This window comes from Panicum virgatum, chromosome 3N, assembly GCF_016808335.1.
Source record: "Panicum virgatum strain AP13 chromosome 3N, P.virgatum_v5, whole genome shotgun sequence".
Lineage (NCBI taxonomy): Eukaryota > Viridiplantae > Streptophyta > Magnoliopsida > Poales > Poaceae > Panicum > Panicum virgatum.
In genome coordinates, this window is record NC_053147.1 from 17,910,407 (window position 1) to 17,980,599 (window position 70,193).

Here is a 70,193-nt window from a genome sequence, read left to right on the forward strand (position 1 = left end):
CCTTCACATATTTTGATTGACACACAAAGGTGCCTTCCTTGAGTTGCTTGATTTGAAGTCCAAGAAAGAAACTTAATTCACCAATCATAGACATATCAAATTCCCTAGACATCATTTCACCAAATTCCTCACAAAAACTTGGGTTAGTTGAACCAAAGATAATATCATCAACATAAATTTGACAAACAAACAAATCCTTACCAATTGCTTTAGTGAACAAGGTAGTGTCAACCTTACCAATTTTGAAGCCCTTAGAGATAAGAAAATCCCTCAATCTTTCATACCAAGCTCGTGGAGCTTGCTTAAGACCATAAAGAGCTTTAGAGAGCTTGTATACATGATTTGGCTTCTTGGGATCTTCAAAACCGGGAGGTTGCTCAACAAAAACAAGTTCACTAATCTTGCCATTCAAGAAGTTACTTTTCACATCCATTCGAAAAAGTTTTATGTTTTGAGAGCAAGCATAAGCTAATAAAATTCTAATAGCTTCTAATCTAGCAACAGGAGCGAAAGTTTCACCGAAATCCAAACTTTCGACTTGAGTGAAGCCTTGAGCTACCAATCTTGCCTTGTTTCTCACAACTATTCCATCTTCATTTTGCTTGTATCTAAAGACCCATTTCGTGCCAATAACATTATAATTCTTGGGCCTCTCAACTAGATCCCAAACTTGATTCCGGGAGAAATTATTTAATTCTTCATGCATAGCATTCACCCAATCCGGATCTCTCAATGCTTCATCTACACGGTTAGGATCAAGAAAAGATACAAAAGAATAATGTTCACAAAATGAAGCAATGCGAGATTGAGTTTGAACACCCTTACTAATATCACCCATGATTTGATCCACCGGATGATCCTTTGCAAGAGTATGATGAATTCTTTGAGGAACAATTGGTTCTTGAGTTGATGGAGAAGGTGCACTAGATGAACCAACTTGATCTTGTACTTGAGAATCATCATTACTTGAATCTTGTACAATTTGTTGTGCTTGATCATTTGAGATAGAAGTTGAAGGATTAACTCTAATAGAGATAGAAGGACCATCTTCATCTTCATCTTCTTCTCTTGGTCTAACATCACCAATTGACATATTTTTCATTGCATTTCTCAAACCACCACTTCTCACATCATCAAGATTTTCTTGTTTATTATGAGACCCATTGGTTTCATCAAACTCAACATCATATGCTTCTTCAATAATGCCATGTGTTTTGTTGTAAACCCGATAAGCCTTGCTACGAGATGAATATCCAAGAAGAAAACCCTCATCACATTTGCTTTGAAACTTTGATAACCGAGTTCCCTTCTTTAGAATGTAGCATTTGCAACCAAACACTCTAAAATATGAGATATTTGGCTTCCTTCCAATGAGCAACTCATATGGGGTCTTGTTATGAAATCTATGGCAATACAATCTATTAGAAGCATGACAAGCCATGTTGATTGCTTCGGCCCAAAAGCTATCCAAAACATTGTATTCGGAGAGCATTGATCTTGCCATATCAATTAAGGTTCTATTTTTCCTCTCAACAAGACCATTTTATTCTGGAGTGTACTTGGTTGAGAATTCATGCTTGATTCCTTTCTCATCACACCATTCATCAACTCTTGTGTTCCTAAACTCACTTCCATTGTCACTCCTCACTTTCTTCACCTTGAGCTCAAATTCATTTTCGGCCCTTGTAAAGAATTTCTTGAATGTGTCATATGTATCGGCCTTGTCATGAAGAAAGAAAACCCATGTATATCTTGAGTAATCATCCACTACCACAAGACAATAACAATTTCCACCAATACTTCTATATGTTGTAGGACCAAATAAATCCATATGCAATAATTCCAATGGTCTCTCAGTTGACATGACACTCTTAGTGGGATGAGTATTTGCAACTTGCTTTCTGGCTTGACATGCACTACATAACTTATCTTTTTCAAACTTCACATTCTTCAACCCAATTACCAAGTCATGCTTCAAAAGTCGGTTGAGTTGCTTCATGCCAACATGACCAAGCCTTCTATGCCATAACCAACCCAAGGATGATTGAGTGAATAAGCAAGTGGACAAGTTTGCCTCTTTAGTAGCAAAATCCACAAGATATACATCCTCATATCTAAATCCCGTAAAGATGTGATCTTTTCCATCCAAGCTAGTCACTACAACATCATCTTTAGTGAAACTACACTTATATCTAAAATCACAAAGTTGAGTGACCGCTAAGAAATTAAACTTGAGAGAATCAACCAACAATACTTTTGAAAGAGAATGATCACTTGAGATAGAAATTGTACCAACTCCTTTGACTTTGCCCTGGCTATTATCACCAAAGATGATGTCACTATAGCCACCCACATTCTCATCTAGAGAGGAAAACATCATTGGATCTCCGGTCATGTGTTGAGTGCATCCACTATCAAGCACCCAATGTCTTCCTCCGGACTTGTAATTCACCTACAAAGAGGAAGTAACTCTTTTAGGTACCCAAACTTTCTTGGGTCCTTGAACGTTAGTGACCACGTTAGTGACCAAGACTTTTGGCACCCAAATGACATTCTTTTTAGCACCATCTATAGGTATCCCAACAAATTTTGCACTAACATTGTCATTTGAATTTTTTATAAGAATGTAACTTGAATCAAAGGATATGACTTTCTTGTTGGTGCAATTCTTCTCAACATGACCAACCTTCTTGCATTTTTCACAATATGGCTTACCACTATTCTTCACAAAAGTAGTTTTGGTTTGCACAAAAGCCTTCTTCCCTTTCTTAGGAATGTATCCAAACCCTTGCTTGTTCAAGGTGAACTTTTGGCTTGCCCAACAATGATTAAACTTGGCTATACTATCATAGCACTTTCTCAAGTCATTAGTCAAGCAAGTAATCTCTTTCTTTAACAAATCATTTTCCATAATGAGAGATTCATTGCAAGATGGGTTATCAATTTTGGTGCAAAAAGAACTAGTAGAGCTAGAGCCACAAGGTTTATCATCAATTAAATCACAACTAACACCAATGCTCAATGTTGCTTTTCTTTCATGATTAAGCAAGGTAGTGTGAGCTTCCTCAAGCTTCTCATGAGTTTCTTTGAGATTCTCATGAGAAGTCTTTAGCTCCTCATAGGAATCTTGAAGAGAAGTAAACTTCAACTTCAAGTCCTTTAACTTAGCATTTTCCTTTGTCATGAATTCATCGGCATCATTGAGCATTTCAACAAGATCATCATATGAAAGTTCATCAAGTTCACCATCTTGTTGTACCTTTGCACCACCCTTTGCCATAAGACAATGTGGTGTAGAGAAGAGTGATGGAGCCTCCTTGATGGCGATCCCGGCAACTCCCTTGGATGGCTTGTCGTCATCATCATCATCATCATCATCATCGGAGCTTGCATCGGAATCCCATTCAACAAAATAAGCTTGGCCATTATTCTTCTTCTTGATGAACTTCTTCTTCTTCTTTTCATCATTTTTCTTGTCCTTCTTGTTCTTGTTTGGACAATTGACAATGATATGACCTACTTCATCACATTGGAAGCAAGTCTTGTCCACAAAAGAATTTTTTCTTGATGATTGACCTCTCTTGCCAAAGTTCTTCTTGCTCATCATTCTATTGAATCTCTTAACAAAGAGAGCCATCTCCTCATCCGATTCTTCTTCTTGGCACCCACTTTCTTCTTCATTTTTGCTATCTTGAGCTTTAAATGCCACACTTTTCTTTTTCATATCAATTTCTCCCCCATGAGCTTCATCTTGAGATTTCTTGAACATGTCATGGGTGAGAATTTCTCCCAATATTTGTTTGGGAGTTGCGGTCTTCACATTTGACCTTACAAGTAAGGTCACAATTGTGTCATATCTTTCCGGAAGACATCTAAGAAACTTGTGGTTGAAATCCCCATCCGGTACCTCAAATCCAAGTCCCTTGAGGTCATTCACAATGTCATTTAGCCGGTTGAACATCTCGGCTATACTCTCATCCTTCTTCATGGTGAATTCACTAAAATTCCCTTTAAGCAAATATAACTTGGCCTCCTTCACACTTGATGTGCCCTCATGAATTTCCATGAGTTTCTTCCATATGTCATTTGCATTTGTGAGACTCTTGACTCTATTAAATCCCGTCACATCAAGAGCACTAAAGAGCACATTAACTCCTTGATCATTTAGTGTCTCATTTTCCCCATCTAGGGGTGTCAAACTCTTTGGGTCCAAAATGACATATCCATCACTTACTACTCTCCATAGCTTTCTACTCATGGCTTTGAGATGAGCCGACATCCTAGTCTTCCAAGTGTGTGTGAGAGAGGGATGCCTTAGCTCTATGATGTCAAGTATGCAGTCCAAATGGCCAAGAGAGACACCCAAAGGCCAGGCAATGGGTATATATAGACATCCCTCCAAAAACTAGCCGTTACACTCTTTTCTGCGAAGTCGCGGACCGTCCGCATTTCAAAAACCGGACCGTCCGCCGTTATAAACCAGTGAGTCAGAGTGCATTTAATGCGTGTCAGAACTAGCCGTTAAACCCCGGCGGACCGTCCGCAGTTAAGAGATCTGACTCACCAGAGACAAACATGCTCTCTGGTACAAATTTGAATTAGCCTGCGGACCGTCCGTGCCCCAAGGGCGGACCGTCCGCAGTTCACTTTTCAGCCCAAACCAGAGAAACAGCCTCTCTGGTACAAATCTAAAATTAGCCGGCGGACCGTCCGCGCCCCATGGGTGGACTGTCCGCCGTTCAACTTTGAAGCCCACCTGACCCGGACTGTCCGCCAGCCCACCAGAGGCTCTGCAAGCTCTCTGGAACGGGCGCGGACTATCCGCCCCTCGGGTGCGGAATGTCCGCCGTTACTCAGTCAGCTCTCAAACTTAGTCTTTTTCAAATCTTTTCAAAACACCGTTAGCCCTCATGCATGCAACTAGACATTTTGAGCAAAATGGCACTAAGGACCCGTCAAGCATGAGTACTCGACCCCTCTTGATAGTACGGCTATCTATCCAACAAATCCGGTCACTTTTCATCCTCTAAACACCCTGTGACCGGTAAAATACAAAACCCCTATTTTATACCTTTGCCTTGAGTCCAAGCTTTGCTCATCATCTCCAAAACTCCACACGTTCACAACCAAATCTCTTTCATTCGTGGATCAACCTATACTCATTATCTCAAATGAAATCGTTAATCCACAAACCGTTGTCATGAATTACCAAAACTCGAATTAGTGGCCTAGATGCTTTCAGACTGCCATATCCTCATCAATCACAGATGAGAGCACGACGAATCTGTTTGCGGCCGCCATGCCCAGGCTCTCCTATCCTGACCTCTTGTTGTGGCACCGCGGAGAGAGACGGCGAGCGCGGGGAGAGCCCGAAGTCATCCCGGCGGTCTGGCAGTTCACCACCACCGCCGTGCTCTCGGCATCGCGCCGCTGTGGTAGACCCCTCGACCCCGACTCCGCGTTCGCGCTCGAGCTGCCGACCACCTCTCCGATCTTCTCGCCGAAGCGCTGCATAGGGGCCTTGAAGACGCCGACGCAGCGTCTGGACGTGGATGGTGGGCATCACCATCAATCCGAGGGGTGGTCACGCGCGAAGACCACCGAATCCTCGTCCGCGAATGAGAGCCAGTGCCGGCCTTAGGATTTTGAAGGCCCTCTGGCAAACTCATCGTGACGCCCCCTCTAGAGTCTAGATCTCATATAAAATCTTATAATACATATACGCTATTTCCTTGTAAAGTGAAAATAAATATACTGATATTTTTTTTAATTTAATGTTGGGAACTGAGGTGGCCCTAATACCCACTAAGCTGAGGATCTACATATAGGACACACCAACTCACTCTAGGGTTGGTTAGTTTTTTCGACGGCAGATGGGGCAGAGCCTACCAACAGATGAAGCTAGTTTTCGGGAGACAGAGCCTTCATACGAGAAAGCCTAGACTCTTTGTGATCCCAGGTGGCAGAGCCAAGCTACGATAGAGCCAAGCTACGATAGATCATAACGTGTACACTAAGTACTTAGAAAATGGAAGACTAACACTTACAAAACACTTATTACAACACAATAATATTACATAAGAGTACACAACACACCCTCTCTTTGTGCCTATCTTAGCACTCACCCTTCTCATCTACCATGCTGTTAGATAGATGGCATGGCAAGGAGGGGGTCCTCTATTTATAGGCCAAGGCAGATCATAGGGTGGTGACATGTGTCCCCCCTTATAGAAAATTCCTAAATATTACAACATTTTCTAATTTATTTATTAATAATTTTATAGTACTCTACGAAAATATCTTCTCATTACCTTATAGAGAATACTCTAGAAGGTTGCTTTGCATTCTTCCAACATGTTTGATAATTATCGGGGAACATTGTAGACTAAAACAATAAATTATTTGTACTTCTAGTATTAATTTGATAACCATATATTTGCACTCCATAATATACATTGGCTCACAAAAAGATCTTCTTCTGGGGTTTCATGATGCAAAATCATCAAGACGGTATTGAGATCAATAGTGTCCAATATAGCCTTCTCGATGTTGCACATTGCAAAGCCATCTAATCTTTATTGTGACATAGTTGATCTCAAATAGTTGTCCAACAATTTTAGTTTTGAGAAACTTTTCTAAGTTGAAGCTACAACCACAGGTACAATTAAGAGGATTCGATAAGCAATCAAAATATTTGGATAGCAATCTACAACCATAATAAATTTCAGAATCTCAAGCGATGACGTCAAATAATCTGGCAAAGTTACTTGCATCACCTTTAATGCTTAGCTCTTGGCCTCTTAGACTGCGGTCACATGATCACATGGACTGGTCAGTAACCATATTTTACGTATATAATACATACCTGAGCTTGGGCCCTCGGCCGTCGCACATGGTGGCTTACCCTTAGGGCCCCCATTGATGAGAGCATGGCGAATCTGTTTGCGGCCGCCATGCTCGGGATCTCCTGTCTCGACCTCTCACCGTGGCGCCGTGGAGAGAGACGACGAGCGCAGGGAGAGCCCGAAGTTGTCGGCGGTCTGGTGGTTCAGCAGCATCGTCGTGCTCTCAGCGCCGTGCCGCTGTGGTAGACCCCTCAACCCCGACTCCGAGCCGATCTTCTTGCCACAATGCTGCGGAGGAAGACGCATACGGGGTAGAAGATCCAGAGATGACCCTGATAATGGGCTCGGACTCTTCATTTCCATCTCGGCGATGACCCATGCCCGCACCGTCGGGCTCAGGGCACGGGGTGCCATGACTAGTGAGCGAGTGAGAAAGAGAGAGGAAGAGAGTAGCGGAGGGGATGGGTCGGAGAAATGGGGCACGAGCGAGCATGGGAGAGGAGGGAGGAAGAGAGCAAGGAGGCCTGGGAGGGGAGGGGACGGGGATGGAGAAATGCGGCACGAGCGAGCGTGGGAGAGGAGGACGGAGGAGGAGGGATGGGGAGATCGAGGCTTGGGTGGGGAGGGGAAGCACGTCATGGCACCACCGCTCGCCTGTTTCCCACCGGCCGCCTAGGCCGGCGATCCCCGCGTAGCCACCATGTGAAAGCATCTGGGCTCCTAATTCGAGTTTTGGTAATTAATGACAACGAATTGTAGACTAACAATTTCATTTGAGATGATGAGCATAGGTTGGTGCACGAGTGAATAGGATTTTATTGTGATCATGTGACGTTTTGGAGATGATGTGCCAAACGCGGGCTCAAGGCAAAGGTATAATATAGAGCTTTTCTTTTGCCGGTCATAAGGTGTTTAGTGGATGAAATATGACCGGATTTGTTGGACAGCCGTACTATCAAGAGGGGTTTTTGCACTCATGCTTGGCGGGTCTCTAGTGCCACTTTGCTCAAAATGTCTAGATGCATGCATGAGGGCTAACTTCGTTTTGAAAAGTTTGAAAATGGGATCAAAACTTTGTGCTGACTGCCTAAGGACGGACGGTCCGGCCCAGATGGGCGGACGGTCCGCCATACCTTGTGAGAATCGTCTAGAGACATGGTTGTCTCTGGTGGGAATTAAAATTGAAGGGCGGACGGTCCTGCTCTGTTGGGCGGACGGTCTGCTGGTATAAATCTAAATCGTCCAGAGAGGGTGTTGTCCCTGGTTGCGCTGATGGCTTGAACGGCGGACGGTCCGCCCCTGAGGCGCGGACGGTCCGCCGGTCACTTGACAAAATGACCAGACACGTTTTGGGTCTCTGGTGGAATTTGAGGATGAACAGCGGACGGTCCGCCCCTGGGGCGCGGACGGTCTGTCGGTCAGTTTGAAAAAACGTCCAGAGATGATTTCTGTCTCTCGTGGGTTGGAACTTTGAACCGCGGACGGTCCGCCCCTAGAGCGCGGACGGTCCGCCAGTGCTGTAACATCTAGTTCTGACACACAATTATTGCACTCTGACTCACTGGTTTATAAAGGCGGACAGTCCGGTTTTTTAACCGCGGACGGTCCGCGATTACGTAGAAAAGAGTGTAACGGCTAGTTTTTGAGGGGATCTCTATATATACTCATTGGCCGGCCTTGGGGAGGCTCTCTTGGCCATTTAGACTGCATACTTGACTCTTTAGAGCTGAGCCTTCCCTCTCTCACACTTCCTTGCTTAGAGATTGCATTTTTGAGAGTGTGAGAGCATCCTAGTGCATTGCATCAAGAGTTTGAGCTTTGTGGCACTAGAAAAACTTCAAGCAAGCCTTATCGACTTGTTATTCTTGGGAGTTGCCGCTCCCTAGACGGCTTGGAGAAGTGGATTTCGTGGAGCACCTCCAAGGAGATTGTTGAGGAGCCCCGATTTCGGTTGTGAGAGGTCTTGTGCTCACCTCACTGGAGTGGTGGAGAGCAACTCTAGTGGAATCGAGGTTTGGAGCGGTTCTTTGATTCAAGCCGGCTCAAGATCAAGATGTCTCTTGATAGAGGAGCGGTTGATTCTTGGAATCCACCTCAACGTGGATTAGGGGTGACTGGCGGTTGATTCTTGGAATCCACCTCAACGTGGATTAGGGGTGACTGGCAAGTCATTGACACCACGGGAAAAAGTTCATGTGTTCAAGCTCGGTTACTTCTCTTGCTCATTTTGATTATCGCATTTACTTTACTAGAGTTTGTTTTGTATCTTGTCACCCTAGGTTGCAAACCCAAACTCTAGTAAATTGTAGCATGACATAGGGCTCTCTTGTGTTACTAATTAAATTTCTCTAGTGTTTGTGATTTTAGTTTTAAACCGCCTATTCACCCCTCTCTAGTTGGTGTTCTTGATCCTACACCATGGCGCCACCGATCACCTGCTCCCGACCCGCCGCCAGCCTGCCACATGCGCTGCCCAAGCCAGCAGTCCCCGCGTGGCCGCCATGGTGCCACCACTCGCCTGCTCCCTACCCGCCGCTCAGGCCTGCGGTCCCCGCGCCTCCTGCAAGGTGCAGGTAGGAAGGGATGGAGGGGACCGGAGCTTAAAGCCGTAGACGCATCGGCGTCCATATATCCTCTCTGTACGTATCCAGGGTCTGACAATGGGCCCGAGGGGCTGGGATACATAGAAAATGGCAAGGACTAGAGAGTCCAACAATTATAATGTCATATTTCAGAATACCTAAATTGTAATGGTTTGGATTAAAAAAACCATTGTTTTTTCGTGTTCATCACAAAATTTTGAGTTAGATTCAGACGGATATGATTCAGTGCCCTGCTCTGCAGGACGCCGGCACCACCATCAAAGCCTAGTTCCATCGCACGAGTGAGTACTCAAGATGTATATGATACGATCTCCTCAACCTGTAATTCCGTGTTAGTAACTCATCAACTTACACTACTACGTCTAGTACAGTAATTTTTTCCCTCAAGCCTTTGTTGTTCATATATATTCATCAGGTGCGGGAGATCGGTACATGCAGCACCACCACCCCTGTCCCCTGCCCTTTAATTTGTTTACAGCCCGGCCGCCCCATCGTCTAGCTCAGTGCGCGTGCGGCCCGACGGGCAGTTTCGCCTGGTGCGCCCCGGCGTGCTGCACGGCGACGGCGATGTTGAGAACGTTGTCGACGAGGCGGTAGACGTTCCGCTGCATGGCGGCGAAGGGCGACTGGATGTCCGGGAAGTCGGCGAAGGCGTCGCTGCAGCCGTCGGCGCTCGTGACGGCGCCCGACACCTGGACATTGAGGTCCAAGTCTGTGCCCTCGTTGGCCTCGACCAGCTGCCGCGTCTCCTCCAGCGACTGCACCACGCTGTCGTACGCGTCACGGCAAGTGTCGGTGATGGACGCCATCGGCCCGGCCGCGCGCGTCCTCGCCTTGTACTCCTCCACCCGGAGCTTGGCCTCCCTCGCCTTGTCCGACGCCACGCGGATCGACGCCAGCAGCAGCTGCCGGGGCGTCGCCACGCCGGGGAGCTTCGTCAGTCTCCAGCACATCGTCCTGAAGTGCACCTGCGTGCATGCAAAAGAAATCCAACAATTAATTAATTGATTGATTAATTGATTAATTAATTAATTAATCTGCATGCAAGCACAGGCTGCTACCTGGTTGCATGCCGTCGCGAGCTCGTCGCCGCCGATCAACACGTGGTGGTCGAAGACGGCGACGCGGCTCATGCGGCCCTCGACGGCGGCCGCGGAGGAGAGGAGGAGGAGGAGGAGGCTGAGGGAGGTGGCGATGAACCGCTCCATGGTAGTATGTGTCGTGCTCGTTTGTCTTTGACCGCCCTCGATGATAAATTTGTTCAGAGGTGGGGAGGGCGGTCTGAGAAAGGAGACACGAAGGCGGAGAGAGAATACACAGGTTGGTGGTTCTGCCGGCCTCCTACCGGGTTTGGTTTATATAGGAGAGATGGTGCAGGAGGACACAGCTTGGCCATGGCCTTTCCTTAGTTCTGGTGGTTCCCCGGCATAGTCTAACGAGGTTCAAACTTCTCAAGTTCTTATCTTAAAATGGGCTTGCTATGCTATGATCGATCCCTGACGTGTCTTGAAAAGTCATCAAGAATAACATCTTTGAAAAAAAAACCTCATGTAAGATGCAGCTTTAATTTAGAAAAGTCATAACTGAAATAAACATGTTCTTAGACACCGTCTCGTACTTGTATAGTGACTACCATACACTTGCAGTGGTCCTCTCTGTCTTCGACGTGGTGAGGAGGGTGGTATCTCAATTTATATTGTATATAAATACAGGAATAAAGAGTGCTTGAGATTTCTCAACCTCTTATATTAGTCTAATACCTTAGAAATATGTCAAAAATACAATAGCAATTCGAAAGCATACTTCGTTAGTTAAACTTCTTCACCATCTTCTCGTTGTATTGCAATATTGTCATTGTTAATTTCCTTGCAACATCACCATGTAAGAACTTCATGATGTAACATAAAAATTGATTTTTCTCATATTCTGAAATCCTTGGATAAACCCATCGCCTCACATGTCTATGGTTTTAGGGGGTATTTGAATCCAAGTGCTAATGCCTCCAAATGCTAAAAATTTTAGCACTATTCTATCCAAATGGGAGTGCTAATTGGATGGGCTAAGAGCATCTCCAAAAGTTTGTTATATTCTACTTAGCAAATCTTGTGATTTGCCAACTCTCAAAATTATTTGCCAAGTAAAAAACAGTTCGATCTCCAATAGTTTGCTATTTCGGACTTGGCAAAATGAAAAAAAGGCAATAGGCAGCATGCAAGCAGGGAGAAGACTTTATTTTCGTGGTCAGTATGCAGCATGCAAGCAAGGAGAGGATTTGCCAAGCCCTTTTCCAAGTTGCCATATATGCGCGGTGAGGGAGGGTTTTTGCCAAGTTGTCATATTTTGCCAAGTTGTTTGCCAAACTGTTGGAGGAGTGTTTTAAGCATTTTTGCCAAAAATCAAGGATTCCAACTCCATTTGCCAAACTGTTGCAGATGCTCTAAAATTTAGCCAAGACTTAAAAAGTTCAGAAAAGTTATAAACTGCTAATAAAGTTTAGCACTCAGCTTTAGCCCATCCAAACATATCCTTATTCTTTTTAGAGAATAGATTCACCTATTTTATTGAGAATAAAATAAAGAGTAAAATGCATAGAAGGTCCTTGAATTTAGCTCGTAGTGTCATATAGGTCCCTATACTTTCAAAATACATATTCAGGTCCGCAAACTTAGTAATTGTGTCATGTGAAGTCCAAACTATCATTTTTAAGTTATAAAGCTGAAGTATTTATGCTGATGTGGAACTTACGTGTGGATCCAAACTTTACTTTTAAATCTTAGCACTCAACTCTTATATTTCAAAGTTTTCTAAAAAAATTTGTTTCAAAAATTTATGTTTGAATATTTTTTCCAATGTTTCCTCAATTTTTAATTTCCTATTTTTTTACAAAATCTGTCATATGAGTTTTATTTTCCTGCAAAATTTTTATACACGTTTTTTAATAATATTTTACATGTATACATTTGTATTTGAATAAATTATATAACTTTAGATTTAGTTTAAGCAATAGTGATTTGTACCTGACGTGACACTATTAACAAGTTTAAGGATTTGAATATGCATTTTGAAAGTTTGAGGATCTAGGTGACACCCCGAGCCAAGTTTAAGATCCGACAGTGTATTTTTACTCTAAAATGAATATCCGATAAACGTTTAAAGAGCCACTGTATTCGAGGTGTACCCACCAAAAAGAGCAAGCGTATATCTGAGAGCGCCCACCAGTGCAAAACGTATCTCCATAACTCCACGCAACTAGTAAAATACTACTTTTATCCTTTTTAAGTTGTGTGTTTTAAGAGCAAGGTTAATAATTTAATCTGTTGTTGGCCGTAAGAATTATTATAGTCTACCTCTCAGCCTATTAGTATAGTTGTTTAGTCCTTCATCATTAATATATGGCCCACCTGTCTCTCTCACAAAGTTTCTTGGTTACTGTGTCGAAGTGGGCTGTAAGGGTACAGCCCGCTTCTTCTCTTTCCTCTATTTTCTCCTCCATCTCAGCACTTAGCCTGCTTACAGCCTGCTATAATACTTGCTCTAACTGGACTAGGACCGATCAACTATTTATATTCTCTACTTCTGACAGGCGGACCAACCAGTTTGTCTTAAACAAATCTGATTTACAGTAATTAATCTGCATCCTGATACCAGCATGCAAGTATCATATGAGTGATGAACTGGATTATGACATGAAATTCATGCTAGTTGAACTAGACCTTGAACTGACTGTCGTTTCCTTGTATTGGATCGAACATTCACATTTTGGCTTAAACACGCGAATATTTGTGGAAGTGAAATGGATGTTCTTTTGGAGGCTCAATGCCACACAACCAATAAAGGAAAAGCAACAGATGTCGATGATATCAAGTTTCTTCGGTAACTGTCATAACTCTCAATTCTTTCGGTGGTTGTCGATTGTTCTCAAGATCACGAAAATATTGGGTCAGATTGGTTTCGTGCCCCTGCCCCGGCACCATCATCATCAGTTTCATCGCAGCAGTGAGTGCTCAAGATGTATATGATACGAGCTCAACCTGTAATTCCGTGTTAGTAACCTCATCAAGTTACATTACAACTACTACGTAGTAGTACGTTTTTTTTTCTCAAGCCTTTGTTGTTCCGGTGCGGAACATCGGGGCACCACCACCACCACCACCACCCTCGCCCTCTCTTTTAGCCCCGGCCGGCTAGTCCGGCTCACTCGCTCATCAGTGCACGTGCGGGCCGAGCGGTTTCGCCCGGTGTGCCTTGCCCTGCTGCACGACGGCGGCGATGTTGAGGACGTTGTCGACGATGCGGAAGACGTTCTGCTGCATGGCGGCGAAGGGCGACTTGATCTCCGGGAAGTCCGCGAAGGCGTCCTTGCACTCGTCGGCGTGCGTGACGGCGTCCGACACCTTGAAGTTGAGGTCGCCCGAGTCTGTGCCCCTGGCCTCGACCAGCTGCCGCGTCTCCTCCAGCGACTGCACCACGCTGTCGTACCCTTCGCGGCAGGTGTCGGTGATAGACTTCATGGGGCCGGCCGCGTGCGTCCTCGCGTACTCCTCCACCCGGAGCTTGGCCTCCCTCGCCTTGTCCGACGCCACGCGGATCGACGCCAGCAGCAGCTGCCGGGGCGTCGCCACGCCGGGGAGCTTCGTGAAGCCCCGGCATATCGCCTTGAAGCGCACCTGCATATATATCAATTCGATCTCATCATCCATGGAATCTACCGCCCTATCCAAGAAGAATCTACCGTCCGGTGCCTACCTGGTCGCATATCCTTGGTAGCTCGCCGCCGCCGGTCAGCACGTGGTTCGTGGGCACGCTGTTGTGGAAGACGGCGGCAGGGCCCATGCGGCCCTCGACGGCGGCCGCGGAGGCGAGGAGGAGGAGGAGGCCGAGGGAGGCGCCGATGAACCGCTCCATGGTATTATGTGTTGTGCTCGTTTCTCTTCGACCGCCCTCGACGATTTATTTGCTCGGAGGTGTGGAGGGCGATCTGTGGGAAAGGAGGCACCAAGGCTGGGAGAATGCACAGGTTGATGGTTCTGCCTCCTTACCGGCGTCTGCTTTATATAAGAAAGGCGAGTGGAGGTAGACACAGGTTGGACATGGCCTTTCCTTTGTTTCGGTGGCTCCGCGCCATGGTCGCGCCTTGATTTTAGGCTCCCCGCCCTAAACATAGCTTGTGTTGCCAACCTGCCATTTGATTCTGCGCCAACTAAAACGATCGGTCGATCGAAGCATTCAAGCCTTGTATTGGTATGCTCTGAACATACTCAAGCCCTATGGCACAAGAATCCCGATCTTACGCAAAAATGGTAATTTAACCTGATTAATCACAGAAAGATAGGCAATCTTAGCTGAAAGTGTATCCGGTTACAGAAAGCCAAACTTGGCAGCAACACGGCTCTTCAGTTCACACTTCACACAGATATCTGCACTGATCGATGGCTAGGCTAAGAAAAAGAACGGAAACCTAGTTCCAAGATCCAAAGCAGCAACTGCTCCTCTTTATGAGATCTTAGAACAACATTAACTGGCCAAGCACCAGGAATTCACGAATCTGAATCTTCTTCTCTGCCTTCTTCAGGATGCCGCGGGACATGCTGGGCGTAGTCCTCGCTGGAGAGGCAGGACTCTGGGATGACGGTGCCTATGCTCTTTCCGAATGCCTTGCGGCAGTAGGACGATGCCTTGCGCCCGTCCACCCGGCTCAGGTTCACGTTGGTGAGCGACAGGTGCCTGCATGGCTTGGCGTCACTGCACGAGAAGGTGACCGCATGCTCCGATGCCGACGTTCCCCTGATGTCGATGTAGTTGATCTTCTCTACCTGCACGGCTCTCGCTGCAGTCTGCAGTAGTGTAAATTTTCCAACGCAAAGTTCAGAGATTGGCAGGCTGTCATCAAACGGTCAGACGGTGCTGGATGTTGGATTCAGTTTGTACATCTACCGGTGCTTCAGATGAATCTGCCGGATCGTCGGAGTTTCCCTGATCAACGATGATGGGGTTAGTAACGTTCCTCATCACAATGCTCTCGAACTTCACCTTGCGGGCGAAACCACCGACACCATTCTGAGACACAACAGAGATAACACAGGACGATCAGCAGATGCACACTATTTTCACCTGAGTTCTGGACACATATGGCTGTTATGAGCCAGGGGGAGGAAATGGACAGTGCCTGTTAAGCTGTTACCTTGGTGGTCTTTACGCGTACACCATTTCCGGCATTTGAGATAAACAAGGTGTCAACCTTGATCTTCTCCACATAATCAACGGAACCGTTTACTCCTAAGGTTCCAATGCTAATTGCAAACAAACACTGCTAGCTTTACTAGCAATTGATGAGCATGTGAGAAATCTGAATAGGCAAAAACAACTCAGTTACCTGATACCATGGCCAGGACCACATGCGATGGCTCTTAGGCGAACATCAGTGCAGTTGCCCACTATCGAGACACAATCGTCACCTGAAGAAAAGGGAAAATTGGGAAACAAGGGCTTAACGAAATAGAAACACTTGCATATGGCTAACAAATCTTAACTGCTTTCAGGTTCAAGTTCTCATTCTACTGAATCTAGTCAACTACAGTCAAGCATGCTTTTCTGGCTACTTCATTCTTTCCAAAAATGCTCTGAAACATGAGATCCTCTGAAACTGCATACTGAACGGAAAGGTAGTGCTAACAGGAAAGGCACATACTTAAACGAAATAGAAACAATGAGTACAAGTACCGCATCTTAACTGCATTCCGTTTCAGGTGTCCATTCTACGAATCTCTAGTCAACTGCATTCCGTTTCAGGTGTCCATTCTACTGGATCTCTAGTCAGCTACAGTCGAGCACAATTTCATGGCAGCTGCCTCTAGTCAACTGCATTCCGTTTCAGGTGTCCATTCTACTGGATCTCTAGTCAACTACAGTCGAGCACAATTTCATGGCAGCTGCATTCTTTCAAAAATGTGTTCCGAAGAGGAAGCTCCTCTGAAGCTGCATAATGTAGGGAAAGGAAGTGCTGAGTGCTGACAGGAAGGGCAGATACCTGTGGAGATAAGGTTATCCATGACGTGAACATTTTTCGAGTCGACTAGGTGGATGCCTTTGGTGTCGACGCTGTCCTCCGGCGAGGTCACCCTCAGGTAATTGGCCTCGACGTTGGAGCTCCGGGTGAACGTCAGGTGGTACTGCTGGCTGTTCTGCAGCGTAATGCCCTTCACGCTGATCCCCTGGCAGTCCTCAAAGTGAACCGCCTGCAAATCGGAGAACAGAGCCAGATGGTGATTCCTCCAGTCGGTCACCGATACGGTTCGAGCCACTGCAAATCCCCAATCGAACGGGGCGCACGAGCTCACCTTGGGAGCAGGCTGCGCGGTGCGATTCTGCAGGAACACGAGCAGAGCACACGGTTAGTTTGGCCATGCCGTCACACTCCCAACCAACACCCGGCCTCAGGTTGCGCCATCGGTTACCTTCTTCCCCTCGCGCGCCCACCACTGCTGCCCCCGGCCGTCGATGATGCCGCCGCCGGTCACCTTCAGGTCCTGGACCTTGTGGAAGTGGAGCCACTGCCTGCGCTCGCCGGGGCCCCAGTCGCTCGGGCCCTCCGGCGCAACGATGTTCCCGGAAATCTGACGAAAATTCAAGGCGAAAATTGCACATACATACTGCTCCTAAATAAGGGAAGCGGCTGGGGATTAATCAAGCTGCGCGGCTTACGAGCAGCTTGATCTCGCTGCTGCAGGGCCCGGCGAGCGTGAGCGGCCAGATCCGGAAGGTCTTGCCGGCCGGCACGTTGAGGATGACGTTGTCGGCGGCGGCGCACGCGGCCGCCCAGGCGCCGGCGAAGGCCTGGAGGAAGAAACAGCAGAGGCAGATCCGGTTGGTAGATGCTACTGCACTGCAGCAGCCAATCGCGTCGTGGCACCGGTAGGAGGAGGACCCGGCCCGGGTGCGGCTGATTATTCTGAGCAGCAGCGTTGGCGTACCTTGGTGTCGTCCGCGACGCCGTCGCCGACGGCGCCGAAGTCGTCGAGGGTGAGGAGGATGCGGGGCTCGGCGGCGTCCGGCAGGAGAACCGCGACGGCGGCCGCGAACAGAACCAGCACGGCCGCCGCCGGCCTCGGCGCCGCCCGCGCCATCGCTGAACGAAACGGCTGCGCTGGCAGAAGAGCAGCGTGGCTTGAGCATTTCTTCTACTGTAGTACTGTAGGCGCGCCGAGCCCGAGGGTACACGAGACGATAGCTCCAGAATAGACGGTGCACGTGCGCGGACGGACGTGCCAGAACGCCCAGGCTATAGATCTGTGCAGGCGTGCCACCGACACAGGTCTGGGATGGCCATGGCGATGGCCCATGGCCTGTTTTGCGCGCGCCTACGCGCGCGATAAAGAACACTAGTGCATGAATCGCGCCATTAGCGCACGTGTGCATCAAGAGTAAAAGAGGTGTAATTTGTTTGAGCACGATGGAGGTGATGCAATGTGGATTGGTGACTTTAGGCCGATCAGTCTCACACACAGCATTGCGAAAATAGTGTCCAAGCTACTGGCCACTAGACTGGCGCCATACCTGAACCAGTTGGTCTCACGGGCGCAGAGCACATTCATTAGGAAGAGGAGCATACATGATAATTTCCTATACACGCAGAACTTGATTCAGGAACTGCATAGGCTAAAGATACCGGCATTATTTCTGAAACTTGACATTGCTAAAGCGTTTGATAGCATACGATGGAACTACCTAATGGAAGTTTTGGAACACATGGGTTTTGGAGCCAAATGGAGAGGCTGGATCTCAACGCTTGTGTCCACGGCGTCAACTTCTGTGCTTCTGAACGGAGTTCGGGGCAAATGGTTCAAGCATAGAGTTGGTTTAAGACCGGGTGACCCACTATCGCCTATGCTATTTATCCTGGCCATGGAGCCACTACAGCGGCTGTTTGACATTGCAACACAAGAGGGCATACTCACACCGTTCAGTCAAAGATCAGCTGAACTCAGACTCAGTCTTTTCGCTGATGATGCCGCTATCTTCCCGAAACCGGTGAAAGAAGATGTGCAAGAAACTTTGCAGCTTCTCACAAGTTTTGGAACAGCTTCAGGTTTACTAACCAACATACAAAAAAGTGCAGTTTACCCCATCTGTTGTGACCAATTGAACATGACAGAAGTGATGGAGTGTTTTCGGTGCCCGGTTAAATCTTTTCCCTGCACCTATTTGGGCTGCATACAAGAAATTTGAGAAGAGTTGACGTCCAACCTTTGGTGGATAAAGTGGCAGCAAGATTACCAGCCTGGAAGGGCAAATTCTTGAACAGGGGTGGCAGGCTGACGGTGCTCAATGCAGTTCTATCTTCTATCCCAACATACTTCTTAACGGTGTTTCAGTTGCAAAAATGGGCAATCAAACAGATTGATAAGATTAGATGTGGTTTTCTTTGGAAGGGAACAGACCAAGCAAATGGTGGTTGCTGGCTGGTGCAATGGAAGAAAGTGCACAGACCAAAAAAATTGGGAGGGATGGGCGTCCTCGACCTTGACAGATTCAGTAGAGCGCTAAGGCTTCGCTGGTTGTGGTTCGAGTGGAAGGATCCTGACCGACCATGGGTTGGAGGTAATTTGCCAGTAAATGAAGTGGACCGACAACTTTTTAGAGCATCAACAATAGTGACAGTGGGGAATGGCAAAACAGCCAAATTTTGGGAGGCATCCTGGTTACAAGGTAAAGCACCAAGGGATATTGCACCACGTTTATACAAGTTAGCTTGGAGGAAACACCTCACAGTTAAGGAGCAATTAGAAAACCAAAGCTGGACCAGAGGGTTATGGAGAATGTCTTCAGTAGAGGAAATGGCAGATTTCCTTGCGCTATGGGACCTCATTCAGGAAGTGCAACTCACAATGGAAGAGGATCAAATCTCCTGGAGGTGGACAGCTGATGGGGTGTATACTGCAAAATCGGCATATGAGGCACAATTTAGGGGTTCTTACTACTCTTTTCTCCCATCAGCGATATGGCGAGCGCATGCCGAGGGCAAGCACAAATTTTTTAGCTGGTTGCTTGTTCAGGAGAAATTGTTGACAGCTGACAAACTTCAAGCAAGGAATTGGCAGTGCAATCCACTTTGCTCCTTGTGCGGCTGCATGCCAGAAACAGCGGAACACCTGTGCTTGCATTGCCCATTTGCAATACAGGTGAGTGCAATCCACTTTGCTCCTTGTGCGGCTGCATGCCAGAAACAGCGGAACACCTGTGCTTGCATTGCCCATTTGCAATACAGGTGTGGGGGCTGGTGAGAGCGTGGTCAGGTAACTTGATCAGAGTTCCAGTGTAGGGGACGACGATTGAAGATTGGTAGTGTCAATCCTTATTAGCGCAGCAGCCACAGAAGGAACGAAGGCAGACATCGGCTTTTCTCATGTATACAGCTTGGAACTTATGGAAGGAGAGGAACAGAAGAGTTTTTGAGGGGAAAGCTATGGAGCCGAGAATCGTCTTGCAACTAATCAAGGAGGAAATGCAGTTGCGGTTCAGGGCCTGTGGTGCCCCCGTTGTATCTTAATTTAAATGTTAGTTTCAGCTAGAGTACTGAGTTTATTTGTTTTATGTAATCACAACTATGTAAGACCTTGCATTCTCCTCCTTATATGACATGGCAGTGCTCCTGCCCTAATTTTCAAAAAAAAAAAAATTTAAAGCAGCATACGAAGTACCGATACTAATACATGTGAAATGACTTCTTGAAATATAAACACGATGGAAAAGGGGGGCATGCTTTTGTGGAAGTTTGATTTATGGGATAATTGTTTATGCTATTGGCCTTGGACTTGTGAAAAATTTGTTGTGTCGTCTTTAAAACAGCTCCATTTTTTCCAGCAAGCGGAGAAGAAAGAGGCTTTGCTATTTTTCTCCATCCTGAAAAGAATGTGACATAAATCAGAGCAAGTCCGTATAGGACTACTACAACAACAACATAGCCTTTTTTCCCAAGCAAGTTGGGGTAGGCTAGAGATGAAACCCGAAAGAAATAAGTTCAAGGTTCAGCACATTGATAGCTAGTCTCCAAGCGCTCCTATCCAAAGCTATCTCTTTAGAGATGTTCCAATCCTTAAGATCTCTCTTAACCGACTCATCCCACGTCAGTTTAGGTCTACCTCTACCCCTCTTTACATTATCGACTAGCTCGAGGATCCCATTACGCACCGGCGCCTCAGAAGGCCTTCGTTGGACATGTCCAAACCATCTCAGCCGATGCTGAGTAAGTTTCTCCTCAATTGGTGCCACCCCGACCCTATCCCGAATAACTTCGTTCCGGACTCTATCCCTCCTTGTGTGCCCGCAAAACCACCGCAACATCCGCATCTCTGCTACACTCAGTTGCTGCACATGTCGTCTTTTTGTAGGCCAACATTCAGCACCGTATAATATCGCCGGACGAATTGCTGTCCTATAGAATTTGCCTTTTAGCTTTTGTGGCACCCTCTTGTCACAAAGGATGCCAGAAGCTTGCCGCCATTTCAACCAGTCAGCTGAAATTCTATGCCTAACATCTTCATCAATGTCGCCATCCTTTTGTAACACCGATCCTAAATACCGAAACGTATCCTTCTGGACCACCACTTGCCCATCTAGACTAACGTCTCCCCCCTCATGCCTAGTCGCGCTGAAATCGCACATCATGTATTCGGTCTTGGTCCTACTAAGTCTGAACCCTTTCGACTCTAACGTGCGTCTCCACAGCTCTAACTTCCTATTAACCCCTGCCCTACTCTCGTCAACTAGCACCACATCATCAGCAAAGAGAATACACCAATGTGTTCCGTATACACCACATCATCAGTTCCGTATAGGACTAAGTCGAAAAATATAATCTAGAGATGCAATTTAGAAGATTTGCGCTTTACTCAATGTGTTTATATTTAAATGGACAGAGGTCAAAGAAATTGATCCATACCTTTGCATCTCTAATGATTAAAGCAGAAAATACAGTGAACAATAAATTCCCCTATTTTATTAAAAAAAGATTTGAACAACAATTCAATATTCTTGGTTTCACACACTAAAGTACCATAACCAATGTTGGTTTCACACGCTAAAGTGCCTTAACCAATGTTGGTTATCGTTCGGAGATGGGAGGAGGGAAAAATGGAGACTTGTATTCCATCGCAGATTTCTGGGTACATGATGGAGGAGATGCTCAAAACATTGTCAATGGAAGGAAAAATGTCGGTGGGTGTAGGAACCTGAGGAGGATGTAGACCTGCCGGTTAAGATTGGTAGCTTCCTGATCGAGGTTCTTGTGTTCATACCAGCCTTGATGAGAAAAGAAGAGAAGGCAGTCAAAATCGGAGGCTGCCAGGTACAGTTTCACAGTTGTAGGTGCAGGATGCGCACGTCACCGTGAAGCCCCCCCAAATGCAGTAGAGTGAAATGTACTATTTCTATAGCAATTCTAATCAAGTGTGAATATGAGTTCGTCAACAATTTTACATGGCCTTTTCATAACAGCCTAAATTGGCAAGGTGCTGCAAGCCAAGTCAGCATCTGGGGGAAAAGCAGCATACTGAAATATGACCCGGAACAAACTTAAAATGCGAAGAGAAAGATACTAACCGAAGCAAGCAGCAAGATTTTGCTGAAGCTAAGATGAGATAAGAGCCATTGCTTGGTCCGATGTGAAGCCAAGGATGGAAAACCTTTTGTAACGGGAGCATTGATACCTTGCAACTCGTCTACTGTGCAGGCTCACATCGTAGCTGTGGTTCATTTATATGAAAGGAATGAGCAGCATGAAATAAGTTTAACAAAACCTGCTGACTGCATCATTCAATTTGATGGTTTGCAAAGAATGGCATAATCTTCTAATCACAATGAGCCTAAATATAACTTTGTATTATGGATGGTTGTGGTCAACTTACAAGCCTGATAACCCTACTAACAAGAGAGTTTCACAACTCTTCAGATCGATACAGGCTCATTATTCCTTTCATACTTATAAGCCCCATGAGCAGACTGGTTTCAACTTCTTAGTGGTAGGTGTCTTAACCTTCCCTATAAACTAATAATAAGTGGTAACCCTTATTCATCTATATTCATTGAAAGACCGAAGTCATCATAGTTTATTTTTACAAAACTAAAGATAAGAAAAGGGAAAGGCATCTAATGGCAAATAATCCATTTTGATGCATGCTACAATCTTATATCTATATCTGTAGCTACAAAACTTCGCAGCAGAATATCCACGACCGAGAGCGCAGCTATTGCAATAGATTAATACCCTGCATGGGTGTACAACTTTTCCCACACGACACGAGACCATAGGCCATACTACCCGTCGGTCCGTAAGCAATGATTCACGTGTCAACCGTTCGCATACTCATCCCCAATGCTGAGACGAACGGCCGGGATGGACAGGTGCAATGGAACCGCCGACTACACCCCATCACAAACCGTGCCGAATCCGCTCAGTGAAGAGTGCGCATATGGTACTGAGCTTACCATCCCATTATAAAGATGTGGTTTGTACGGAAAAGTGCTCAAAAAACCGGCATCCAAAGAGACGGTCCTTAACCAACTCAAGCAAGTCTAAACCATTTGGATTCCACTTCCAACATGGCCCTACCACACTTGCTCAAGTCTCGATCCATCATTCATACCTTGCTCATATTTTAATCTTTCTCATCTACTCAAGTATATTTAGACAAACACCCTACAGCTCGCGAGTGATGGTGACCTTGCCATCTCTCGACTTCTACCGTAAGCTAAGCATGGCTAAGCAAATTAATTCGTGAAGTCTAAGCATACATACTTTACCTAGTATAAGTTGTTCTAGAGCTATACGCGAAACATGCCGAGTGGGTTCTACACAAATCACATGACTAGATAGGGTTAAGCCCATGCACAAGCAATACTTTATAATAGGAAATTAAGAATTCAAAAGTAAGGTTTGAGATACATAGGTGCCTGCCTTGGTACTCCGCAACCGCGACACTCCGGAACGTCATTCTCTAAGAAAGTAGACAATGCATGAATTAGAAAGGTGCCATGAATGCATATGCTTACGAGATGCAATGGCTTATGAGAGGTAAAGGCTAACATGATTCGGGGTCATAAAGTAAGCAATTCAACGAGGTAAATGAGGGTACACAAACATTGCATAGGGTGAAGATGCAAAACAATTATGCATACAAGCACACACCTACAAGACAAGTTGTTTCATGGAGGTTCCTAACCATAACAACATATCACATTTATTTAACTAACAAAGGGAAGTTGACAGCTCACATGAGCACAATTGATTCACTAGACATTTTACAAGTAAACTAGTTTTAGAATAAACATAGCTAAGTTAACATCCTTCTACCACCACATCATGAAGGTTAATATTTAATTATATCATATTATGGCCATAGGAAACTAACAAGTCCAACTAGGTAGCAAACCCTTAAGTCATAAATTAGAACCTACAAGAGTATATAACTATTTCATAGGTGTTATCAATTTTGGACAGAAGATAAAGGTTGATCAAAGTAAACAAAACTTGATTCACAATTTTAGAGGTACATATGTATTTATTGTGCAATATACTATTTAACTAGTTAACTAGATCTAAACAAACATAGATTAAACTATACCAATCTATAAGCAATTCATGCAAAACAATATGTCTAATGGATAGTACACATCACAAGAAAGCTAGCAAAATTGGTTTCATAATTTTTGGGCTAATAGAGAATTAATTATGTAATTAACAAGGTAAACCCATATTTAATTAAACTGGAAAAAAATATAATTATTTTGGGAGCAAACATATTTTTAACAGGTAGAGGACGTCAAGATGAAACCAACAAAATTTGTTTCACATCAATCGGAGCTCATTTCAATTTTATATGAATTTTATGAGATAATGCAGGCTTATGCACTAAAATCAGGCAAATGATACTATTTACTACAGTACACAGATACTCCGGGATTGGACCCGGACACTCCGGACTTCGCGGACCCGGACACTCCGGAAAAACATCCGGAGACTCCGGAAATTACCCGGAAACTCCGGGAAACATCCAGAAACTCCGACCGGTGAACATCGATTTAGGGCAACGGAAGGAAGGTGATTGGTAAGGGGAGCTCACCGGTGATGAGTAAAGCACGAGCAAGGAGCCACTTGTTGGAGTAGAGCGGCGTTGGTGTAGATCGGATCGAATTCATCCTTGTAGGCTTGGGAAATATGAAGAAGAAGCTTGGGGATGTTCTTCCCCATGGTCAACGGCGAGGAAGAGGTGGCTGAGGTGGTGGAGAAGCTTGTCGGCGTCGATCTCCGGTGTCCTCCGGAGAGGTAGAGGGTCTTCAATGGTGGGAGGGATGGTGGAGCTCCTCCATGGCTTGGAGTTAGTGAGAGAGAGAGTCAGGGAAGGGAATGAGGGTGAGAGAGAGGGCAGGGGGTGGCCTGGTAGGTGTAGGGCTCGGGCTGACGTGTGGGGTCTGTGGGGCACGTGGCGTCCATGTGCTGTGCGTTTGACACAAACTGAACTCACCAAACCCGGATACTCCGGGAAAACTTCCGGATACTCCGGACAAACAGAGTCAAGTAACATCTGGTTTCGTATAGAAAAATTCTTTCTTTTCTTCAATCTCCAAAACTAATCTTCTAGGCCTTAAAAAATTACACTAAATTTTGTGTTGATACTAGAAATCAAGAACAATCCATTTTTGCCTGGAATTGGTAGAATATCTATTGTAGATTTGAAACGAAAATTCTTCCCGGAACATTATTTCTGGGTTTTCGGCTAAGTTGTTTGGCTTCAAGATGGTTTCCTAAAATCCGGGAAAAATCACCTAAATTCAAGTTTTTCAAAGTAGTATTTTATCAAAATAACTCCCAATATAAATCATATAATAAAAATGCAAGTTGCTTCACAAAGCATGAGTTGATAATGCATTAATAATTCAAAATTAAATTCAAATGCATTCGAATGAAGTATGAAAATTTTTATGAATGCTAACAAAAATGCTCATGATGCAATGCTTAACATGATAATTACATTTGGGTCGTTACAACCCAGAAACTTGTTCATCGGTGATATGGTCACCATGAATCAATGACTCCAAAGCCCAAAGACGCAATCCATGCTTCGGTCCCAGTGTAAGGCACACACATACTAAATATATAATTATAATATCAACTTCTTCTAGGTTAATTTAAGGTTGCAATGACTGAAAGGATATTATAGGTTCCTAAATCAAGTATCTGTAAATGAGAGCACAATAACCCTGGCTTGTAAGGTTCCTGTGCAAATAAGGTGTGGAGTACCTGCTTAGCTTGGCTGGTGAAACAATCAGATGCAGCAATGATCCCCGAGCTCGAGCAGATGTTTTTGTTGGCGACGTCAAATCCAAATCAGCTGATGACCGTCTGAGCCTGCGCTGGAGGATTATGAAGAAGGATTAATAGAGGAAACAAATATTCCCTACGTCAGGAAACACACAGGCCAGGCCGCTTGAGAATGAATCGACAGCGAAAGCAGAGGAGATTTGCAGGGCCAAGGCTAATAGGGCGTCCACTAAAGGAAAGTTCAGTTTAAGTGAAGCTAGTTGGAAGCTTGAATTGGCCGTTAAGGTCACAGTTGTTTCAACATTATCGATTGATTCAGAAGAGAGCTGGACACTGGATTCGATTGCTAGGTTAATTGAAATTTCAGCTTGGCCGACAGATGGATGATGCCATTGTTGTCTTGCAATGAGTTGCTGTTGGAGGTTGCTTACTGAACCTGAAAGTAGCAGTGCCCTGTCCACAGACTGGATGTGAGAAGGAATGGGAGGTAGCTGATGGATCTGATTGGAGAACGCGTAGTAGAACTGCAGCGAGCCCTGCGGCGGCGGGTACGCGTACACGGGCATCGGCGGATAGCCATACCCATACGCGTACTGCGACTGCGCCTGCGGCTCCATCAACTGCTCAGGGATGCCGCGGGGAGGCGAGGCGGGCGGCGACGCCGGCTCGGATCCGGACGACGCGGCAAACTGGAGGTGCGAGGGACGGCCGCGCGGAGCCGGCTCCGGCGCGTCGAGGGAGCGCGGCAGCCTGGTGGTCGCGCCGCCCTTGCGCTTGGAGGGCAGCGCCTCCGCCTGCTGCAAGCGGAGGAGGCGGTGCAGCGGCGCCGCGACCGACTCGACGGGGTCCGCGAGCGCCGCGTGGGACTCCGCGAGCGCGTGCCGGTGGCGCCGACGCCGGCCTGGATCGCCTCGGCGTCGTAGGGGTGCTGCGCCAGCTGTAGCTGCGCGTACGCCGCCCCCGGACCTCCCGCCGGCGCCCGGAGGCAGCACGGCGGCGACCCGAACCGGCCATGGAAGCCGCCGCAGGAGAGAGGAGGGAGGCTATGGACCCGCGTTGCCATGGGGGGGAAGGGAGTAGGGCCGCGCCGGGCATGGACGCCATCTGCGCTGCGCTCGAGCTCCGTTCCGGCCGGATCTGGAGGCTGCCGCCGGAGCTCGGGGAGACCGGGGATGGCCGCTGCGCCCCGCCCTGCTCGCCCACCGCAGCTTCTGTCACAGAACCGTCCAAATAATACCTATAAAGTGCACTAATCAACTATTTTAAGCTTAATCCTCAGTTATTGCACTCAATCAGTACACCCAGACTGTCTGCTGTAACCAGGATCGATTACACGGGAACTCTCACCAAAAAACGAGCATAGGTGATTACAATCTGTCGGGTACCACGAATTAGGGACACCCTAATCGGGATACTAAGATCATCTTGAAAAACGCGAACACACGTTAGGCAACTGGGCCTGCCAAGGCCCACGGCCTCCTTCCAATCCGGAAGAAAGTAAAGGACTCAAAGAAACCCAGCATACGGCCCATTCGCATCCCCCTCCAACCCGCGGGGCAATCTCCGCCTCGCTCGAGGGCTCCCATCGAGACCCTCGACCGTGCCCCACATCTCCGCCTCGCTCGAGGGTAGCGAACCTACCCTCGAGTGGGCAAATCATTTCCGCCTCGCTCGAGGCCACCCTTGGCGTAAGGGACAAACGGCCCTGCCGCTCACCCACCCGTCGTACGGAGGCATTAAAAGCCAACCACTCCTCCACAGCGCCCAGGACAGACGGCGTCAGGCCGCCATTCCCCACAGTGGCTGTGACCGGGGTCCCATCCGCCAACTCCGGTCACTGTTCCGTCATCCCGAGTGTTGTGACATCACTATGAGACCTGCGACGCAGGACGAGACGCGCTCGGCACTGCTCCGGTTACTATTCTGCCAACTCTGGCCGTCCGGACTCCACCTCATCACACGTATGGCCCCGGACTCACCTCCTGCTTGGGAAGGGGGTCCGACGACGCCATGTGCCCCTCCAGGAGGGACGCTCAGCACACGCAGCCGGAGTCCCGGACCTCCCCCCTCGAGGAGTCTGGGACCTCCACACAACCCTCGGACCACCCCCCTCGAGGGGTCCGGGACCTCCACGCAACTCTCGGACCTCCTTAGTGCGCACACCAGCACTTTATCCAGGGGGGTCCGGGACCGCCGCGTGCCCCGCCACCGCTGGAGCACGCAGGACCCTGACCTGCAGGGCCCACGGAACGCCACGTCTGGAGGACTGAAAATCCTACAGCGATGAACACGCCGCCTGCTGGGGTTGGCAGGACGCCGGCGCGATCTCCGCGAGGTCAAGGACGATGCCCAGGACGACCACCACGCCCGACGCCATACCACACAGTGTACTTCACACAGTACTCGACTATTGTATCCCCGCAACTCGGGGAGAAACAACAACCTCCGCGATCCCCTGTACATGTACCCGTCCTCCTTGTGTCTATAAAAGGAGGAGGCGGGCTCCCCTGGGATCGGTCGGCTCTTAGGGTTTTTTACACCTCACGCAGAGCACGCACTTGCATCTAGCCCCAACATCGCTATTCGCCACACTCAACCCCTCTTCTAGCAGAGACTTGGGAGCCCCCCTCCCTCTCTCGCCTCGCTTGTACCCCCTACTACAAGCACTCCGGGTGCAAGATAATACAGTGCCCTCGCACAGCCCTTTGCTGGACGTACGACCCCGTGGTCGGAACCAGGATAAACCCGTGCGTTACTGTGTTGCCTCTTGCATCAACATCTGGGACGAGGAAACACGCAGCATTTACTAGTTGGGATCCGGACCCCGGGTCAGGGCACCGACAGTTGGCGCGCTAGGTAGGGGCTCGCTGCGTGACATTTTCTCTCTTGTTCCCATTTGATCTCCAGGGATGGCGGGCAGATCCAACCCATACCCCATGGGCGTCTTGGATCCACTCCCAGCGGGGTACGTGATCTGGTTCAGGAGTCTCGAGTTCAGAGCAACCGGCAACGGTTACCTCATGGAGCTCCTCCCGCCTAGACGCAACCCCGTCACTCCGACTTCACCAGCCCAGCGCGACAGGCGCTCGGGCCACCGTCCGCGACAAGCACGCGCGGAGCGGCGCCGTGCGGCACGCCACAGATCCCCCACATGGGTTGAGGCTGGCATGTCGCAACTTAGCATCGCGGCCAACGAGGCCATCGCTTCGTCATCACGTGCCTCGGCGTCGTCTGCGCCGGCACCATCATCTGCTGCAGCACCAGTGCCTGCCATGGGGGGCTCGACCTCGCCGTCACCCTTTCCCTTCGAGATGCGCAATGCTGCCACCTATGCTTCTTCAATCAGCACTAACTTCACCGAGTATGAGGATCTGCCGGGTCATCATCTTCTGTCGTTCCGCAACCTCATCGCATCGTCTCCCGACGAATCCTACCCCGAAACGGCGAGCTCAATCGCCGATGACATTAACTTCTTCATGAACAATTTCACGACCGAAGAGGCCGAGGATTACTCCGGGGTCCGCGACCCCGACGCATTCCGCTCGTTCCAGCTCGCGATGGCTTATTGCCTCACCTGCTTTGAGGACTCCAGTGAGGGGGAGTACAACCCCACTCGGGAGTGCTTCATGGCTGACCTCGCGGACGAGCAAAACGACAATGCCCTGGGCGACGACGGGGATGGCGGGCCGGACGCACAGGCGAACCAACCAGTGGTGCCGCCTGCGGCCCCTTCTTCTTCGTCAAGCTCGGCGGCGTGGCAAGCCCAGCTGGCACAGCTCAAAGAGCTTCAAGCCAAGCTCGATGAGTAACGCCGGCAGACACAGGAGCTGCGCACCGCACTCGAGCAGCAGCGCGCCGCGTGTGGTGCACATGCCCAAGCGGCGGCGCGCGTTGCCTGGGAGCGCATCCTGGCCGACGACAACGTCGACAAAACTCGTCGCCGCGGCCTACCTACTCCAAGCCATGCCCGAGCCATCGACGCCTTCGGGCCGCAACTTGCGCCGCGAGGCACAGGTGCTCATCGAGCAAGCCACTGTGCAGCAGGCCGAGAGCTCTGCGTCTCGCATGCGCTCGACCATACCGAAGCCTGCCGGAGGAACTGCACACCAGGACCACGAGGCTTCTGTGCACACTCCACCAGCAGGGAAGGGAAAGGCAGCCGTAGCGCCCGGTGCGAAGGCACCCTCGGTGCACGACCGCATCAGAAAGACTCCCGTAAAGGATCGACTCCATGACACGCGCGGGCACGTCGACGATGTAGGGCGACGCTCGCTACATCGTCGGCGGCAGGAAATACACCCCTCGACGGGGTGGATGTTTCGACCCCGAGCATGACAGGGGCGAGTCACCGGAGCCTCCGGGCACCCGGGTGTTCAGCCGGGAGATTCGTACCGCTTCTTTTCCCCCGCGCTTTCGACAGCCCACTACCCTCGTCAAGTACTCGGGCGAGACCAATCCTGCAGTCTGGCTCAGCGACTACCGTCTAGCGTGCCAGCTAGGCGGTGCGACGGAAGACGCGGTTATCATCCGCAACCTTCCCCTTCATCTTGCTGATGCCACACGAACGTGGCTCGAGCACTTGCCCGCGGACCAGATCCACAACTAGGCCGACTTGGTCCAGATCTTCGTGGGCAACTTCCAGGGCACATACGTGCGCCCCTGGGAACTCCTGGGACCTCAAAGGGTGTCGTCAGAAGCCCAACGAGTCCCTGCACGACTATGTGCAGCGCTTCTCCAAGCAATGCACCGAGCTCTCCAGCGTCACCCACGTCGAGGTAATCAACGCTTTCCTCGAGGGTACGACGTGCAGGAACCTGGTGCATGAGCTCGCGAGAAGCCGACCCGCGAACACCAATGAGTTGTTCGATGCCACCACCAACTATGCCACCGGCGAGGAGGCTGTTGGTGCCATTTTCGACGATAAGCCGAACAAGCGCAAGGACGATGCGCCCGCGGAGGGCAGCAACGTCAAGCCCAACGCCCCCGCCAAGAAACAGAAGCGGGGGAGGAAGGGAAAGAAGCCGGTCCCACCGAACCAGCACGGATCGGGGCAGGCAGAGGACTCCGAGGAGGCCTTCACTGCCGCCCCCGACCGCAAAGGACCTCGAGGCCCCCCTCGAGGCGGTGGTGGCCTGTTCGACGACATGCTTAAGAAGCCGTGTCCTTACCACAAGGGCTCGATCAACCACACCCTCGAGCAGTGCGAAATGCTCAAGAAATACTACAACCGTGCCGCGCATCGCGACGAGGATAGGAAAAAGGATGCTGGCGACAAAGGTGGAGATGACGAGTTCCCCCCGAACGCCTTTTTTCATCTTTGGAGGACCAACGACGAACATGACCTCCCGGCAGCGCAAGCGTGAGCGCCGGGAAGTCTTCTCCGTCACCAAGGCCATGCCATCCTACCTCAATTGGTCGAAGGATACCATTTCCTTTGGCCGCGAGGACCACCCCGACTACGTCTCGCACCCGGGACGGTATCCGCTCGTTGTCGACCCCATCATCGGCAACACCCTCTTCTCCAAGGTGCTCATGGACGGAGGCAGCAGCCTAAACATCATGTACGCCCACACCTTGGAGCTCATGGGGATTGGACTGAACAAGATTCGTCCCAGCAAGTCGTCATTTCATGGCGTTGCGCTGGGGAAGCGCGTCCAACCCCTCGGCCAGATCGATCTGCCTGTCTGCTTCGGCACGACAGCTAACTTCCGCAAGGAAGTACTCACCTTTGAGGTGGTGGGGTTTCGGGGATCCTATCATGCCATTCTTGGTCGTCCCTGCTACGCCAAGTTCATGGCCATCCCCAACTACACCTACCTCAAGCTGAAGATGCCGGGTCCGAAGGGCGTCATCACCGTCGGCTCTTCGTTCGAGCATGCCTACGAGTGCCACGTCGAGTACGTTGAGCACGCGGAGGCTCAAGCGGAGGACGAGGCCGTCGCAGCCACCCTCGATAAAATGGCAAGTGAGGCCTTGGACTCCACGCAATGACACGCCTGGAGCTTCAAACCCGCCGAGGGTATCAAGAAGGTGCCCCTCGACCCGAGCCACCCTGATGACAAGGCGTTGCAAATCAGCGCCACCCTCGACAGCAAATAGGAAGTGATGCTCGTCGACTTTCTCCGCGCCAACGCAGACATTTTCGCGTGGAGCCCCTAGGACATGCCTGGCATACCGAGGGAGGTCGCCGACCACTCCCTTGATATCCGACCCAACTCCAAACCGGTGAAGCAGCGCCTGCGACGCTTCGACGAGCTCAAGCGCCGGGTGATTGGCGAGGAGTTTCAGAAACTTCCGGCGGTCGGGTTCATCAAGGAGATGAAAGAGTCCGACTAGCTCGCGACTTCTTTTATCACACCTTTCGGCATGTACTGCTACACCACGATGCCCTTTGGCCTCAGAAACGCTGGAGCTACATATCAGCGGTGTATGCTCCACGTTTTCGGAGACCATCTCGGGCGGAATATAGAGGCATATGTCGATGATATCATTGTAAAATCCAGGAAGGCGGACTACCTGGTTGCCGATCTCAAGAACGCATTCGATTACCTACGGGCCAAAGGGGTAAAACTCAACCTCGAGAAGTGCGTGTTCGGGGTGCCTCGAGGCATGCTCTTGGGCTTCATTGTCTCCCAGCGGGGCATCGAACCCAACCCTGACAAAGTCTCGGCCGTCACTCAGATGGGATCGATCTGAGACCTAAAGGGGGTACAGAGGGTCATGGGATGCCTAGCGTCCCTTAGCCGGTTAATCTTGCGTCTCGGAAAGAAAGGCTTACCCCTGTATCGACTCTTGAGGAAAACCGAGCGCTTCACGTGGACCCCCGAAGCCCAAGAAGCCCTCAACAGGCTGAAGGCATCGCTCACTCACACCCCCATTCTCACACCACCCACGAACGGCGAGCTCCTCTTTCTGTACATATCTGCGACCACCCAAGTGGTCAGCGCGGTGGTCGTTGTCGAAAGACAAGAGGAGGGCCATGCCCTGTCCGTCCAACGGTCGGTGTACTACATCAACGAGGTGTTGTCTGAAATTAAGACACACTATCCGCAGATTCAGAAGCTGCTCTACGCAGTGGTTTTGGGTCAACGCAAGCTGTGCCACTACTTTGAGGCCCATCCCGTCACCGTGGCCTCGTCTTTCCCTTTGGGAGAGATAGTCCGCAACCGGGAAGCTGAGGGTAGAATTACCAAATGGTCTGTGGAGCTGATGGGAGAAACTCTCACCTACGCCCCCCGCAAAGCGATCAAGTCCCAAATTTTGGCTGACTTCGTGGCTGAGTGGACGGACACTCAGCTACCCCCACCGCAAATCTAGGCCAAATGCTGGACTATGTACTTCGACGGGTCGGTGATGAAAACCGGCGCCGGTGCCGGCCTCCTCTTCATCTCACCCCTCGGAGAACACATGCGGTACGTGATACGCTTGCACTTCCCTGCGTCTAACAATATGGCGGAGTACGAGACCCTCCTCAGTGGTCTCCGCATCGCCATCGAGCTCAGCGTCAAACGCCTCGACGTGCGCGGTGACTCTCAACTAGTCATCGACCAAGTAATGAAGGAGTCTAGCTGCCACGACCCAAAGATGGAGGCATACTGCAATGCAGTGCGCCGCCTCGAAGACAAGTTCGATGGCCTAGAACTCAATCATGTCCCACGCAAGTACAATGAGGATGCCGACGAACTAGCAAGATTGCGTCAGGGCGGACCACCGTCCCCCCGAACATCTTCGATCGTGACATCACCAAGCCCTCAGTCGAATTCAAGGATCCGACGAAGCCAGGCCCCTCGTCCACCGGGCCCTCCGGTGGGAACCCCCCGGCGGACGAGGTCGGGCCCATGGACATTGACTTTGAGACCTCCTCTATGGATGAGGCCGAAGCAATGGAAATCGACGAGGCTCCCACTTCGCAAGATTGGCGCGTCCAGTATCTTGACTGGATGATTCGAGAGGTCCTACCCTCGAACCGCGCTCAGGCGCGGTGCCTCGCTAGGCGGGCCAAGTCCTTCATCCTAATCGACAACGAGCTATACAAACGCAGTCCTTCGGGCGTCTTGCAGCGATGCATCCCTATCCCCGAGGGCAAGGAGCTGATCCGCGATATCCACGCTGGCACCTGCGGTCATCACGCCGCGCCGCGAACCCTCGTGGGTAACGCGTTTCGGCAGGGCTTTTACTGGCCCACCGCGGTCGCCGACGCCACCGACGTCGTGCGGACCTGCGAAGGTTGCCAGTTCTACGCTCGAAAAACACATCTCCTGGCCCATGCTCTGCAGACCATCCCCATCACATGGTCGTTTGCCGTGTGGGGACTGGACCTCGTCGGTCCGCTGTAGAAGGCGCCCCGGGGCTTCACCCACTTGCTGGTGGCAGTCGACAAATTCTCCAAGTGGATCAAGGCTCGACCCATCGGCAAGATCAAATCCGAGCAAGCGGTTCTATTCTTCACCGACATCGTCTTAAGGTTTGGGGTCCCGAACTCGATCATCACCGACAACGGCACCAAGTTCACAAGCAAGAAGTTCTTGGCGTTCTGTGACAGTTTTCACATACGCGTGGACTGGTCGGCTGTGGCACACCCACAGACGAACGGGCAAGTGGAGCGTGCCAATGGCATGATCCTCCAGGGACTGAAGCCAAGAATCTTCAACAAGTTGAACAGATTTGGCCGGAGGTGGCTCACGGAGCTACCCTCGGTCATTTGGAGTCTGAGGACGACCCCAAGCAGAGCCACGGGCTTTACCCCGTTCTTCCTCGTCGATGGCGCCGAGGCCATACTCCCCACGGACTTGGAGTATGGGTCGCCAAGGCTCAAGGCATACCAAGAGCATCAAAACCAGCGAGCCCGCGAGGACTCGCTGGATCAAATGGACAAGGCTCGAGACGTAGCGCTCCTAGACTCTGCGCGCTACCAGCAGTCTTTACGAAGGTATCAGGCGCAGAGAGTCCAGCGCCGAGACCTCGACAAAGGGGACTTGGTACTGAGGCTTCGACAGGACAACAGGGGGCCGCCACAAGCTCTCCTGCCATGGGAAGGACCGTACATAATCGCCGAGGTGCTCAAACCCGTCATGTACAAGCTGCCGAATGAAAATGGCGAAGTCCTCACCAACGCTTGGAACATAAAACAGCTACGTCGCTTCTAACCTTAGAATTCCAAGCTATTTGTACATCATTTGTACTCGCATTCTCGATTTCCCGAAATAATAAAGAAGTACGCTTTACTTGTTTATTTTTGGGAACCTTCCGGACCCTTGAAGGCTCGGATGCGCACGAACACTGAGGTACGCCTGGCTTTGCCCTCGGCAAAGCCAAGCCTCCCTCGGGGGCTATTACGGGGGGAACCCCCAAACGTCCCCAAAAATCGCCAATGTTTTTTTCGAAAAACTTCCGTCTCGCCTCTAAGCTTCTCGTACACTTGGAAAAAACGGACGCGAGGCGTAAGCAACTACGGTACGGGGGTCGGCTGAGTCGTGGGGCCGCCTACGCCTCCGGGATACGGCACACCCCTCACCACCCAACACCTACGTTGCTTATGAACGCGAAATTCCTCATAGAAATTTATCTAAGTCACGTACGAGAACACGGAAGTGGAGTAAAGAAAACGCGGGCTCGAACGCACAAGGCCTCGATGGGCCACACAGTCGATTTAACAAAAACAAATTTCTTATATTCATAGACACGATTACAAAGTGTAATTACAACGAACACTAATCTATTACATGGGCTTCGAGGCCCAGACTTCCTACAGGCTACCATCCCCCCCTTGCGGGTCTTCAGCGGCGTCGAATTCGGCTATGGGAAGGATGTCAGCTTCGAGCTTCCGGCGAGGACTGTGGCGAACTCCTCCGCGGCTGCGTCGGCGTGGTCCATAATGGCCAACGCGGCGTCCGCATCAGCGTCATTGGGAATGACATACCCCGACGACACCCTCTGGAGATCCATGAGTTAGTGCGTCGAGGCCACGGCGAGGGCCCGCAGGACACTGAGGCGGAAGGTTCTCCTGGCGTGTTCGGCAATCCGACCGCTTAGCGCTCGCAGGCGGCTGATCACCGAACTGCCCGAGACGGCACCCTCCCTCTCGAGCCCTTGGCACACGCTCACGGCGGTTTGCTCCAGCTCAGCGAATTCCACCTGCGCCGCCATGAGTGCGGTGTGGACTGCTTCCTTCGCCGCGAAATCATCCGCCACCTTCTGCCTCAGCTCTGAGCAAAGGGAATCAACGTAAGTTGCGAAAAGAAATAAACCAACAAAAACTCGAAGGTACTTACCCACGATGCTCTTCTGCGCCTCCTCCCTCTGGACTCGGGCGGCCGCTTCGAGCGAGGACAAGGAATTTTCCTTTTCCTTGAGGGCAGCCTCCACGTTCTGGATGGCCACCTCCTTCTCCTCGAAGGTTTTCCCTTTTCCTGGAGGGTCCCGGTGAGCGTGACAACGGTCACCTCCTTGTGGAGAAGCTCGGTTTCCTGTTGCTCAAGCGCTGTTCTAAGGCGCCGTAGCTCAGCGTTCTGCGCCTCGGCTTCCCGAGCCTTCTCCTCAAGCGCCGTCCGAAGACGTTGCAGCTCGGCAGTCTGCGCCTCGGCCTCCCGAGCCTTCTGCTCTGCTGCGGCCCTCTGGACGTCACGCTCACCGGTAACCCGCGCCAAATCCTCCTCTAGCGCCTGCTGACGGGCTCCCAGATCTGCCATTTTAGTGTTGGCTTCAATGTTCTTAAGCACTAGCTCGGCGTTGTGCTGCCCGAGCCAGCTCATCTGGGAGTACAGCCGAGTCATCTCGGCGCTCTTTTTGTGTGAGATTTCCCTCAGCCACTGCAAGTGGAAGGGCGTGGGTAAAAGCACGTTAAAGTCAAATCGAATCCGAGCAATTTTCAGGGGAAAGTATTTACCTTGCTGACCTGGTAATCCGTCTTCTGATGGAGCTAGAAGGCGTGGTCGAGGGCTTGCAGGATCTCACTGCCGATGTCGAGCTGCGCATTCCAGGCCTCCTCCTCCTCCTCTTGCTCGTCGCGGAGAAACTCTGAGGGGAGCTCGGATGGGATGATCGCCCAGTAATGAGGCCCCTCGGACGTTCCCGCATTGAGCACATCCGCGCTAGCCGATGCGAACTCGGCGATGTGTGCGGCGGCGCTTGACGCAGCAGCAGGGTCGATGTCCATCGAATCCCCGTATTCCTCGCTGCTATCCGGCAGCTGCACCACTGGCACCATGCTCCCCTGCGCCGTTTGCACCGGCACCGCCGTGACGATACCCTCGTCCCGGGCCTCGGTGGGCACCGAGACGGGGGCTCCTTCTATCCCTAGCGCCTTAGCGACATCTCCTCCTCTGCAACGATCTCGACCTCAGCCTTCGGGGGCTCGGGAACGAGGGCCTCTGCCTCCGCTTGGCTGGCGAGGTACTCCTGCACGTCCCCACCAGTTTCTTCCCCGGTAGCCGGGCGGGCGGCGCTAGCCGCGTCGCCCTGACTGGCCTCAACTTCGATGTCCGGCCGGTCTCCCCCGCGGCGTCAGCCTGAGCGGCTGCTTCAGTACCGCTTTGGCCGACGTAGCCTCCATCCTCTTGTGCTCGAGCTTGCTGGGCCGCCTGGGCCCCTCGAGCCATCGCCTCCCGTAGCTTTGCGGCCTCCACCACGAGATCCACGGCAGGCAGGGGCTGCAGCGCCGTGTGCGGCGTACTGCGTACCCCGGTCTTGAGGGCCTTCGTTGGGGCGAGCGGGACCGCATCCCTGGCAATGGCCCCGGGGCTGGAAATCGGGGAACAAAAGTTAAGGACAACAGGATCGGAAAATCGATCATGCAGACAACAGGAATGAAATCCAAGTCCACTTACCCGGATCGAGCGCTCATACTCCGTTTGCCCGTACCGCTTCTTCGGGCCCGCGGCACCCCGCCGCCCCTCGAAGACTGTCCCGAGGTCGCCGCCCTCGGGTCGGCCTGGAACCTCGGGGCTGTCAGCACGGGCGTCTCCTCACCTGCCGTCGGATGGGGCAACTCCCGCTCCGCACCCTCGAGGGACGGATCCACCAATGAGTCCGCCGCGGTCCTTGTTTCTCCCGGCGCTGCCGGCGCCCCCTCGTCGACATCCCATTGATAGGTTGGTGGGGAACTCGCACCCGCCGCCGCCCCGTCGTCCCCCAGAAGGTGGCCCTCGACATCCGGGGTGTCCTCCTCCTCATCCGTGGACTCGGGTGTGGTGGGCCTCGGCTTCCCCTCCGCGCGTGCAATCTTGCATGCCTTGTCGTGTTTCTCCTTCCTCTTCCTTTTCCTCTCGGCCTTCGCATCCGTCGCATCCTTCTGCCTCTTCACTGCCTCTACGTATAGGCAGTTGATTTGGCGTTCTTCCGGGACCGGAGGCCTCTAGGGGTGGCACTTCAACCCCTGCAAAACACAATCGAGTCAAAGTCAGGGGCGGGGAAAGGGGCCGCACAAGACACACAACCGAGACTCACCAGAGAAATGTACCCCGGCTCAGGGCGCATCTTGATCCTCCAGAGATCCTCGGGGTCATTGGGGAACTCCGCCACCGCGTACCTCGCCCTCCGGGCGGCGGTGTTGTGGGGGAGCAGTTCGACCGCCGTCCTCGAGCCCGAAGCCTGGGTCCCGGGGGTGAGCTTGAAGATCGGCAGGGCCCTCTCCATGAGAGGGATCACCCTCTGCCGATGAAAGTTTGCGATGACGGCCGCTGCTGTTAACCCCTTCTTCGCCAGGTGCGCCAGCGCGTCGGTGAGGACTCCGAGCCTGGCTTGGTGTGCTGGGGGCGATACCCCCCAGTCCCACTTCGGTGGTCGCTCCCGGAGTACCCTGTTGGTGAACGTCGGGAGCATGCCACTGTAGTTCCGTAGGTAGAACCACCCTCGACTCCACCCGGCGTTGTTCGTCGTCATCTTACTGGGGATGTACAAGTTCTTCCGGTACGGATACACGTGGAGCGTTAGGCCACCGGCGGGCGCGAACTACTTCGGTTGGCCCCGCGCGTTCTCGGCGAAGAGCTCTCCGCGGAACAGGTGGATCCATAGATCCCAATGAGCTTCGATCCTGAGGTACTCCTCGCAGATGACGACGAAGACCGCCGCCTACGAGATGGAGTTGGGGTTGAAGTTATGCAGCTCTGCTCCATAGTACTCGCACAACGCCCGCATGAACCTGCAGATGGGGACGCCGAAGCCCCGCTCATGAAGATGCACGAAACTCACAACGTAGCCCTGGGGGGGCTTTGGCTCGGTCTCCTTTGGCCGCGGGGAGATCCACGCCGGCGCCCCCGAGTTGGGGTTCAGCAGCAACAGCCGGTCGGCGACCAACTGCTCCAGAACCGCCACGGTGGCGGAGGACTTCCCCCACGGCAATGGCTCTTGGACATCCGACATCTCTTCGAGTCACAGGGGTATGTGGGAATGTATGCTCCGGGACAATTGAGGTGCGCTCTCACTCTCCTTCCTCTTCCTCCTTTCGCTCTTGGCTGCGGGCTCAGGATGCAGTGGAGACGGAGAAGGCAAAGCGAGACGAAGGCAAATAGCCAGGTGAGCCCAAAACAACCCCTTTCTCTTTGTTTTTATTCACCGCGACGGGCGGGTCCGCCGCCACAGCCCGAATCTACCGCATTGAATGCGGTAGATTTCGCTGTCGCTAACGGCTGGGCCCCGCGGCCACAGAAGTCTCCCACGCGCGCACGCAGCAATAATTGCGGCACGGTAACCGACGTGCGCGGTGCAACTATTGCACTGTCCCATCCGTCAGCCGCCGCCCACGCCGCTTCGTCTGCCCGAGGCTGCCGCCTGAAAAGGCGCGCCTGCACTGCACCGCACGAATCGGGCCATATCGCCCACAACCAGCGAAAGACCCGCGTGCGTGACCCGCGACTCCGCGCCATTCTCAAATCATGACAAAATATTCCTCCCGGGGGCTCTTTACCCTCGAAGGAATCGCATTCCGAGGCCTTACTGATCAGGGGTTCAAAGCTTGGCCCGTCGAGGGTTCGACAGGCGCCCCAGATCGCCAGAGTCAGGGATTGCATGGATGTGCCGTACAAGCTACCCTCGAACACAGAGTTCGAGACATCCTACGCAGTGTTCAAGGCCAGTCGAGGGTGCCTAGTAGGGGGATCCCATCGAGAGAGAGCATCGAGCCCTCGGACCCTATCGAACGGGTCCGAGCCCCGCCTAGCGAACCTTCTCAAGCGCTTTATGTGACGTGTCCATGGACCACGAGGCGACCCTTATCGAACGGGGCATGGACGTCCGCTTGAACTACCCACTAACAGCTCACTGAGGCAGCCATAGCTCGCGGCCCGAGCATGGGTAGCATGGTGCGCTTCACCCCTCCTCCCTGCGAAAGGGCGACGAGGGTCGTAATCGGTCGTAATCAAAGATGAGGATTCCCTTGAACGCCTTCACATGGGCCTAGGCTCGGGGGCTCCTCGCACACTGAGGCTCAGGCCTCGCCCTCGAATAAGTCGACGACCGTCGATTGTGAAGCTCCACGTGTCTAACCATATCCCCCACTATTAACGCGCGCCCGACTGATGGTTAAGCTGAACGCCGGGTCGCAGTACCAGCACCGAGAATGCCGAGGGCAGCTGAAAGAGTGCCGATCCCGGCTAAAAAAGATGCTGGATGGCCACCCCAGTGAAGCAACCCAGCGGGGCGACATTTATAGCCCTTGGACGAGTACAAACACTCCTCCAAGGCCTCGTGGGCTACACCCGCGGGTGCGCTGACGCGCCCCCACGAAGGAAACTTCACACATATTCGAGAGCTGTAACCCTCTGTACATCCCTATACCCTCGGTCATCCTCCCCGTAAAGGAGAAAGGGACTTTATTGCTCGATGCAAATAAAGATTACAAAGGGTTACCGGCGCGAAGCCATCGAAAGGTACAAACACATTGCCACCTGCGTGGCAATTTCCCCTATCTTGGGGAGGAGCGAGTGACGAAGAAAAGCACCGAGCCCCTGGCTGACGTGACGGCCAGGCTGCTAGGGATGCGAGGAACAGCCCCCAGGCCGCACAGGTCCAGCGGGATGCTCTCCTCGCAAGCTTTCTTCTAGCGTCCCCTCCACCGAAGACTATGCGGGGGGTCGAGCTGGCGGACAGCACCCTCCACACTGTCTCCCCGAGAGCAACCTTGTTGCCGGGGGGGACGATGCGAACAACAGCCACCAAACCTGGCACTAACGCCATGGTCAGGCGTATTCATCCCCCTTCAGGTTAGGGGACATCGCAGGAGCAGGACCCCACAGGCCCAATGCTCTTCTGCTGATCCCACTGAAGCTGAGGGATGGTGCGCACGCCCTCTCTGGCTTTCCCCCGCTGCTCGCAAGCATTCTTCTAGCACCAAAGCCTAAAAAAGCCAGGCCACCCTGTCTGGGGGCCGGTCACGAAAGGCAAAGGAAAACATTACAAGACTTAGGCGATGCTGGAAGAAAGAATAGGGGAGTTGGAGAGGAAAGGGAACCCTACGACCCCTATTTATTGCTGCGTCGGGCGCCAAGCTTCAAGCCTATCGAAGGACAAGGGCTTGGATCGCCTGTGATGGCGCGGCCCTCCACGAGCGAAAGATACCCTCGGTCACCGTGCCGAGACGCGACGCGACAAACAAAGCCGGGTCCCTGGACGCTAAGCGGCACAGCATCGGCCCAGGCCGACCGCCCTCAAACGGCGCGTCGCAAGGCGACCAGGGAAAGCGGGGCCAAGGCCCTGAGCGCGCGACAGCACGACAAAAGCACTAGCTGCTGAGCAGCAGGCGCCATCATCGCCCTGGCCCACTCAGCACACTGACGCGTCTTGTCCCCGGAACAAACAAAACAAAGGGCGCGCGCCTCGAAAAACACTCCTCGCAGGCGCAGTCCCCCGACCAACGAGTTGTCACATCAGCTGGGCTGGCACCCAGGTGCGCCTGGCGGGTGCGCAGCACCGACCGATCACATCAAGGGGGAAAATCGCCGAAATACCCTTTGGCCGAATCCCCCGACTCGATCAAAGCCTCGGGGGCTACTGTCAGGTACCACGATTAGGGACACCTGAATCGAGGTACTAAGATCACCCTGAAAAATGCGAACACACGTTAGGCAACTGGGCCCGCCAAGGCCCACGGCCTCCTTCCAATCCGGAAGAAAGTAAAGGACTCAAAGAAGCCCAGCATGCGGCCCATTCGCATCCCCCTCAAACCCGCGGGGCAAACTCCGCCTCGCTCGAGGGCTCCCATCGAGACCCTCAACCACACCCCGCATCTCCGTCTCGCTCGAGGGTAGCGATCCTACCCTCGAGCGGGCAAATCATCTCCGCCTCGCTCGAGGCCACCCCTTGGCATAAGGGACAAACGGTCCTGACGCTCACCCGCCCGTCGTACGGAGGCATTAAAAGCCAACTCCCCACAGTGGCTGTGACCGGGGTCCCATCCGCCAACTCCGGTCACTGCTCCGCCATCCCGAGTGCTGTGACATCACTATGAGACCTACGACGCGGGACGAGACGCGCTCGGCACTGCTCCCGTTACTATTCTGCCAACTCCGGCTGTCCGGACTCCACCTCATCACACGTATGGCCCCGGACCCGCCTCCTGCTTGGGAATGGGGTCCGACGATGCCACGTGCCCCTCCAGGAGGGACGCTCAGCACACGCAGCCGGAGTCCCGGACCTCCCCCCTCGACGAGTCCGGGACCTCCACGCAACCCTCGAACCTCCCACCTCGAGGGGTCTGGGACCCCAAAGCAACCCTCAGACCTCCTTAGTGTGCACACCAGCACTTTATCCAGGGGGGTCCGGGACCGCCGCGTGCCCCGCCACCGCTGGAGCACGCAGGACACTAACCTGCAGGGCCCACGGAACGCCACGTCTGGAGGACTGAACATCCTATAGCGACGACCACGCCGCCTGCTTGGGTTGGCAGGACGCCGGCGCGATCTCCGCGAGGTCAAGGACGATGCCCAGGACGACCACCACGCCCGACGCCATACCCCACAGTGTACTTCCCACAGTACTCGACTATTGTATCCCCGCAACTCGGGGAGAAATGACAACCTCTGCGATCCCCTGTACATGTACCCATCCCTCCTTGTGTCTATAAAAGGAGGAGGCGGGCTACCCTGGGGTCGGTCGGCTCTTAGGGTTTTTTACACCTCACGCAGAGCACGCACTTGCATCTAGCCCCAACATCGCTATTCGCCACACTCAACCCCTCTTCTAGTAGAGACTTGGGAGCCTCCCTCCCTCTCTCACCTCGCTTGTACCCCCTACTACAAGCACTCCGGGTGCAAGATAATATAGTGCCCTCGCACACCCCTTTGCTGGACGTACGGCCCCGTGGCCGGAACCAGGATAAACCCGTGCGTTACTGTGTTGCCTCTTGCATCAACATCTGGGACGAGGAAACACGCAGCATTTACTAGTTGGGATCCGGACCCTCGGGTCAGGGCACCGACAGTTGGCGTGCCAGGTAGGGGCTCGCTGCGTGACATTTTCTCTCTTGTTCCCATTTGATCTCCAGGGATGGCGGGCAGATCCAACCCATACCCCATGGGCGTCTCGGATCCGCTCCCAGCGGGGTACGTGATCTGGTTCGGGAGTCTCGAGTTCAGAGCAACCGGCAACGGTTACCTCATGGAGCTCCTCCCGCCCAGACGCAACCCCGTCACTCCGACTTCACCAGCCCAGCGCGACAGGCGCTCGGGCCACCGTCCACGACAAGCACGCGCGGAGTGGCGCTGTGCGGCATGCCACAGCTCCCCCACATGGGTTGAGGCTAGCATGTCGCAACTTAGCATCGCGGCCAACGAGGCCATCGCTTCGTCATCACGTGCCTCGGCGTCATCTGTGCCGGCACCATCATCTGTTACAGCACCAGTGCCTCCCAGGGGGGCTCGACCTTGCCGTCGCCCTTTCCCTTCGGGATGCGCAACGCTGCCACCTATGCTTCTTCAATCAGCACTAACTTCACCGAGTATGAGGATCTGCCGGGTCATCATCTTCTATCGATCCGCAACCTCATCGCATCGTCTCCCGACGAATCCTACCCCGAAACGGCGAGCTCAATCGCCGACGACATCAACTTCTTCATAAACAATTTCACGGCCGAAGAGGCCGAGGATTACTCCGGGGTGCGCGACCCCGACGCATTCCTCTCGTTCCAGCTCACGACGGCTTATTGCCTCACCTGCTCTGAGGACTCCAGTGAGGGGGAGTACAACCCCACTCGGGAGTGCTTCATGGCTGACCTCGCGGACGAGCAAAACGATCAATAGTACTGTTCGACGTAATTTAGGTAATTAGCTTTCCGGTTTCGACTATCTCCTACTCCCGGCATGTGGTTAGTACTGTTCAATCCTCGATCAATAGTGCCAACAATGGTACGGTCCTCAATCGACACAGGTGGAGTCTCGGTTTTTCCTTTATTCCATAGTCATGTCCAACTTTCCTCCACCCGGTCTCCACTTTCAATCATACAGTACTCTTTTCCCATAACCTTTTGAAATAACAACCCTACATCTCGCGGGTGACAGGAAATCACCCGTCTTCTACAGAATCTAATTTACGCGTAGCAGTGCTATCGTCCTGCACATACTAATAGAGACACTGGAGTAATCTAGGGATTATGCATCTAGGGTTCCATACAACTCCTAGAAACTTAATGCACAAGTACATAATTTAATAACACTTTGTAAATTTAAAGTAAGGGTTATGCTCCGGGGCTTGCCTTGCAAGTCAGCGGGGTTAACAACGTCTTCCGGAGCTTGCTCAACGGCTTCCTCGATCTGCTGCTCTCCTGCTGGTGGCTCCTGGACCGGCTCAGCAACTAGCTCGTAGACGGCTTCATTCGCGGCGTCTACACATATGAAAAAGGATGCAGTGCAATACTTAAAATGGTGCAATGAAATGATATAAGTGTTCATGATGCAATGATATTACCGAAAGAAAGATTATTTGGCAGCGCAAAAAGGAAAACTGCAGCTAGGAGCGAAACACGTGCAAGAACTCAACTTGCAGGCATGAATAAAGCAACAAAATTTTACTAGCATGTAAATACATTGGTGTCATATGCAAGAAAAATTTTATTAGCCTTTATCGCAAAAAGAAAGTATTTATTTTGCCCCTAGCCACATAAACTGTGCACAACAAAGATTTGCAAACTACACAAAGCTTTTACATACAAAATTTTTTCAGTGAACTACACAAGTGAAGAGTAAGCTACTACAAAAATTTCTTAATTTTTAGAGCAACAGAACAACTGGTATAAAATAAACTAGCTTAGATACAAATCAAAATTTTAGCAAGGGCAAAATTGACATTTTACATACATGAGTATTTTTTCTCTGAAGATCTTAATCTGATCAACCCAACAAAATTTAGTTTGAATTTTTTGCGTTTTTCTATATTTTTCTACACATTTTCAAAGTTTTCAGCCGAAATAAATAATAAACAAAACCCTAAAGGGGGCTGACAGCCGGGCCCCACATGTCAGTGGGAGCCCAGCTCCCAGCTCCCCTACTCCACGCCATGGCCGTGGCCATGGCCACGGGCGCACCGCGGCGGCGGCGTTCCCCTCCGGCGGGGACCGGCCGGCGGCGCGGCAGCGCTGGCCCACGGCCAGGGCGGGCAGGCGGCCCCGGGGCGCGCGGCGGGGTCGTGGGGCCCCACGCAGGGCGGCCCCGCGGCGTGCGCGCGTGGCGCGTAGAGCGCCCATGGCGGCGCGGCGGCGAACCGGTGGCGGCAACGCCAGTTTCAAGGGGAAAAAGGGCCGGGGGTGTAACACCCTAATGTAAAATTCCAGTTTTATTAATAAAGTTAATTTGCCCCCTTTGTTTTTCTAAGATTTTATATGCTTAGCCTTGCATTTAATTTAATTTTTTCTTTCACAAATAATAAAAAAAAATTCTTAGCTTAACATGTTTGTGCATTCATGCTGGTGCATAATTTTATTTGATTGAGTGTGGTTTGAATTCAAATTCAAATTTGAATTCAAATAAGTTTAGTTTGGTTTGAAATAGGAAATAGAAAAGGAAAGGAAAAAGGAAACCCAATCAAACCCAAACCCAAGAAGCAGCCCAGCGGCCAACCCGGCGGCCCACTCTTTCCCTCAGCCTGCGGCCTCCTTTCCGTGGGCCCGCTCCCACGCGTCCGGCCCAGCACTTCACACCCCCCGCTCAGCGCTCGGCCCAGCAAAGCCGCTTCGGCCCGCTCACCCGTACGCCACTCAGCCGCATCCCGCGCAACGCGCTCGCCCCGCTCGCTGACGCACCGGCCCCATGGGTCAGACCCGTCTTCCTCGCCGTGACGCCCGCTCACGCTCTCGTCCGCGCAGCTCAGCCCCGCTCGCCCACTCTGCTCCGTGGACCAACCCCGACACCAGGGCCACCGGCCAGCCGTCCAGTGTCCCGACCTTCTAGAAGCCGCGCCCCGAGCCCAGATCACGCCGAGCTGATCTGCTTTGCCCGCACTGCCCCGGCCGCCCGCGATCCTCGGCCGTGATTGTCGTCGCGCTCGCACCAGGCACGCACGCCCAAATCCATGGCCCTCCTTTTATTGGCACCCCGCGCCCCCTGCGCCCTCACCTCGCCATCCCGCAGCCGCCGCCAGCCTGAGATCCACCACGCCCGCTTTGCTCCGTCGTGCCGAGCTCTTGGCGCCGCCGTGGCCGCACCGCTCCACCGCACCACAGCCAACCCAAAGCCGCGTAGCAACTCCGCCTAGTGCACATGACCTTTCCTGAGTGCACTGCCCCGACCTTGGTCCACACCCGCGCCGGGATTTCATCGAGCATCGTCGTAGGTGAGTTCGGTCCGCCACCCGATTCCTCACCGCTGGCGACCCCCGAGCCTCCCTGACCGTCGTGGCTCCCTCGTAGGCACTCCACGCGTCGATCCGTGGAGTCCAGGAGCACGGAGACGACCTGCAACAGCATCCTCCCCGAGCGCCGCCCGCGACTCGTCGCCGGACTTCGACGCCAGCACCCCTGTACGGCATCTCAGCTCGAGTTCGAGCCTCGGTAAGCCGTTGCCCAACCTTCCTATGCTTTTGCGCAAGTTTCCGTAGGCCAGGGCCTGTCCTAGGCGCCGGTACACCGCACGCCGGCAAGCACCAACGCCCAGAGCCGCCGCCACAGCCGCTTTCGTGCCCCCGAGCCCTGCCGTACCCAGCCGTTGCCTCCAGTGGATCACCCATGTCGCGTAGATCACCTTAGAGCCAAACTCCGGTCGATTTGACCCCCGGACGACCGACTTCGGTTTACTCCGGCGAGATCCAGCCGCGCGCCGCCGCGGAGACTCTGTTCCGGCGACCCAGCGCCGCCGGCCGTGGCCCCATTTAACCCTGGCCGCCATATCCAGATCCAACGGCTCAAATTAGAAGATACCCCTTCGGCCTGGCTGTTTTGCTAAAGAGACCCTGACCTTTCCTAGATTCAACCCGCGGTCCACTGCAGTTCAAAAATAATTGCAGATCGGCCCTGTTTAACGTTTTAAACCCTGAGCTTCCTAGAAATAGAACCCGCGGTCCAGCCCCTATAGTTTTGCGAGTTAGACCCTAGATCTATCCATTAATTACATTTTAGTCCCTGGTTTTTGCGCAGAAACCCCTGGAAACTCTGTTTTTCTTGTAGTTTAGCCCCTAGATCTTGTTTTAAGCCTAGTTTTTGCGTTCTAGCTCCGTTTTAGGTGTTCTTTATGCCCATGCGATTGTTGTAACGCGTAGAATAGTTTTTGCCTAGTTTTGTTTGCTGTTTTTATGTAATGATGTACTGTTTCTTAGAGTTTGCTTTTATTTGCATGTATGTGTATATGCTGGAGTTGTTTTGGCGTTGCGATCGTGAGTAGACGCTTAGCCTTCGGAGTACCAGTACCCGGAGCAGCCACCGTCTTCACAGCAGTTTGAGCAGCAGTAGGAGAACTTTGAGGAAGGCAAGTATAACATGAACACCACCTATCACCTTTAAATATGATTTCATACTGTATTTTAATATTGTATGCCTATAAGGATCATCCTAGCCACTTTATTACCTTATATATATCCCTTGGGTTCATTTTGGTTAGTTGTGCTAGGTGCTGCACTCTCACACATGGTCCTTGTTAATTAAATTGTTAATGGTCTTATGCAACTTAATTCTGAGCGTTACCCTCTGTGCTCTATACTTGAGTGGTTTACGTCTCCTTAAAACATATTTTTCTAGAAACTTGGTTTAGGGGGCTCGCACTGTGTTTTGTGCTAGCTACTCTCCATAAGAACCATACGTCATTAGAGTGACAACCTGGGATAACCGCGCAACCACAAGACTAGAATGGGACGGTCTTGGCTTACTAATTAGGTCTTTTTGGTTTGGAGTAACTTACCTGCGGGGCAAGGGTGGTAAGCTTCTATGGCCCTCGTACTGAGTGGCCTCGTCTGTGCTTTGTGTCTTGACGCCCACTAGACCTGCTCCATAGTCGCCAATCCAACCCTCGTGGTTACTCCCTACCAATGAGATTCTTTGTAATGGCCTCATAGTGAGTTCGCTAGTCATCTCACCTACGGAAGTGTGATGAACAACTAGCGTAGCTCACGACTTGTGGGTAAAGATGTGTAATCTCTGCAGAGTGTAAAACTGGTATACTAGCCGTGCTCACGGTCATGAGCGGCCCGGATCCTCCTTTTGATTAGTGGGGTTACCTTGGTGGTTTCGGTGTGGTCCTCAGAAGTTCTTAATTAATTTGATTAATTTCTATGCAACTGGGTTATGGTAATTTCATCAACTTGTAGTAATTAGCTTTAATAAAATTTTGCCAAGATTAAAAGCTAATGCAATTGAGTCAGCCAACCTTAGAGCCTCATAGTTTGTGTTATACTTGTTGAGTACAAGTTGTGTACTCACTCTTGCCTACTCTACTCTTTTCCTCTTGTTCTTCTTGGGGATACCCTACTGCTGCTCAGTTCCCGGCGACGCGGAGGAGTTCACCCGAAGCTACCAGGAGTACGAGGACTTCTAGGCGGTTGTCTCCCAGTCGACGTCCCTGTAGCGCCCAGCTTCCGAGAGTTCCGTACCTGTTTTACGCTTCCGCATATTTGTATCAGACATTTTGTCATTTATGTAATAAATAACATTCGTACTCGCTTTATTATATCTCTTTACGTGATATGTGCTGTGATATACTGTTCATTCTGTTGTATATACGTGTGACTTGATCCTGGCACGTATATGATTGTCCGGTTTATGTCCTTTTGTAAACCGGGTGTTACAGAGTGGTATCAGAGCTATATCGACTGTAGGACGAAAGGCTAGATAGAACTGGTCGAGTTTTGGGTCTTCTTCTCTCTAAGCCTTGTCTACTGAAACTATTTTGCTATTATATTCCTTGAATTCTAAGATTTTTACTCGTAGATTTTGAAACTAAGTCTTGATTTTTCTCTATAGAATAGTTTCCGTAGATTTTGACCTGAAGTAAGTCAACCGACCATCATAGGTGTAAGTTAAATGACCCTTTATAATAGCACGATAGAACGTCCTTTGACGCGTTGTGTTAGTCAAGTGATGTGTTAAACTCGGCTAAAGTATAAAATTTGTATGTCTGTTATTGTGCAAATGTTTGATTTGGATCTTTAGTTGATTGCATAGCTTAGTAGTTAAATTTGTTTAATAAAAAAAATTAGGTCTTAAGTTAAAGTTTAAATAATTAATAAAACGAGTTAGATCGTTGGGGCTAAAACCATGCACTCTATCATGTCTACTTTATCATGCCTAAGTCTTCCTTGCAGAAAGATATCATATCCGTCTGAAATTATTTCTGCAATATCCTTGCTCATACATCTTTTGTTCAAATCAGATGGTGAACACCAGGAGCACCGGTTCCGGTTCTGGCCAGCAGGGGCAGAACAACCATGGTACCGGAATGCCGATGCCTCCATCCTTGACTCCGGAGCAGTTCTTCTAGCTCCAGATGCAGATGATGGCCACCCTGAACAACACCGTTCAGGCACTGCAGCAGGTCCACGCTCAGCCACCGCCTCCGCCTCCACCACAGCAGCCCCGCGACAGGCGCGCGGAGTTTCTGAGGGGTCACCCACCGACGTTCTCCCACACGTCTGACCCACTCCAGGTGGACGACTGGCTCCGTGCAGTGGAGCGCCAGTTGGACATTGCACAGTGCGATGAGCGGGAGCGTGTCCTGTACGCAGTAGGGCAGCTGCGAGGGGCAGCTCTTGACTGGTGGGAGTCCCACCGGATTCAAGACCACGAGGCTTTCACCTGGACCCAGTTCCGGGAGCGGTTCCGCAGCCACCACATCCCAGCATGCGTGATGAAGACGAAGAAGGAGTTCCTTGCGCTTAAGCAGGTAAATCCAGATATAATCCTTCAGCATTTCCTTTTGAGCTAAGACCTCCCTTGTTCTATCTTTTTGAAATAGGAAAAGCTAAGCTAATCCTTGGTCATACATCCTTCTTTTTCACTTCAGGGGACTATGACGGTGACGGAGTACCATGACCGTTTCCTCCAGCTCGCTCGCTACGCCCCTGCCGAGGTCGCGGATAACCGCGAGAAGCAGGAGCACTTCATGGAGGGTCTTGAGGACTACATCCAGTACACGCTGCTCAACCTCCGCTTCGACGACTTCAACCATATGGTTGACAGCGCGCTCAACACGGAGCGCAAGCACCAGGAGATGGAGGATAAGAAGAGGAAGATCACTCCAGTTGCTTCCGGCAGCAACACCCGTCCCCGCTTCCAGCCGCCACAGCAGCAGCAGTAGGCAGGCAGGCCAGGGCCAGAGGCTTCCAGCACCTCCGGCTCGTGTTGCTCCACCAGCTCTGCCAGCACCTCAGGCTCCACGGCAGGCAGCTCCTCCTGCCAGACAGTAGGCTCCAGCACTCCCTCGCGCGTGCTATCACTGCGGCCAGCCGGGGCACTACGCCAACTCTTGCCCCCGGAAGGCGCAGGCGGGACAACAGGGGCGCCCAGCTCAGCCCAGGGCGCCAGCACAGGGATGGGTGAACCACGTGATAGCCGAGTCAGCGGCCGAGGCTCCTAACGTGGTTATTGGTACGTTCATGGTCAACTCCCACCCCGCCACAGTGCTTTTCAATACCAGTGCTACTCATTCTTTCATTTCCAAGTCATTTGCCGAGCAGCATCGTATACCAATTTCTTGTATGAAGACAGCTATGGTAGTTACCTCACCTGGGGGCCAGATACATACATGTTCTATATGCTCCAGAGTTAGTATTATCATAAGGGGGGTAGAGTTCCGCACTGGTTTGATCGTCATTGATTCCTCGGGGATAGATGTGATTTTGGGCATGGAGACCCTTACCAGATGGGGAGTCCGTATTGATTGTGCTCAGCGGACAGTTCACTTGTCAGCATCTGATGGCCAAGAGGTGACAGTCAGTGCTACGGAGAATTCTGGATTTCTTCATTAGATGGAGGTTAGACCCACAGATGGTATTCGCGTGGTGTCTGAGTTCCCGGATGTCTTTCCGGATGATTTGCCAGGTATGCCACCTGAACACGACATTGAGTTTTCTATTGATCTCTTGCCTGGCACAGCTCCTATTGCAAAGTGGCCCTACCGCATGGCACCTATAGAGCATGAGGAGGTCAAGAAGACCATTGATGAGTTGCTAGCCAAAGGCTATATCCGTCGCAGCTTTTCTCCTTGGGCTTTTCCATTGTTGTTAGTAGATAAGAAGGATGGTTCAAAGAGAATGTGCGTCGATTATCGGGATCTGAACACAGTTACCATCAAGAACAAGCATCCACTGCCCCGTATTGAGGATCTTTTTGATCTGCTTCAAGGTGCTTGTGTATTCTCGAAGATTGATCTGCGTTCGGGTTATTTTCAGCTAAGGATCTGTCCCGAGGATAATCCGAAGACGACATTCACCTGCAAGTATGGGCTGTATGAGTACACGGTCATGTCTTTCGGCTTGACTAATGCCCCGGCTTTCTTCATGCACCTGATGAACAAGGTTTTCATGGATTGTCTGGATGTCTTCGTGGTGATCTTTATTGATGATATTATGATCTTTTCCAAGTCAGAGGCAGAGCATGAAATTCATCTGAAGCTCGTGTTACAGAGATTGAGGGAGCATCAGCTATATGCTAAGTTCAGCAAGTGCGAGTTCTGGATTGACGAGGTTCCATTCCTCGGTCATATCATCTCCAAGGGAGGTATTGCAGTTGATCCGAGCAAGGTGAAGGATGTGCTCGAGTGGGAGACACCGCAGACGGTGAAGGAAGTCCGGTCATTCTTGGGCTTAGCAGGATATTATCAGAGGTTCATTGAGAATTTCTCCAAAATCGCGAAGCCCTTGACTTCTTTGCTAGAGAAGAATGCGGATTTCATATGGACTGATGAGCGTCAGATGGCATTCGATGAGTTGAAGAAGAGGTTGACTACGGCGCTAGTCCTTACTCTGCCAGACCAGAGCAAGAGGTTCACCGTCTATTGTGATGCTTCGAAGAATGGTCTTGGTTGTGTCTTGATGCAGGAGGGCAGAGTGATTGCTTATGCTTCACGGCAGTTACGTCGGCATGAGCTGAACTATCCCACTCATGATCTTGAGTTAGCCGCAGTTGTACATGCTCTGAAGATTTGGAGGCATTACTTATTCGGGCAGCAGTGTGATATCTACACTGATCACAAGAGCCTCAAGTATATTTTCACGCAGAGTGAGCTGAACATGTGGCAGAGGAGATGGTTAGAGCTGGTCAAGGATTATGACCTGGAGATTCACTATCATCCGGGTAAGGCCAATGTTGTGGCAGATGCTCTGAGCAGAAGAAGCCATGTCAACATGGTCGTGGCTTTCCAGATGCCTCAGGAGTTATGCGAGGAGTTCGAGAAGTTGAGCTTGGGTTTCGTGCATCATACTTCGAGTGCATCATTCGAAGCTGAACCCACCCTTGAGGTAGAGATCAGACAGCATCAGAGTCATGAGGAGAAGCTTCAGGAGATCCGGGAGTTGCTCAAGAAAGGCAAGGCTCCTCATTTCAGAAAGGACGACCATGGGACTTTGTGGTACAAGAACCGGATTTGTGTGCCAGAGGGAAATGATCTCAGAAAGTTGATTCTGAGTGAGGCTCATGATACGGCTTACTCTATTCATCCAGGCAGCACTAAGATGTACTATGATCTTAAGGAGTGTTTCTGGTGGCCCGGGATGAAGCGTTCAGTCGCCGAGTATGTGGACATCTGCGACACATGTCAGCGTGTGAAGGCAGAGCATCAGAGGCCAGCCAGTTTGTTGCAGCCGTTGAAGATTCCCGAGTGGAAATAGGAGGAGATCACGATGGATTTCATAGTGGGATTGCCTCGTACTCAGCAGGGGTACAACTCTATATGGGTAGTAGTGGGCCGTTTGACGAAGGTTGCTCACTTCATTCCGGTGAACACTACTTACTCCGGTGCCAGACTTGCAGAGTTGTACATCTCCCGGATTGTCTGTCTGCATGGTGTGCCCAAGAAGATCATATATGATAGATGATCTCAGTTCACTTCACGGTTCTAGGAGCAGCTTCATGACTCTTTGGATACGAAGCTGCGTTTTAGTACCGCTTACCATCCTCAGACAGAGAGAACCATCTGAGTGTTGGAGGATATGCTGAGAGCGTGTGCCATTCAGTATGGTACCAGTTGGGATAAGTGCCTGCCGTATGCTGAGTTTTCATATAACAACAGCTACCAGGCCAGTCTGAAGAAATCCCCCTTCGAGGCTCTGTATGGTCGGAAGTGCAGGACTCCTCTGTATTGGGATCAGGTTGGAGAAAAGCAAGTGTTCGGACCTGAGATTATTGAGGATGCAGAGCAGCTGGTACAGGTAGTGCGGGAAAATTTGCGGATCGCACAGTCTCGGCAGAAAAGCTATGCAGACAGTAGCAGAAGGGATTTAACCTTCAAGGTAAACGATTATGTGTACTTGAAGGTGTCACCAATGCGGGGAATCTGCAAGTTTAATATAAAAGGGAAATTAGCACCAAGGTACATTGGTCCATTCAGGGTGCTGGAGAGGAAAGGCGAAGTTGCTTATCGCCTAGAGTTGCCTACTGATCTCTCCGGAGTACATGATGTCTTCTATATCTCTCAGCTGAGGAAATGTCTGCAAGTACCTGAGCAGCAGGCACCACTGGATGGGTTAGAGGTGCAGGAAGATCTGACCTATACTGAGCATTCGGTGAAGATTCTGGAGACATCGGTGAGAGTTACCCGGAACAAGCGCATCAAGATGTGCCGGGTCCAGTGCAAGCATCACAGTGAAGCTGAGGCTACATGGGAGCGAGAAGATGAGCTGAGGAAGACATATCCTGATCTCTTTGCTAGCTAGCCTATCTGAATCTCGGGACGAGATTCCTTTAAGGGGGTAGGAGTTGTAACACCCTAATGTAAAATTCCAGTTTTATTCATAAAGTTAATTTGCCCCCTTTGTTTTTCCAAGGTTTTATATGCTTAGCCTTGCATTTAATTTAATTTTTTCTTTCACAAGTAATTAAAATTTTTCTTAGCTTAACATGTTTGTGCATTCATGCTGGTGCATAATTTTATTTGATTGAGTGTGGTTTGAATTCAAATTCAAATTTGAATTCAAATAGGTTTAGTTTGGTTTGAAATAGGAAATAGAAAAGGAAAGCAAAAAGGAAACCCAATCAAACCCAAACCTAGGAAGCAGCCCAGCGAACAACTGGTATAAAATAAACTAGCTTAAATACAAATCAAAATTTTAGCAGGGGCAAAATTGACATTTTACATGCATCAGTATTTTTCCTCTAATCAACCCAACAAAATTTAGTTTGAATTTTTCACATTTTTCTATATTTTTCTACACATTTTCAAAGTTTTCAGCTGAAATAAATCTTAAAGAAAACCCTAAAGGGGGCTGACAGCCGGGCCCCACATGTTAGTGGGAGCCCAGCTCCCCTGCTCCACGCCATGGTCGTGGCCATGGCCACGGGCGCACCGCGGCGGCGGCGTTCCCCGCCGGCGGGGGTTGGCCGGCGGCGCGGCGGCGCTGGCCCACGGGCAGGCGGCCCCGGGGCTCGCGGCGGGGCGTAGGGCCCCGCGGCGTGCGCGCGCGGCGCGTCGGCGAACCGGCGGCGACAGCGCCAGTTTCAAGGGGAAAAAGGGCCGGGGAGCACGAGGGGCTTGCGGGGAAGCTCACCACGGGTTCGAATCGGGCGGAGGATGGCCGGAGAGTGGAGATCGGCGTGGAGGGCGGAGCTCCGGCGTGGATGGCAATGGCGGCCGGCGGTCTGGAGCTATATTCGGCCGGCGTTCTGGACTCAATCGAGCTCGTGGATGGTTGGGGGAGGTGAAGGGCAAAGCTAGGGAGCTCGAGGCGCGAAGGATTCGAGCGGGGCGGCAAGGGGATGGCCGGTGCGACGAGCTCTGCTCGCGTCGGCTCGGCGTGCGCGCGAGGAAGCAGAAGGGGATCGAAGGGAGGAGCACCTTCCCGTGCTCGCGAAGGATAAGGGCGGCGCGAGGAGGGCGAGGTTCACCGGGATGCTCGACGCGTGGAGAGCTCGTCGGCGTCCAGGCGCCGGTATGGGCGTCGGGCGCGCATAGTAACGAGCACAGGAGAGGAACAGTGATCGTTTGACCGATTTTTGACTCAACTTTGACTATCCAAAACTCAAAGTTTCATATAGAAATATGAAATTTGGCCAAAATAAAAGTTGTAGAGGAAAAAAAGATCTACAACTTTTGTTCTGGGCGAAAGTTGATTTGGAGCTCGAATTAGGGAGAAAAACGAGAGCGAACGTAGCTAAGTCGATGTTTACTATGCGAACTCGATTAGCGCTCATGACGGTGATTAGCCATAATTAGTGATTAAGCACGATATTAGCGTTAAGATTAACACCGGGGTGTTACAGCTTCGCTCGAAGGCAAGCGTCCACGGCGGTGGCGCGCGCGGCGTCGGCGAGCGGCGAGCGCGCCGTCCGGCGTCCGAGTGCGGCGTTCAATCCCGGCGTCCGCGAGCGGCAAGCGCGGCGTCCGGTAGCGGCGAGCGCGGCATCCGAGTGCGGCAAGGGAGCAGCAACGGGCGGAAAGCCGATGGAGAGGCACCCGGGAGCTGAAGGCAACGGCAATGGCTGGGTAAGCACGAATCGAGGAGAAACAGAGACGGGAGGCACCGACTGAGGAAAACGGGAGGGAAGAAGCCAACCACGAAACGCAGATCACGCGAAGAAGGCCCCTCCCAAAGACGAGCTCCTCGGCGGGCGGCAATGGCGCTGCGGGAGCAGGAACAATGCAGGGACGCGCAGGACGAGCGTCTGCGCGGAGGTCTGCGCGGAGGCGGCCGGCCAGGCTGGGATGGGTGAGGAGGTAAGAGGGCAGCGGGTTCACGAAGGGCACAGTATCGCCGTAGCGCAGCACAGTATGGGAAGCAGGGACACAGGAAGGGAGACTTAGACCTCCCGAGGAGCACAGTATGGGAATGCGGGGCTGTCACAGGAACGAGAGGATGAGGCATGGTCCGAAAGGGTGGGCGCGCGTGCTCTGCCGGCCGGCGGGAGCGACGGTACTGAACGAAGGCGAGCCCACTGACGACTCCTGCAGGCATCAACGCGAGCGACCAAGCAGCACGGAGCCCGCGGAAGCACACGATGGAAATCAAATGGCCAGAACTAAACGGGTGACGTGGCCCTTCCCGTCGGCCAGCGTTTGCCCGGGCTATCATCTATAGAAATTGCTTCAAAAGTGGTTAAGATGGAAAGAGAAATAAGATTACAATGTGAGGTTATATTATATCTTATGCTAAAGTCACAGCAACGAAATAGTCATTAGTCTGCATATATTACAGAGTTTTAGGCCGCAAGTACTATTTTAAAGTATGTGTCCTTCCTCTAAGCTGAAGTTGATGCATGCGGCACATGTTTTAATTTGATGTTGTGCTCCATCGACGAAAGGTCTCTGCATGTACATATAAAAATGAGACCTTGTTTTGTTTAACGTATTATTTATTAGGAAGGACACGGGAGGCAATGCTTGTATAGGAATACACCTGGAAAAGGGTTGTAAATAAAGTTATATGTGTGCTTACCTAGCACATGTGCTTCCATTCTGCAGGTTCCCGATCTGTCCGTTTGTGTTTAGTTCAAGTTAGTGTTTTGGACTGTCTGCACTCGTCGTATTCTAAATCCATTCTCTAAAACAAATATTTTTGTCTAGTCATCGAAATTATCTCCTCTATTATCAATTTCTCTACACTCGTGATACTCTATGTATCATAATTCCAACTACCTATCCATTATCCATGGGACCCAAACGTCAGCCCCACCCTCTCTTTATTTTACTCTCCTCTCTCCCATCCTCTACCTCTGTTCCTCCGCCTCCCTCTGTTTCCGGCCGGCGCCGCCCCCTTCTCTCCCGCGCCGCCTCCCTCCGGCGACCAGGGGCCCGGCCCTCCCTCCTCTCTCTCTCTCTCTCTCTCTCTCTCTCTCTCTCTCTCTCTCTCTCTCTCTCTCTCTCTCTCTCTCTCTCTCGCCGGTCCGCACTCGGTTGCCGCCTCCGTCGCCGGCTGTCGCGCCCTCCGGCCAGCGCTCCCTCCCCCGCCGGCGAGCTTCTCCCCGCGAGCGGGGGCCGCGGGACGAGTCGCCCTCCGCGGGTATGCTGCGCCGCTGCGAGCCGCCCCCCCCCCCCACCCCAACCACGCCGGCGAGCTCCATGGCGCGCACGGCCGGCCTCCTCCCCCCTCCCCTGCCGCGTGGCAGGCAACACCATGCTCCTCCCCGTGGTCCTCCTGGTCCTGTGGGCGGCAGGCGGGCCTTCGCGGCGGCGCGGCTGGCCTCCCCCCCTCTCCATGGATCGGGCGTTGCAGCGGGGAGAGAGAGCCGCTCGCGCACTCCCCGGTCTGCCACCCTCCGCTCATGCCGGCCACCGCCCTGTGCCTCCTCCTCCACCTGTCCCTGCGGGCCGCCGCGGCCATGGACCCCACCGAGCCGAGGTGGCCGGCCGAGGCGGCGCGACTGGGCGGCCGCGGCGCTCGAGCTCAGCTCTCCCCCGCGCGGCGCGGCCGGCGGAGCAGAGTGGCCCCCGCGCGGCGCAGCCGAGGCGGCGCGACTGGGTGGCCGCGGCTCGGCAGTGGCCATGGCGGAGCCCACGATGTTTCTCGCCCGAGCAGGGCCTGCCTCGCCACCTCTCGTGCTCGCCCTGGCGCGGACGGTGGCGCTCGAGCTCAGCTCTCCGCGGCGCGGCGGCCGGATCCGGGGCCCAGGCGCGCGGCCGGCCTGCGCGGCCGGCAGCAGAGGCGGCCGGCGAGCCCGCAGCGGACGCGCGGAGGCGGCCGGTGAGCGCACGGCGCTACGAGGACTGGAGGGCCGAGCACGACGAGGGCGCGGTCTGGAGGGCGAAGCGCGGCGCCTCGTCACCGGCGGTGGCGCCCTGCCTCCCGCCCTCTCTCTCCAGCTCCTTCTCCGCCTCCTCTTTCTTCCCCAAATCCGGCGAGCCCCTCCCGCCTGTGCCGCATCGAGCTCCGCGACGCCGCGGAGGTGGGACGGGCCTGGGCGCGGCGGCGGGGCTCCTCGGCTCTGCTCCGACCAATGGCGGCTCAGCGGTTGGGGCTGCGCCTGCGCGCGCGGGTGGGCGGGCCCCGTGCCACATCGATGATGGCAGACCTCCGCTACCTCCGCTCGGAATAGCGGACGGGAGCGCGTTCGGTTTTTTACCGTGGGCTTTTACAGTACCCGGTGCGGAGGATTTTCCTCTAAACCCAACCTGCAGGACGGGATAGCGGGGAGGGTGGCGTACCCAATGCGGGCAGCCTTAGCTCTCTCATATTCTGAATTGTTAGGAGAATATATATTGTCAAGTAAGCAGTTGCAAACTCTTGTGGTGAAATCGTGGTTGTAAAGCTTTCTTTTGTGTAATCCAATGTAACAAATATGGACTTGCGGATTTCTAAGTGTTACAATTTGAGCTGAACCTGCATCTGAGGAGTAGCAACCCTCTTTATATCCGCAAGGCACCTGCAAAATAATAGAAAAAGGTAGAAGAACATGCACCCCTAAAGAAACGGTCAAGGAAAAAAAACTCTCCGATAGGAGGAAGGGATCCAGGCAGTACTAAAATCTGGGAAAAATATAAAATAACACTCTCAAAGTCACGTACTTCGTTCGAGGAGTCGTAACAGCAAAGTTAAACGCAGAGCATGAACTAGCATAGTTAAAAACCAGCAACTCGTAACAGCAAAGTTAAACGCAGAGCATGAACTAGCATAGTTAAAAACCAGCAACTATCGAAGCAAAGCTGAAGAAAAACAGGAAAACCGAGGAGGCCGTTGCGACACTAAACGCAACAAATCACAAAGAGCAAGAAGCAAATCCAACCTCCATGGTATAGGCGACAAAAAAGAACAAAGGCGGAGAGGACGAGGGCAAGCGCAACTTAACCCAGAAGGAAAAGAATAGCGAAAGAGATCAGTAAATTGGTTCCGGGTAGAATTTAATCCTAAGGTACTCTCCGAAGCAATCATGGCAAAGCAGCATGCATGCAAACAACGCCATTCAACCAGCGACAGCAGGCCACGTGGCTTGACCATTGAGAATCCGGCGAACGCGTCGGCTGCAGGGCAAGGCATGATGCCAAGTAGGCACATGCGTGTCTGGTGGCAGTGGCACAGCACGAAGCGAACGAACAATGCAAATCACAATGGCCGCAGCTCCCGGTATCGCTAAGCATCCGATGCGCATCGCAAGGCCCAATAAATTTCAGGCGACGTGGTTGGGCTGCTCACGCGGCGCGCGCCTCCCCCGCCACGAATGTAATCGGAGATGTTCTTTGCAGTGCAGACTGCAGCGCAGCCGAATGGTGGGCGCGCACCACGGGTTCGTGAGCGGGCGGCGCGGAAGATTTTACGGCGACGACAGCGCCCTCGGAGACAGCCACCACCCTCGGAGACAGTCGAGGGAATTTTCCGAAAATGTACCGAGGTCAATCTGAGTCAATCTGGCCGCCCATATTTGAATCGCGCCGTCAAAACGAGACCCACTCGGGTGGCATCGTGCGGCCCATCTGTCGAATTGGCAGACTCAACACTGCGAACAGCATCAAAACACCCTAACATAGATGGACGAATCACGACGGGCCGCAACACAGGGATCTCTTCCGTGAACTTCTTGGGTCTCCATCCAATTTGGGCCCGTTTTAAAGACCAGGCAGAACAAAGCGGACCGTCCAAGTAAAATGCTGCCGATTGAAGTAGGCTGTAGGCAGTGCCCTAGTATCTATATATTCTATATAGATGCAACCCACTAAGTGTCATAATTGTATTTCTCTCAATTCTCGTACTGTCACGTCATCAATCCACTAAGTACCATGTTGCTATGTCATCAACCCACTAAGTGTTATAATTTCTATTTCTCTCAGTCATGTTTTTCAATATATTGCGGTTCATCAAAAGTATAAATAAAGAAGAAGCCCAACAGCTAAATTTTTTATTTATCAATTAAATATTACTCTATGCAACATACATATGTTAAATCCCCTCCCTTTATGTTCTTTTATTATTATATCATGAACATTATTTTCATTTATCAATTAAATATTAGTCTATCTAATATTAATAAATAAATCCACATTTGTTTCAAAAAGAAAAATAATTAGTCTCCTATGGTATTTCTGTCTTCTAAAATTGATGCATCCCACTAGGAAACGTTAACAAAAAGAAAAACAATTAGTCTCCTATGGTATTTCTGTCTTCTAAGATTGATGCATCCCACTAGAAAATGTTAATTTATATTTCTCTCAATCCCCATTGAGCCACCAACAATGGAAGAAACACTCCTTCATCCACCTTATTATGTCTCTTCATTTCTCTCATGTTTGTAACTTGATCATCCAAGCTGTCATTTCATTAAGTCTCTCTATCTAACAATACACTACCACCACCACCCCTTCCACTTCTCATGATCTGTAGAACCCAATGCTCTATATATTTTGCTTAGTCGAAGCCATCGTAGCGTTACACACTCTCGACTCCATTATTACATTCGGTTCTGGTAGCTCCTTGCCTTCCCCAGCTATTTTGCTACTCTTAAATTTTGTCTTGCATCACTATGGCATGCAGGAAGAGCACCGTGAATGATTGTTCCAGGTCTCTTCTCTTCAATGTTACACATTCATTCATTATGTTCTGATATTGACACTATGTTTGGTTCCTCCTTAATATTTTACTGTTTGATACAACTATATTTGTACAACTATATTTCCAATTATCAACATTTCACACACAACTGCATTCCTCACATTTCATTTAAAAAAATATTTGCATAAATTTCGCTTAGCCAAAGAGTCGATACAAAGTCGAATCACTTCACAAAATGATGCAGACTTTTTCCATTTTTTCCTAGAATAAAATTAAAGCGATCTTACCATACCAATTACGATTCCTCTTTTTATCAGTTTCATCAACTTGAATTTTTTATATGTACTTCAATTTTAGTATTTAAGCATATCTTATATACAACCATGTCATATATCTCCAATGCTAAAATTGACTATAACTTCATATCTCCATCTTTTCAATACACTCAACTTCAACATTTTTGTCCACAAATCCCGCAGCAACGCGCGGGTATTCAACTAGTTATTACTAGAAAGGCGTCGTCATTTATGTCAAATCACTGGTGTCATCATTTCTTTTCCTTTTCCTTTTCTGGAGCACTGAAATTCTTTCTTGTCTAAATTTTTTATGTTTTGGTTCGATATTTGTTTCCCCTACTGGTTGATATTTCCTTTTTGTTCGTGCCATTTATGTGCTGAATATATGCCTTGAAATTTTTCTGCAAATATTGTCACTTATATATATGGAGGCTTACATATATATCAATTTTATATACCTGATTATTGGTTAGCTTATTTTCGCAGGCTATTTTTGGGCAACAAATAGTGCATCAACTCGTTAGTGTAGTCCTTGAAAAAAGAAAAATAGAGGTGGAGTTGATCTATGTAGTAGAAGAAAGATTCATTCCACAGTACAAACAAAACAGTACAGTTAGCGTGAGTAATTAGTGAACTATTGAGACAGATCAATACAGGGTAAGCTAGTACTTTTTTCCCTGCTTAGAGTGTGGAATGCATATTTCTAATTCTATCAGTAAGTCTCATTGGCTAATACTGTTTTCGTGGGAATAGGTTTGTGAACGATAGATAGCTTAACGCTATTAAACTTCATGAACTCTGGTGTGGGTTATGGCATGAATGTAGTTGCACTTCCAATTGAAGGTCCCTGTGATTCCTTTGTGAAATAATTGTTAGCACATTTCTATGTTTATGGCTTACTTTTCTTGTATCTTTATGCCCTAATAAATTATTTGTGTCATTTGTTCCATTAGGTTGGTGATCATTCACAGCGACATCAAAACACACCATCCTTAGCGATCTAAATACGGTATGTTTATGTAGCTCATGGAAATTTTAGATGCTTTTCCCTCCCCTATTCTCACTTTTCTGTTTAACTTTGTTAACCCTTGGGATAAAGTAAATGGTACAGACAGCTAGCGCATGCTTGTTTTAAACATATAAGTATAATTTTTACTGTTACATGGTGTATAATTTTTTCTGCCTGAGAACATAATTTCATCCATGCATCTGTCACGTATATTAAACATTTAAGGATTCCGTTTATATATTAAACTGAAACGTGCGAGACTGCGATATTTGAGTTCTTGTGGTCGCTGATTGTAGTAATGGCAGCGTATATATACGCTAGATCTGGCCACTGAGAGCAGCGTTGCCTTTAATTGCTGGGCTTCGTTGGACCTGTCCATGCTTTTTGGTTCTTTCAATCAGGCAAGCACACTTGCCTTTTTAACTGGGGAGAGCACTTCATCCTTCTTTTTACCCCCTGCTCATTTCCCTTTGATCATCAGCCTGGCCTACGATAAGAAGTTTGAAATACCCTATGGGCAAAAAATGCTAATACTATCCTATTTAAAATAATCTTGACCAGAAGAATCACATTCCTTCTCACAGGAAAAAGATTGGCGGTGAGCACGATATGAGCCCAATAGTTGTAACTGAATCAAGTTCTTTCAGCTACAAGATATGTCTAATTGGTTGGTGCCATGGATTTCAGGTTTCTTAACACTATCTTAATGCAAGCTTTAGAGGTTCTCTTTGCTTTTATGCTGTAGCTGACCCATATATTCCCCTAGCTGCACTCGCAAAGATAGAAAGGTTTGGACATCGATCTCATCACCAACTTATGTGTGATTGACGATCAAAAAAACTTATGTGCATGTCAGTGGACCTTTTTCTATTAATCCAAAATGCATTTTAAAGCACGATGCATACTTCAGGCTTGAGAGCATCATTGCTCCGCCGTGACATTTTTTCACAGTTTTGATTTCAAACATACTGTAGGTCTTTGAAGTGTGGAATCCTTGAAGAGGATGGCCAGATGATATTTGACAGCATCAGCGTGAGAGGACACTAAATGGCTTTCGTCAAGGGAAATTTATTGTTTTAGTAACAACAGATTTGGTGGGTTCGCAATCCTCTTTACTTCAACTGATTCTATAAACAGTAATTATTGAGAATTTTCAAATTAACTATGTATGGAAGCTCTTTCCTACCAAATTATTAGCATGCATTCTTCTAAGAAATGCCGGAGTCTTTGCACTGATCGATTAAGGGAACAGATCAGCTTACCTGCCGATTTGTTGCTTTGGCTTTCTTCAGTGGAGTTGAGTTCCTGATTTTGGGTTAGTGCACAAAGTGGAGAGAAGGAATAGTAGTAGAATGGAGGAGTTGTTGAAGACAATTAGTAGAAGATGCAGCGTATACATATTATATAGATACTAGGTGATTCCCCACGCGTTGTTGCGGGATTTGAAATGTAGAAGGAAGATTATTTTAGCTAAATAAAAGATTAACGACAAAATAGCACTTGTAAAGTATGAGACAATTTTTTTTAAAAAAATCCTATTTATTTTCTATACCTTTTCTTTTTCTCCTTTCTTTTATTCTTCTTTTTTTCTCCCTTTAATCCTTATCCTTGTATTTTTATTATTATATTATTCTTTGCCCATTGAAAACCAAACACCTTGAAGATGAGCGTAAACACCACAAAAGACCTTTCATCTCCTTTTTTTCCTAGATGTTGCTCTGGTTGGGGAGCGGACGGCGGGCATGGAGATTGCAGCCCTGCAGCACGGCGGCGGCGTTATCGAAGATGAAGTTGACGGTGCCCGTAGCTACATCCGTGCCGAGTAGGGCAGGGCATGCAGGAGGTGGAGTGGAGTTATTTAAACTCGATTGCAAGGACGATCTTTGGGTTTCTTCGTATCGCAGTGACGGCCTTTGGTTTTCTTCAGCTCCTTTCAGATGTGTTTGTTGTGGTGGATTATTTGTGCTAGAACTTGCGGTTGTGCACAGAAAATCGGTAGAAGGCATAAATAGAAGATTCTAGTGGATGATGATGTGGATAGCTTGCATGTTGAGAGAAATAGAATTAATGACTCTTAGTGGGGACTAACTGTATTATAGATTTGTTGTTTCCCAGCGCTAGAGATTTGGTGACCTGTTTGGAACGGTGTGGAACATTCTTTTCACCGGACGTCTCCCCTGCTGTAACGGGCCGAGCGGACCAGGCCGCACTGGAAGTTTTATTGCCCGTGACAAATTGATTTTGCAAAAATCAATTTTGATTATCTACTGATAATCAAATTGATTTGTAGTTGTGGTTTAATGATAGTATATATTGTTGTGTGGTGTAACGGGCCGAGTAGACCAGGCCGCTCTAGAAGTTTTATCGTCCATGACAAATTGATTTTGTAAAAATCAATTGATTAGCTACCGATAATGAATCCATACGATCGTACATATTAGATATAGGGTACGTGACTTAAATTAGGACATTGCCTCCATATTACTCTATTATTTAACAAAATGAATGAATATAACACTGATCTACGGAGTATTACTATGCATTATCTACATATGTTTATTTTTTACTTTTGTTCTTATCTTATCTCTATGCTTGACCCTCCTTTTTTTTACTCTTGTCTGGGGGAATGTGTGATTCCCTGTCACCTCCTTTATTGCTATCTTTACTCTTTAGGCTTTATTTAGTTGTAGGGTGGAAAGTTTTTGAAAGAAAATCTTTCTACATTTGAAGTACTAAATATAGACTAATCACAAAATTAATTACAGAACTCGTCTGTAAATCGCGAGACGAGTCTAATGAGCCTAATTAATCCGTCATTAGAGGTTGTTTACAATAGTATTACTGTAGTAATTTAGCGTCTAATTACGACCTAATTAGGTTCATTAGATTCGTCTCGCGATTTACAGACAAACTGTGCAATGCATTTTTTATTTCGTCTAGATTTAAATCTCCATGCAAGTGCCGGAAAAAAATTTGGAATTTTGAATTATGCAACTAAACAAGGGGCTTAGCCGATGTTCGCATTTCTTGTGGGAGGCAGGGGAGAAGGGAGATCGCTCGGGTGGAGCTACAACAGAGGAGAGAGGAGAGCGCCCCCTCCTTTTGTGTTCTTGCTCCTCCGATGTCTCCTATCTTTGGGGTGGGTCGCCGCCTTGTCTTCGTGGAGCTGTAGGGAGGGAGCGCGAGTGCTCGGCCACCGGGCCGCCGGCGACGAGGACGATGAGCGGCGGCTGTGGTCTGGGAGAAAGGCTGCCAATGCGGTGGTGACGACGACGCAGCTAGGCAACACTCGGTGGTGCGTGGAGGGTGAGCAGGCGGCGGCCGGGTGGCCGTCGTGGCTGAGCGTGGTGGCCGCCGAGGCCGTGCAGTGGTGGGTGCCGCTTGGAGTCGAGACCTTCGAGAAGCTGGAGAAGGTCGGGCAGGGGATCTACAGCATCGTGCTCCGGGCGCGAGAGCTCGCCATCGGCCGCTTGGTGGCGCTCAAGAAGGTGCGGTTCGACAGGGTGGAGCCTTCGGATATTGGCTTGGCAGTGGCAAATCTACCCAGACTGGGACCGGATCTGGCCCTCTCAACGCCGGCGGAGGCAAGACGCACGGTGCGGCGACGACGTGCCTGGCTGCAGGCGGCGAGCGTGCACGCCCGGGAGCCTGCACGGGCGCCCAGGTCTGGCTTAACGGGCCGATCTACGCGCTCGATCCAATTACCAGGTAGGAGGCCCGATCCATTGAACGGTCCGGGTTTGCAGGTGAGATCCGATCCAACAGCCAATATTATGTCCTGATTGGATCCGACGGTAACCGGGTTAACGAGCGACTTGGATCGGGTCCCGGCCCGTGGAATCACACAACTTTCGTAGGTAGAAATATGGAAAATTTCCTTTTTGCCTTCCTCAACTTTGGGCCGAATCTGCTTTTCCTCCATGAATAATAAAATCGTCCGTCCAGCCTTCTCAAACTCACAAAACTATTCACATAACCTCCCTGAGCGGTTTGAGGGTGAGGTGGCAGCGGTTTTTTTTCTTTTTCTTTTATTTTTTATTTTGACTAAATCTTTGAAAAATTATAGTAAATCACAGAAAAATCATAAAAGGGAAAATCCAATTTTATTGAACTCCACATAAGCATATCTACGCATTGAACATATTATATGGTATAATTTAGTATAAATGTTTTATTGTAGATTTAGATATATATTTTTTATAATTAATTTATAGTTATAGTCTCCGTCATCCAATTACGATGAAATTTTTATGGTGGTATAATCATTATATGATTGAGATGTAGTAAAAATTTTATGATTATCGGATCATGTATGACTGAGTTATTGATTTATCAAGGTTTATCTATAGATTGGTTTAGATTTGTCTAGGTTTATATAGATAAATCATTTACTCAATCAAACATGATCTAATAATTATAAAATTTGTATTATAGATCAAACATACAATGATTAGCCCACCTTAAAAATTTTACCATAATTGGACAATAGAACTGTAGATATAAATGAATTACATAAAAGCATATATCTGAAACTAAAGAAAAAATTTATACTAAAGTATATAATATAATATGTTCAATGCGTAGATCTACTTACGTGGAGTTCAAAAAAAAATTGATTTTCTCTTTTATGATTTTTTTTGTGATTTACTATGATTTTTCAAAAATTTCGTCAAAATAAAAATATAAAAGGAGTAAAACCGCTGCCACCTCACCCTTAAACCGCTCAGTGAGGTTATGTGAATGGTTTTGTGAGTATGAGGAGGCTGGACGGACGATTTTATTGTCCAAAGAGAAAAAAACAGATTCGGCCCAAAATTAAGGGAGGCAAAAAGAATTTTTTTTCCTTATGGAAGATCCCGCGGTATAACACGAGCCCAATTTGGACCGAGATCTAATCTAGGCCTGATTTTGAAGCCCAACCACAATATAGGCCGGCGGATCAACAAATGCTGCGAATGAGCCCATGTAGAAATAGGAAAAAGTACTTTTTGCCTCCCTCAGCTTTGAGCCGAATCTGCTTTTCCTCCCTGGACCATAAAACCGTCCGTCCAGCCTCCTCATACTCACAAAACCATTCGCATAACCTCCCTGAGCGGTTTGAGGGTGAGGTGGCGGCGGTTTTTCTATTTTTCTTTTATTTTTTATTTTGACTCAATCTTTGAAAAATTACAGTAAATCACAAAAAAAATCATAAAAGGGAAAATCCAATTTTGTTGAACTCCACACAAGTAGATCTACGCATTGAACATATTATATGATATACTTTAGTACAAATTTTTTTTCTGTAGTTTTAAATATATGTTTTTCTGTAAATAATTTATAGTTATAGTCTCAGTCGTCCAATTACGATGAAATTTTTATGGTGGTATAATCATTATATGATTGAGATGTAGTAAAAATTTATGATTATTACATGACTGAGTTATTAATTTATCTAGGTTTATCTATAGATTGGTCTAGATTTATCTAGGTTTATATAGATAAATCTATAGCTCAGTCAAACATGATCCAATAATTATTAAATTTTTACTATATCTCAATTATATAATGATTAGCTCACCATAATTGGACAACAGAAACTGTAGATATAAATTAATTCCAGAAAAGCATATATCTAAAACTACATAAAAAATTTATGCTCAAATATATCATATAATATGTTCAATACGTAGATCTACTTACGTGGAGTTCAACAAAATTGGATTTTCCCTTTTATAATTTTTTTGTGATTTACTGTGATTTTTTAAAGATTTAATCAAAATAAAAAATAAAAAAAATAGAAAAACCGCTGCCACCTCACCCTCAAACCTCACGGAGGTTATGTGAACGGTTTCGTGAGTCTGAGGAGACTGGACGGACGGTTGTGAACGGTTTTGTGAGTCTGAGGAGGCTGGACGGATGGTTTTGCGGTTAAGGAGGAAAAATAGATTCGGCTCAAAATTGAGAGAGGCAAAAATGACTTTTTCTGTAGAAATATATGACGCCTTGTTGGATCACGTCTGAATATAAGCCCACTTGGTATAGTGACTCGTGGCGATCCAGTCCAGGCCTATGCTCCGAAGTAGATGGTACTTGTGGCTCTCAAAAAAAAAAAAGATGAGTACTTGAGCAATCTCCTCTATCTCAAAAAAAAAAGGAACCCTGTATCAAAAAAAAAGGAACCCTGCAATCTGCAATAAAATGCTAAGTTTGACAAAAGCATCCATTTCTTCTTCTAAAAAAAAAGTATTCATTTCCTTTCACTTTTTCTGTTTCCCTCTCGTCACCAATGGCGTGTACGGTCTACAAATTTCGGTATGACTACAGCTTATGAACCTGCAAAGCTCTCAATCATGCGCGCATACGTGCTTCGGTCACTGCCTCGCTGCGACAAGAGCTGCTGACTGAAGGAAAAGCGAAGGCAACCCTGTGCCCGCAAACGGCGGCGTCTTTTCGATCAGATCAGGAGGCGGTGGGCTTGGCGAGGCAGGACGGCGGGACCACGGCGCCGGCGCTCTTCCCGTACGCCCGGTAGCAGGACGCGGTGGCCCGGCCGCCGCCGCCGCCCTCCAGCGTCAGGTTGACGTTCTTGAGCTCCAGGTCCCGGCACGGCACGGCGTCGCTGCACGCGATGCTGATCGCCTTCGCCGTCGCCGAGGTGCCCCGGATGTCCGCGAACCCCACCTCGCGCACCTCCACCGCCCGCGTCTGGTTCGCGCACGGCGTGGGCTGGTCGCAGTAGTACTGGTCGATGATGATAGGGTTGGACACGTTCTTCATCACGATGCTCTCGAACCGCAGGTCCCGTGCGAAGCCCATGCCGCCCTGAAACACACACACGCACACGAGTAGCTTCTGAAACGCTTGTTCTGATGACGAATCGTCCCTGTCAGAGCTCTTGTTCTGACGAGGTTTCCTGTCAGAGTGAGTGGGTGCTGTTACGGTGTCAGTATTTACCTGCCAGGTCTTGATCCGAACGCCGTTGGTGGTGTTGGTGAGCAAGCAGGTGTCGACCCTCACGTTCTCGACCATGTCGGTGGTCCGGTTCTTGCCGAGGCTTCCGATGCTGACGGACACGTGCCATGGCAGTTATGTTAATCCCGGCATCAGAGATCAGATCATGGAAGACGAGCAGTATAGTAAAGTTTAGTACAGTCTACAGTGCCGTCACCTGATACCATGGCCAGGCCCGCACGAGATATCTGTTACACGGACGTCGGAGCAATTGCCGACCATGGAGACGCAATCATCACCTGGGAAGATGATCCGTCAGTACGCTGCTCAGCTTAATCATCCAACAAACAATTCGTCAGATTGCGTCTGGGTCAAATGCTAGTAGCAGCCACGAATATTCTTCAAGGGGTTTGGAAATTTCTGCGACGCTAGGAGCCAATGGAATCTTATCAGCAGCAGCAGTTTTGGACTTGGCCGCGTCAGCATCAGTGTCAGGGCACGCTACGGTTCTGACTAAACTTTGTCCGGTCAACTAGCCGCCGGCCTCGTCGCCTCGATCTCATCTCGCGGAAGAGAAGACTTCCAAACTAATTAAGCGGCACGAAACACCCACGTTGTCACATGTTCACGGTGAGAATTTTTTGGATCACTCAAAGGGTGAAATACTTATCTCCTTTACATGACGCTGCGCGACGGGGTTTACCAACCTCCTTGGGTTGGACGTCCCCGATCAGGGCAAGTCGGGGTTGGGCTCAATCGTTCATAAAGATCGATACTAACATACGGTACTGTTAGCGCGTCACAGTTTGATAGGGAAGGTTTGTGCTTGCTAATGAGTGCACGCTAATCGGGTGAGCGGGTGCGTGGACGGATCTGTAAACGGACCTGTGGAGATGAGGTTGTCCGTGATCTGGACGTGGGAGGTGTCGTTGAGGTGGACGCCGTCGGTGTTGGGGCTGTCCGCCGGCGCGATCACCCGGAGGAAGCTGGCCCTCACGTCGGAGCAGCGCGTGAAGGTCAGGTGGAACTGCTGCCCGTTCTGCAGCGTCACGCCCTGCACGCTCACGCCCCTGCACTCCTCGAAGTGCACCGTCTGCGTGCAAAAAGGGGGGAGAACCAAACGATCAGGCGCCACCGGCGATCATCCATCCCCTCGCCGCC

General features: G+C 50.2%; 4 protein-coding genes across 7 annotated transcripts in view; all 4 read right to left on the reverse strand.

Moving 5' to 3' along the window:
• Positions 1-9,764: 9,764 nt before the first annotated feature.
• LOC120668125 lies at positions 9,765-10,753 on the reverse strand. The gene is made up of 2 exons (XM_039948054.1): positions 10,510-10,753; positions 9,765-10,416 (listed from the first exon to the last, which is right to left on the reverse strand). The coding sequence occupies exons 1-2, from the start codon at positions 10,654-10,656 to the stop codon at positions 9,949-9,951; spliced, it is 615 nt and encodes a 204-aa protein (XP_039803988.1). The 5' UTR covers positions 10,657-10,753; the 3' UTR covers positions 9,765-9,948.
• Positions 10,754-13,462: 2,709 nt separating this feature from the next.
• LOC120664767 lies at positions 13,463-14,680 on the reverse strand. Its single transcript, XM_039944103.1, has 2 exons — positions 14,195-14,680; positions 13,463-14,115 (listed from the first exon to the last, which is right to left on the reverse strand). Exons 1-2 carry the CDS (start codon positions 14,351-14,353, stop codon positions 13,654-13,656), a joined length of 621 nt encoding a protein of 206 aa, XP_039800037.1. The 5' UTR covers positions 14,354-14,680; the 3' UTR covers positions 13,463-13,653.
• A 66-nt stretch (positions 14,681-14,746) lies between these two features.
• On the reverse strand, positions 14,747-26,963 carry LOC120664766 (probable polygalacturonase At1g80170). Of its 4 annotated transcripts, none has more exons than XM_039944100.1 (11): positions 26,200-26,963; positions 25,743-25,850; positions 17,419-20,347; positions 17,150-17,281; positions 16,903-17,061; positions 16,786-16,812; positions 16,476-16,683; positions 15,822-15,903; positions 15,630-15,738; positions 15,377-15,505; positions 14,747-15,282 (listed from the first exon to the last, which is right to left on the reverse strand). In XM_039944100.1, the coding sequence occupies exons 3-11, from the start codon at positions 17,569-17,571 to the stop codon at positions 14,986-14,988; spliced, it is 1,296 nt and encodes a 431-aa protein (XP_039800034.1). In that variant the 5' UTR covers positions 17,572-20,347; positions 25,743-25,850; positions 26,200-26,963; the 3' UTR covers positions 14,747-14,985. The 4 variants fall into 4 exon arrangements, with proteins under 4 accessions (XP_039800034.1, XP_039800036.1, XP_039800032.1 ...); XM_039944102.1 differs by lacking the exons at positions 25,743-25,850; positions 26,200-26,963 and adding exons at positions 21,676-21,745; positions 22,046-22,188 and having other exon boundaries at positions 15,383-15,505; XM_039944098.1 differs by lacking the exons at positions 25,743-25,850; positions 26,200-26,963 and adding exons at positions 21,676-21,745; positions 22,046-22,188.
• A 41,307-nt stretch (positions 26,964-68,270) lies between these two features.
• The window catches only part of LOC120664768 (probable polygalacturonase At1g80170), a 3,212-nt gene continuing 1,289 nt past the window's right edge, over positions 68,271-70,193 (reverse strand). The window contains exons 5-8 of the mRNA XM_039944104.1: positions 69,918-70,125; positions 69,250-69,331; positions 69,036-69,144; positions 68,271-68,903 (exon numbers count right to left, since the gene is read on the reverse strand). Of these exons, the coding sequence (XP_039800038.1) occupies positions 68,541-68,903; positions 69,036-69,144; positions 69,250-69,331; positions 69,918-70,125 (762 nt within the window). The 3' untranslated portion in view covers positions 68,271-68,540. The remainder of the gene's footprint in view (positions 68,904-69,035; positions 69,145-69,249; positions 69,332-69,917; positions 70,126-70,193) is intronic.

What these genes read in the sequence shown, in the direction of transcription:
- LOC120668125 (XM_039948054.1), bottom strand. Translation starts at nt 10,656, where the DNA reads ATGGAGCGGTTCATCGCCACCTCCCTCAGCCTCCTCCTCCTCCTCCTC. An exon ending in TCGCGACGGCATGCAACCAG is followed by an intron (nt 10,417 to 10,509) that starts GTAGCAGCCTGT and finishes GCATGCACGCAG; the next exon opens with GTGCACTTCAGGACGATGTG.
- LOC120664767 (XM_039944103.1), bottom strand. Translation starts at nt 14,353, where the DNA reads ATGGAGCGGTTCATCGGCGCCTCCCTCGGCCTCCTCCTCCTCCTCGCC. An exon ending in TACCAAGGATATGCGACCAG is followed by an intron (nt 14,116 to 14,194) that starts GTAGGCACCGGA and finishes ATATATATGCAG; the next exon opens with GTGCGCTTCAAGGCGATATG.
- LOC120664766 (XM_039944100.1), bottom strand. Translation starts at nt 17,571, where the DNA reads ATGGCGCGGGCGGCGCCGAGGCCGGCGGCGGCCGTGCTGGTTCTGTTC. An exon ending in GCGTCGCGGACGACACCAAG is followed by an intron (nt 17,282 to 17,418) that starts GTACGCCAACGC and finishes TTCTTCCTCCAG; the next exon opens with GCCTTCGCCGGCGCCTGGGC. An exon ending in CCGCGCAGCCTGCTCCCAAG is followed by an intron (nt 16,684 to 16,785) that starts GTGAGCTCGTGC and finishes TCCGATTTGCAG; the next exon opens with GCGGTTCACTTTGAGGACTG.